At 42.2% G+C, this 54,489-nt stretch overlaps 1 protein-coding gene across 1 annotated transcript; it reads left to right on the forward strand.

Annotated features, from left to right (window-relative positions):
- The first annotated feature begins 12,779 nt into the window (after positions 1–12,779).
- LOC131564573 (immunoglobulin lambda-1 light chain-like) lies at positions 12,780–41,711 on the forward strand. Its single transcript, XM_058815043.1, has 6 exons — positions 12,780–12,863; positions 12,979–13,290; positions 32,797–32,853; positions 38,205–38,495; positions 39,919–39,972; positions 40,692–41,711. The coding sequence occupies exons 1-6, from the start codon at positions 12,821–12,823 to the stop codon at positions 40,820–40,822; spliced, it is 888 nt and encodes a 295-aa protein (XP_058671026.1). The 5' UTR covers positions 12,780–12,820; the 3' UTR covers positions 40,823–41,711.
- Positions 41,712–54,489: the final 12,778 nt, after the last annotated feature.

The raw sequence follows: 54,489 nt of genomic DNA on the forward strand, positions 1-54,489 counted from the left end.
TAGTGTCTTGCTGCCACAGAGAAAAAGGCCATCAAAAGAAAGCCACTGTGATGGGTATTTTAGATGGATGGGATTGGGAAGGAGCAACCATTGGCTGAAGAACACTTTACAAGGTTGTCACGTCTGCTCTGTGCAGGCAGAGCATAAGCAAGTAACAGGCATAAGTACCACAGTAGCCTCAAACCCACCACAGTTTGCTGTTTGAAGTACAAAATCATATTTTATTGTCAGTTTTTAAAATAGATTTGAAAGATCTCTCTTTTCCCAGCTGCAAGGTCACATGAGCGAATCTACCATCTTCACCATTCTTTGACTTTTAACCCTTTTGTCCCAACAGTCTTCATCCATGTAATTTGAGCTCTGATGCTTTGTGCATCTTGTCTCTACCAGCATCTCAAGTATTTCCCTCTTTTCACTCTGGCCTGTTTAATCAGCACAGAAGCATCACACAGGGAAAAATGCAGCACTTTCCAAATGGTTTCTCCTGTAACCAACAGGAAGACCTCTTAATTAGCATTAATTTGCAAAAGCTGAAATTATCTGTAAGAGGGTTGTACTGCATATTCAGATGCTTAATAGCAGTTAAAGGAAACTTTCATGAAAGAAAAGACCCAGACAGTAATAGAAGTACCACTCTGTGTGTATGCAGGCTTTCTATCCAGCCACAGGCACTAAATGCAATGCAGATAACAACAAAGTACTGCGTAGCCACCAAAACTTGAGTCTTCAGGAGCCAATGGTACTCATATCTGCTGAAGACAGTCCAAAATGCAAAATCCTCTATGTTCTCAGCCTGGTTTCAGAGGAGAAAAGAGGCTGGGGTTTCTTTTGGTGCTGTCAGAGCACAGGCTTTGATGAGAACCAGATGAACCCCCGGTCACTACTAGTACCTTTGTATTTGCCTAGACAGACTGCTTGAGGTACAAGGTATCATTGGACCAAGAACATCAAAGCACTGGAAAGGTAAGTAGTTATTTACTTAAATTATTACATTTCCAATGTACATGCTGCAAAGGAGAAGGTTAAGATAGTCCAGATTTGCAAATTTAATTCATAAGAAAGTCAACATTTCTGTATTAAAGCTTTTTAAATTAAACATCTTGACCTGCAATGGAAGGAAGAATCTGGCTGTATGTCAGTGAATGAAAAAAGAAACAAAACATGCAATTTTGAAGAATTAACTGTGCAGGTTAACACATAATTGCCAAATGAGGGGGTATACTGGGGTTGCATGGCCTGCAGGCTTCTGTAAGAAGCTGCTGGAAACTTCCTTCATGTTTGGCAGAGCTAATCCCTGGTGGCTCCAAAGAGGGATGTGCTGCTGGTCAAGACTGGGCTAGTTGGAAATGGTGGTGATGCCTCTGTAATTACAGATTTAAGAAGAAAGGAGAAAAGTTACTGCACAGTTGTAATTGTGGCCAGAGATGAGTGGGGTGACAATATGGGAGAGGAAAAACTCTGCAGACACCAAGGTCAGTGGAGAAGGAGGGGGAGGAGGTGCTCCAGGCACTGGAGCTAGGATTCCCCTGCTGCCTGTGGTGCAGACCATGGTGAAGCAGCTGTGCCTCTGCAGCCCATGGAGGACCAAGGGGATGCAGAGATCCACATGCAGCCCATGGAGGAGCCCATGCCAGAGCAGGTGGATGCCCGAGAGGAGACTGTGACCCTGTGGGAGGCCCATGAGAGAGAGAAGCCCATTCTGGAATAGCCTGTCCTTCAAGAACTGCACCCTGTGGAAGAGTGACCCATGCTGCAGCAGTTTGAGGACTATGGGATGGGCTCACATTACAGCAGTTCACAGGGAGCTGCTGCCCATGAGATGCACTCATGCTGGAGAAGTTCCTGGAGAACTGTCTCCTATGGGAGGGACCCCACAATGGAGCAGAAGAAGCACTCCTCTCCCTGAGCAGTGAGTGAGCTGACCATAACCCCTATTCTCTGTCTTCCTGCCCTGCTGGGGAAGGAGGTACAGCAGGGAAGGAGGGAGGGTAGGGGAAAGGTGTTTTTAAGGTTTTATTTTACTTCTCATTATCCTGGTCTGATTTTATTTAGAAATAAATTTAAACCAAATCTCTATGTTGAGTCTGTTTTGTCCATTGCCCTATTCAGTGAATGATCTCTCTCCGTTGTTATTTCAAGCCATGAGAAAAATTTAATAAATTTTGTTAATTTTTTTTGTTACATTTTCTCTCCCCTGTCCAGTTTGTGAAGGGGAGTATGAGACCAGATTTGGTGGGCACCTGGCATCCAGCAAGCCTCCACTACACAAGGTCATGCAAAATTCTCTGAGTGGCTAAAATCTGACAGACCTGTCAGGGTTCTGTAATTCCCGTGGTGTCATAGAGATACACACAAAAGTGGAGGTTGTCAATAGTCTTTAGCAGAGATTCAGAACCCTGTGTTTTAAGTCGGTAAGATGCTTCACATGAGAGGCTGTACAAATACTGAGGATCTTTAGGCATCTCCTAGCCCAAGAAAGAATATCAGACTACTGTCCACCTAAAAAGAACTCATGCAAATTTAAAAGACAGATGTTAAATAGTTTTTTGCTTAAAAATCTCAGAGTAGGAATCCCTAGCATCCATCCATGCCTATGGATTGCAAGCTACTCACAAAGAGCTTCTGAGAGTTTTACTCCTTCACACCCAGCAGAGGGTAGTAGATGCTAGAATTTGCATTGGCCAAATAAACTGTCATTTGGCTCAATCTTCAGCTATGAGTTTGTTTCATTAATATCTCTCATTATCTGAAGTTGGCTAATGTCTGCAGCCACATACAGCAAATTCAGTGCCCTACCAGAAAAAAAAAATCTGTTTTATGCATGCTAACTGTTCAATCTGCAGGCAAACAAAGACAGAAAACTACTTTATCAAGCTGCAGGTCAAGTAACTAGAGTAACACATCCTTGAATTTCATGCATGTTGAAACATGTTGTGTACCAAACATGGTAAATCTGCACCAAATAAGTTGTTCAGCTGGTTCAATTCAAAGTGACAATGTTGGTTTTAGAGAAAAAATAATTTTACATGCTACTTCTGCTTTAAATAGTTTTATAGTCTACCTGTGGTTAAGTAAATAACTAAAATATTAGTTGCAGGAAAGTATTTTATTGCAGAAGGTCCTAGGAATATTTAAAATAAGCTAAAGTGCCCAAGGGCGCTTTATACTAAAAGATGCATTTTATACAAAGGATGGAAAGATCAAGAGGGGGCAAACAAGCCAGAAGACACCCCCTCCCCCCAAAAAAAATATCCTTAGGGGCTGGTTCCCAAAGGGATGCTTCTCTGGATGCCTCTGCAAGTCTTCTGCTCAGCAAAGGCTATCATCATCCTGTCAGCAGCAGCCTCATTGTGGCAGCTCACAACCATGTACCCCCATTTCCTCCTAGCCCACAACCTCCATGCTGGAGCCTCAGTGCTGCTGTCCTGACAGCCATCCCAGCCATCCTGGCCTCTCCAAGCTAAGAAAAGCAGTGATGCTGAGGCTGGTAAGAAGATGAAATTCTAAAAACATATTTCCAGATGGCTTGCCTTAAGGTTGTCAGGCCTGGCAGCAGTTCGCTTTGCTCTGCTACAACTCTGGAAATATTGGTAGGTAGTGGGCAGCAAGTCCTATCAGCATAGTAAAGAATGGACTGATGAAGTAACTTGGTTTCCAGTGTTAAACACTTTGAGCAGAGCTTAGCAGGTTTACTGATTTGCAACTTCATACCATTTTTTGACAGACTTAAAACTCTCCGTAATAAAATGGCAGGGGAATGAGTTTGAAATTTAATGTAATTATGTTCTCATCATGAATGATCAGATGAAAACAACATCTGCTTTACATAACTTTTCTTCATCTATTCAAAGATTTTGCTCTTTAGAAATGACCTTTTGAGCAAACCCTCACACCCTGTGAGACTACTGAAAGATTTATTTTTGTGGTCAGTTGCTTTGAGCTTATTACCAAATGGTCACAAAATGCAGTGACTCTACAGGTAGATGCAGGGGGTGACACCTTAGCAAATGCTGTGATAGTTTATTAACATGACAGATTTCCAAACTGAGTCTTTTCTTTCATCCAGTTTGAATGCTTGAAGACTGCAGCAATTTGTATTCACTTTGAAGGGGGTAGAATTAAATATTTTTGCTTTCAGTGCTGATGGAGAAGCTGACAGTCATACCATAGTCATGATTGCTCATGGCTGTTAATGTGCCCAGGTTAACACAGGATGTCTTTCCCTGTAACTATGAATGTGGCTAGAGATATGTGCATACGCTTTTGGTACACCTTTTGACATGCTTTAAGGTGTAATAATATTTTTCCTACATCTGAGTAAGTATCAGCACCTACATCAGTGCATCTGATCTGCACTGATCAGATATTCTGCTTTAGTCCTGAAAAGATCCAAACTTTGCTCTCCTATTAATTTTATCATACAATGAAAATAGGGTTATCTTTATGTTCAATCTGGCCCTTTGTCATTAGCCTGCTAGATACAATCTCATTAGTAGTACTCCAGGCAGGAACCACACTGCTCTCCAAACAGAACAGAGAACCAACTATCTTAAACAAAATCCCCCATGTCATAAAAGGAACATTTAGCAGGAACTTAATTCAGTTGTTGTGTTTGCTGTCATGGTTATGTCTGTCTGTGAGTGACCCACTGCTGTGTTTGGTGCTTCAGAAGTAATGTCTGTGAAACCATGCCTACCTCTGGGCAGTTATGCTCCCAGTCAAAAGACAAAAGAGATGAAGGGAAAGGGAAAGGGTGCAGAATTACTAATTTCTTTCAAGTGTGGCACTTCAACACAGAGAAGTTTCTGGCAGGGTATCATCAAGCCAAGGTGAGCTCATGGCAGCCTTCTCCACTGCTACAAGTCCGAGATTTTGCAACTGACCTGGGAGTAGCCAGAGAGGGAGAGGGGTCTGGAGGTTAGGCTCCAGCAGGGCTCTTTTATTGTGGCAAGGTGTCCCCAACACAGGGAATAATGAGCCTTGACTCCATGATTGCAGAAAGGTGAACAATTGCATTACTAAGCTATGCTATACTATAGTACATACTAAACTAATAGTGTACTAAAGAAAAACCCGTGACCCTTACAGACAGTCACGACACAGTTTTGACCTAATTGGTCAATCAATCAAAACCACCATCACCAGTGTCCAATTAGGAAACTACCTTTTGGTAAACAATCTCCATAACACATTCCACACATGCACAACAACAGGTGCAGAGATTAAGATAAGAATTGTTTTCCTTCTCTCCCTGAGCTTTCTCACAGCCTTCCCCAGGAAAAATCCTGGGAAAGTTGTGCCTGCTGCTCTTGTGAAGAGAGCTGAGGCCACACTCTTTCTCCAGGTTGTTCATGGGCGTGCCTGGGCCATCAGGGAGGAAAGAGCCAGATCATTAAGCCCTTCCTCAGGAGGAGGGAGATGTTCTGGAGAAACATCCCTATTCAATACATGGTCTGATGAGACCACAGCTGTACAGCATGTATGACCCTCCTTCACCATTGCTTTACTGTAAAATTGTAAAAACCCCTTGATTTGTAAAAACTATATCACTTCTCACTCAAACACAACTGATGTGTTCACTGATTATGTCTCAGACACTGGGTGGCGCAGGAGATATAATGGGGTGGGGTGAAGGCAGGTTGCTTATATGCTTTATAAGATAAAATGGGAGGAGTATTGATGCCTTGAGGGGCTGAACATGGAACAGAGACTAGACATTGGAAGGCTTAAAGGATACACCTTGGGCAGTACAAGAGCCTGTCAAGGGCTACACCCAAGATGGATCCAAAATGGTCACAAAATGGACGACCAGTCACAAGGCCTCACACTAAGTTTTGGTCCATTTGCATATTGGAGTTAGTTGTCCAATTATAGCTTCAGGTTATGAAGTCCCATCCTCCTTGTTTGCCTCTTCTTCAGTTCCCTGTTGTTTATACCTTTTGGCCTGAGGCTTGTAATGGTACTCCTTGGTCTCAAGCTGGAAAAGGATTGTTTTGTCCACCTACCCTGAGAAGAGAACCTACCAACATTTAATATGATGCTAAGAGCTATACCCCTAAGCAGCTCAAAATCTGAAAAATATGAAAGCTAAAGCTTAAGACATCAGTATTAGCCATTTGGAGCTGTGCTCTCTGCCCATGATGAGAGGAAGTATGCACAGGAAGAAGTGAAATCGTATTGTGGAGAAAGATAAGACCCTGGGCACAAAGTATTGCTCCCAGGATATAAGGACATTGTTTCTATTTTTATTTATGATCTCCTACTCATATCCTGGTACACTGGATGCCTTACCACTGTTATGTCATCACACAATATCAGACTAACCCGCAAGCACGTCAACTATGTTAAGTAAGTTTAAAAACGCCTAGGCTAGCTGTCTAAATACACAGATGTCTGAGCACTCACTATCTCAGGCAGTGCAACAAGCAAAGGACAGAGGATGGGGAAGAGGGCACGCTCATACAAAGGTACATGTAGCCAGTTTGGGTTTGGGAAGGTTTGCTAGCTGGATGCCAGGAGAATAAAGCACATCTCTGTCCAGTAAGACCTCTGTGGGTGCTTCCCAGTTCTCAAAAACTTGTCCCTCAGTCAATTCTCTGTTATTAGCAAGAAGAGTCATGGGGGTCTCAGAAATAGCCATAACCTAGCACAGAGAGGCAAAGCAGAGAAAGATGCAGGTGCCTAACACGCAAAACATCAGCATAGTGACTTGTTCTGATTTCAGTCTTCCAGGCACAGGCAGCATTTGTGAATGACATCAAGTTTTCATATCAACACACATCTCTGTGTCTCTTTTTTAACAGGAAATTAGGCTAACATTATTTAAAAATCACTTGTCTCTTCACCAATTAATTTGACTTTTTGAGGGGGAAAGTTATATATCTAGGGGGTTTCTATCTCATCACTGAGATAAAAATAGAGATACTGGGATCACATCAGAGATGCTGATCCTAGTATCTCTGAACTTCCTTTTCTGAGGAGCCACAGCAGAAGCAGATAAAATTACAGGCTTCTTTAAAACCTTCCAATCTTGTCTCTGGCCTTGTAAGTATATGGTATTTATTAGCTATTCATAAAGGTGTCAGAATATATTTCTTCTTGGGCTTATATCACACTTCCATTGTCACCCAGCCTACTTGTATATTTTAATATCCACAGTCCTATTACCCAAGCCTCAAATTCAAATTACACTTGGCAGATAACTTGTGCACAAATACCTTAATTACCCTGTGTGATGGTTGAGAAATGTGTGCAATATAAGCCAAAAGGTGGAGAAAAGCTTTTGCATTTCTCTTCCTCCTTATATTGTGCAGCACTCTGTCTTTACCAGCACAAGCAGGAGTAAAGCTCAGATTCTCTTCCTCATGGATGGGCTCCCTGTATTTGAGGATGCCTCCTTGAAGTCAGAGATGGGGATTTCTTAATGCAACTTCATCACTGCTGCATTCTCTGTGCTCTGCCTTCAGGTCTGTTCTGGGCCCTTTACCAGCCCTTTACTAGGAGCCAGCCTCCATCACACAGCCCAGTCACTCCCAGAGGACACTGTCAAGTTTATCTGCAAAGTAACTGGTGGTCACAGTTCACCTACATCCACTGGTACCAAATGTCACCTGGGACCCCCTCTACATACACAGAGATTGGTCTGTATCACCCTTTCTGGGTCTGATATTAATTGGAATCATAGATTTCCTCCAAAAGAAGTGTCTACCCACACGGATGCCTGCATGCTGCTGGTGCATGAGCTGGATGACCAGCTCAGCAAGAGTTATCACTCACTGCATGGTGTGGGACTGCACCCACAACCATTCCCTCAATCTCTGTCATTTACTGCAGCTGTAATGTGTTCGCAGAAGAATGATCAAAAAATGACATGAACTTTTTGCATGGAGACATGCCAGCTTCTTTGTCCGGATATGGGAAAACAGCTGCCAGAAATGTCAGGAAGTGCTTGATAGGGAACTGGGGACGTCCAAGATGGGGGAAAGAAGGAAGGGAGAAAAGTAATCCTAAATGACAAAGGGGAAAGACGGAGTTTTGGATGAAATTGCTGAGTTTACATGTCATGTGGCAGCTTCCAAGTTTTGCTCCAGGATAAGCAACTTTATGGATGTAAAACCCAGAGAAATGAAAAAAGAAAATTATGTCCAGGTGTGAGTTGGGAAGGGCAAAGTAAATGCTGGGAAATCCTTATGAGAGAAATCCACATGTAACTGAGAGTCTTTCCCAAACTATCTTCAGTTGAAGACCTGGACAGGAGACAGAAGGGACTGCATATACCTGTGATTTCCAAGGGGCCATTCTAAGAGCCACATAGCAGTGTTTGCTGCAGCCCCCTCTTGCCACTCCAGAGCAATTCAATACAAGTGCAGTCTTTCTGAGAGTTAATGAGAGTTATCATTAACTAGTATAGTACAAAGTATCCTACTTTGTACTGTGCTGTCTGTCCCTCCCCAGGTTGTTGCCTCCTCCCTCTAAGGCTGTTAAATGATGTGAGGTAAGCCACACAATTAATGAGCAGCTGGGAGAAGATGCTAAGCTGTGGTATATTTTTCAAATAAAAGTCAAGTATAAGCAAGACCTATTTACAGAAACATGGGACTTAAACATACACTCTTAGCAGACACATAGGAAGACCCCTTAGACTTTGAATGTGAAGCACAAATAAATTTGGGAGCTGAATTACAGAATGTGGAAGTGTGGGAATTACTTCATTATTCTGGGAAAATTATAGCTTGTATAAGCAATTTATTTCTACCTTAAAAACAAAGAACCCCAATAGCAACAGTATCGGTAAACTGTCATACATTTTTTTCAGATTATCTAGATGAGGAAGCAGTAGAGATGGGAGATAGCCATGTAAGACAGCTGCTCATTAGCAGGTTTTCAGATCTCAGTACAGACTTTTTTTTCTGGTCTGTTTGATTGATGCCAGCTGATATAAAAATACTTAGACCCATGTACTGCATCTGGCTTCAGAAGGACCAATCTCCTGTTGAATAGTTCTAATCACTGTTTTGATTTAAAAATCAGATAATAAACTACAATAAACGCATAAAAAGCATGTTCTAAAAAGGGGTCTCTTGCTGATTTAAAAATATAAGAACATGAAAATGAGTGTATTACTACTGATGACATGTCATGTAAGTTTATACAACAAAACATCTCCATTTAATCTAGAGAGCTAAGCTTACATTTCAGCCTGCTGAAATGTGTAAGGGTAACAAGACCATGGGAAAAGCCTGACTATGAAGACAGTGGTCTTGATAGGCAGAGAGAAATCCCACCTATTGAGTAATGTGAAAACCAGCAGCTGTAAGGCCAGGTAATGGAAGATGTTTGTTGGTCTGGCACACTTTTGATGTATATTTGTGATATTTTAATTATTGGAGTCATCAGTAAAAGTTTGAAAACACTGGGACTTTTTTTTGCTGTACTGGATAACTCCAAACAATGACTGTAAGAAGAGGGATTTCTGGCAGAAGCTGTATTACAGGATCCTATTTGATGTTCAATATTCAAAATAAATAGGACAAATTGTTAAAAGAAACATTTTGGAAGTATCGTCATGGGATGAAAAATCATCCTACATAACCTCGGTCTGTAAGAGAGGCAAGAAATTAAGCTGATCTCTGTCTAGTACCTTATCTGGCAAATACATCTTGGAGAGCAGGGCTTACAGTTCAACAAGCAAAGGAAAAAAAGGTGATTCTACTCATCATCCAGGCAAATTCCCTGTGTTAATAAAAAAGAAGGAAAAAAAGAAGTTTTTCTCAGTAGTGAGCTCTGTTCTTACAAAGGTGGGTTTAGGAGATGAGTGGTTTTTGGGCTTGCGGCAGGGCGAGTGGTTTCCTGGTTTTTGGTTTTTTCCCTTCTGTTTCAGTTAACCAAAAGGAAATGGCTCATGCATCATTATTTGACCTGTAGCTGGCACAGCCTCATTGGATAGTTTTCAGCCACCCAGATCTGCTTCACCCCCTCTTGAGGCTGACCCTGACCCTGTGCCTGTAAGGAAGCCCTAAGAAGAACAGTGGTGATGTGTTTGCTGAGCACTTTCTTACTGGCAACTGTTTTTTCTTGTACTTGTATGTGCCCTGCTCATCCTGCTGCCTGCACAGTCACCAGTGGAAAAGGGGATGTTCTCACAGCTTCTCTGTTTTTTTCTCTTTTATTGCCACAGGTGGCTCTGCACAAGACTTGCAGCAAACCCCTATATCCATCACCAAGCCAGAAGGCAAAACAGTGCTAATTAATTGCCATGTCTTCAGTCGCGATTTTAGCAACACTTTTATTCACTGGTACCAAAAGAGGGCCAATGCAGCTCCCAGGCGTGTTGCCTACATGTTCTCCAGGTTTTTCCTTGAAAATCAGTCTGATGAGGGGAAGTTTACCGTTGTGAAGGATCCCAGCAAATCTGTCTGCACCCTGACAGTGAGCAAAGTAACGCTGCAAGATTCTGCCACCTACTATTGTGCCAGTTGGGATGCACAGTAGTAGAAAGCCACAAGGGACCTGCACAAAGACATGCTCTACTTTCCAAATAGGAACCTGAAGTGTTTGACAACACACAAGAACACTGCTTTTCCCAGAAGCCACAGACAGCCAGATATAAAAGATGCTGCTGAGCTTTGCAGATGCACTCTGCAGCCAGAACCAGCAGACCTGTTATTTCACTTTGCCAACAAAAAGGGCATTTTTTGGGCCAGGATGGATTGCCTCTTGAGTGGATTTATAAGATGGTAGGTTTGGCTAAAAGTGGGGTCCCGCTAAAGGCAGGCAAAATCTTTCTATTCTCACTACCCTTCAAGCTACATCTTTGGAATAAAACCCCTGTTCTGTCATTTGTGTGACAGAATAGAAAGTTATACATGAAAATAAACTTGAAGCACCAATTAAGACTGCAGATGCAATATTCCCATTTTGTACTTGTCAGTTGAGAATCTGGGGTTTTTTTCTCTTTGTTTTCTTCTTGGAGTTGATCAAATTTTCATTTAGGTTAATACACAAGTGTCCTAATTTACTTCAGTGAGGCTTCTCATCCCACATAGCAAGACGGTAGCTAAGGAATAGATATTTTTTTTGCAAACAGAAAGACATTTCTTTGAGTTATTTCAGCTCTTTCTGTTTATGCACATATAGATATAGTCATAGATAAAGTTGCAGGACCATTGTGTTCCTATCCCAAAGGACCCAGTATTGCCAATCACAAGTATGGCGTCTTCAGAGCACACTGAGCACTGGGCCACCAGCTGCATTTCACATGAAATTGAAAAAACAGATTCCTAGTACAACTGTAGGACAACAGTTACTGAGTCTGTGTAAAAATGCTTGGCAAAAAAAAAAAAAGCTGGCTAACATAAGTAAAATGACATGATGACAAGAGGAAAAGGGGAATTGGTTTTGTTTTCTTTTCAAGAGAGCTAGAAGTGACATTGTGTCTGAAAAATAACTTTGAATTGCACAAAATAATTTCTATGTTTTGCTTCACCTAATTGTCTTTGTTTTTAAGCTAGCCCTATGGGGGTTGTAAAGCATTTGTGTTTATTTGCATTGTGATTCTTTCCAGCATTTGGAGAAGCCACTCTGCGGTGTAGCATCTCACCTTACCTGTGACAAGAAACAGTCACAAACTCAACAATCCTGCTTTTGAGCTCCCAAATGTCTGCTGTATATTTTCCTGGTCTTCAATATTCAATCTGTGTCATGAGCAGTAATTTCACACCCCTCCAATTCATTTAGCTCCATGACTTGAGTTTTATTTTTTTATGTTTTATTGGCAGCCAGCCTGAGGAAAAGTCCATTTCTGTTGGGAAGGATGAAAATTTGACAAGCAAGTCTCACAGATATGTATGCTTAGCAGAAAGATGATTTTTAAATGTAGAGTCTGATGAAGAAATAGAGATGGAAGCAAGTTTTGATACAGAAGAAAAGAATCGCTGAGCCAGTCTTACTGGATAACCAAGGAGGCAAAGGATATGTTAGTTAGAAGTGGTTTTTATGACTTAGAGCAAAGGATAAACCCAAAACAAACAAGAAGATGTTTTTACCAAGCAGAAAGATAGCACAGGCAAACAAGTCAGCAAATCTGCAAGTAGAATAAAGGTCTCAGAATTTTCCACTGCACAAAAACTGAAAAATAACTTCTAGCTTAAACTGTAACATACTAATCACTTTTAGTGATTGAAAAATAGTAACATGAATATGGTAATTATAGTAGCTATGATAGGCTATAGATAATAGTTAAGGTATAGATTGGTTCTACTGTATTAAGATGATAAGCAAAGAAAAGTATATAATGCATTGTAACCAAAACCAAAGTGTCTCCAGGCCTGCCTGCAGCTGGAGTGACAGCTGTAGGCACGGCCTCTGTGCCCACAATCCTGGACTGCTGTAACCTGTTAGATGGAATAAACTGCATTTTGGAGAGCCTCCTTGAGTCCCACATCTCTCATTTAGGCTCTTACACATTTCCTTGGTCCGAAAGACCAAGAGAAAGTCCAGTCGTTGTTTAGAAGATTTCAACTAGTCTAAAAGCAGTGGTAAAATTTGCTTCAGACTACAAAATTTCTTTGTAGATGAGTTAAGGTAATTGGAGCAGGGAGGGAGGGAGGGAGGGAGGGCTTTATGCTGCTTGTGTAAAGCTATAATCTAACTGTTAACTTAGCAAGGTTCAATCAGGCTGCATTATCTCAGACAACACCTGCCAGGACAACCTCTCCAAAGGCCCAAGTGATAATTTCCTTTCCTCAGTTGCTGTGCTCTGCCCCTGCTGGGAGTGCTGTAAACTTCCTCCTGAGGGCAGACACAAGCAAGAGCACTCGGGATGCTGCTGCCTCCCCTCCTGGCCCTGGCTGCAGCCTGGTCTTGTAGGTTCCATTTGTCACCATGACACAGGGCAGTGGAAGGCAGCATCCCACGTTTATGTGTGTGAATGAATAGCAAGCTAAGTGTATTTGTTCTGTTTTCTCTCTTTGTTTCTAGATGGCCAAGCACAAGTGATTCTGAAGCAGAGAGAAGTCTCCATTACCAGAGGGCACAAGACAACTGCATCAATGGACTGTATAGCCGAGGGTATTCCTGACTTCCAGTACGCAAATATACACTGGTACCGACAGGTAGCTGCCAAAGCTCCAGAACGGATTCTGTACATTGGACCCAGTGCAGTTTCTTATGATGACAACGCCTATAGGAACAAGTATTCTTCTTCAAAGAAAGGTACAAATGTCTGCACTCTCACAATCAAAGACATCAACTCCAATGATGTGGGTTCCTACTACTGTGCCTACTGGCATTTCCACAGAACCAACAGGTGACAGGCAGCCAGTACACAAAGCTGCCTGCGCCCTGAGGGGCAGGCTTTCTGTTCAACACAGAGAATCATAATTGTACTTTCCTACCTCTAAAACACTCCAACATGTTTGTGCTGAGTATGTTTACATGAACATCAGACAAGGAGAAAAGCAAAGATGTTCTACAACTTAGGTGCTATACAGCTCTGTGCTGGGGAAAATGAGCACTCCTGTGGGTGATGGCATTGCAGCTAAATTATATAGTAACACAGATAATCTCTGAACAATATAGGTTCTTTCCCAAATATAGTCTGAGAAAGCAAAAATGAAGAAATATTGGGGCGAGTGCATAGGAGAAGGATATTTGCACTCAAGATATAGCCTGAGAGGCTTCAAATACAGGTGATGGTGAAGATACAGGTGATACTTATCAGTAGTAACTTCCAACTGAATGGTTATGACGACAATGACTTTCGTAGGCAAGGATATTACACTGTGCAACACCTGAAAAGACTGTTCCAAGAAAGAGTTGTGAAAACCATTTACAAGGACAAGCTGCAGATTAAACCTGGGAACATATAGAAATGATGACACAGCACTGCTCAGTCAGCTCTGAGGAGAGCTGCAGTGAAATTTCATGTGGCAAGGGTATTCACAACCCCCGTCCATGTAAGTTCTTTTTTTGTTCTTTCATTGCAGATATATCTGCACTACAGGACCTGACATAAACTCATGTATTTATCACAAGGACAATAGAAGAATATTAAGTTTCTGTACCAGTTGTAACATGAGATTTTTTTTTTTTTTGTGTACAGTGCTATTGACAAAGTCCTAAAAAAGCTCCAGAGGATTCTCTCTTTTGGGTCAGAAAATGTGAATTTTTTTTCTCAGGGAAGAGCATGATGTATGACGGCTGCTGCCCATGGAACCATTTGCTATAAAGCCTTTGTGGAGCACATTTTCAGCCTTTGAAATCAGGGAAAGTACAAGAAAAAGCAAGGGGCAGCAAATAACTGTCTGGTAGAAATGCATGCTTCACTCTGGTTTTGCCACAGCCACTGAGGCTGCCTTGTAACAGGGTCACCAGCTGTATTTTTCCTGTTTGGTGCTACCACCCCATTATCAAGGAAGGCAGGCACGTGCACAGAGGTCCAATCTCCTCTCTGCTGGCAAGACACTGCTGCCAGAGGAGCTCCTGATTTCATGAAATAGAAAAGCAAAGATCTTCAAAAGAAATGTGTCATGGCTAGTCAGTGCATTCAAACATTTACACGGTATTTTCTGTATCTTCTGCACAGTGAAATTAACAGCTGCCTGTTTTTTTCTAAGATACACAGATAGACAAATATAAGTATTCCTAGGCCTGTTCCTATGCAGTTGGACGTGCAAAGCTAACCAAAATCCTTCCCCTCAGGAGAGACACAGTCCATAGACCAATCTGAAGCAGGCAAAACTTTTTTCTGGCCCTCCATCTCCTTCTGCCTGTCTTGTTTGAAAGACAGGTGTCTGCTAGGGAAGACAGGACCCTCCCTTGGAACGCAGAACGGAAACTCCCTCCTGCCGAATTACTATAATTTTTAAATTAAGGGGCTCTGAGGCAAAGATATGGGAATAAGAATGACAGTTCTTTACTAATATGTGTAACAAGGCACACAAAACAGCAACAACAACAACTACAGCCTCAATAACAAACACAACCAGAACCGGCGCAGCCCGCCTGGCGCTGTCTCCCCTGTCTCCCGGTGGGCAGCGCGCATGCGCAGATTCCCCACACGGCCGGGCGGAAGCGAGGCTTCTCTTCACGGAACCCGCCGGCATTGTCCGTCCCGGGGTGCCACCAGCACTCTTGGAAGCAGCAAGCTGGGACGGCAGCAATGAGCAGAAATCCCGGGGTGGTGGACAAGATGCATCAGGAGCTCTGCAGCAGTAGCTGGAAACTGTCCCGGCAGGGCAGGGGGTGCGGGGCCCAGCAGCAGAAGAAAAGAAGCTCCCAGCTGGGTTATGGCAGTGGCAGCCAATTCCTTTTCCAAGCTGCAGGTCCAACCATCCTCCTCCAAAACACCTTACCTGTGACAAGAAACAGTCACAAACTCAACAATCCTGCTTTTGAGCTCCCAAATGTCTGCTGGTTTTTTTCCTGGTCTTCAATATTCGATAAATATTCGAAAAACACATAGCGAGAGAGAGTTCCCAGCTGCCCCAACCCCTGTCCTTTCACCTGCCCTTTCACCTGCCTCTATTCTCGCAGTATCTTTGGCCCTCTGGGAGAAACTCCCAAAAAACCAGAGGAGTTCCCCCTCCACACCTCTCAAGCACCCCGCCATCAGTGCTTCTTAGCAACTCAATGGGAAAAAAAAATCCACAAGTAACAAGGAAAGAAAAGAAAAACCCAACCCCCAACACTGCCCCAAAAGCCCCCCCACCCCCTTTATACTATAAATTTTGGGCCCTTTCCAATGAGATGGAAAAATCACATGCTGTAGATGGGGTTTGGTAACTTTGCTGATACATGTTCTTCATTTGCATTCCAAGGAACATGAAAGTTAAATATGTCAATTAGAGTGTCACTTACTTTTGGTCAGAATTTATTAACACAAAAGGTAAAATAAACAGTTTGGTCTCCCTCCAATGTCTGAGGCAGCCTTTGTTGTCTGATCTTTTCCAGAGAGTTTTTGTGTGCCTTTTCTTCTCATCAGACCAGATTTAGAACACAGCTCACCTTTCAGGTGAGGGGAGGGTGAGCACAAGGGGTGCTACATAGGCACAGGTGCTTCTCTGTGCCACTGAAACAACACAGCGCTGTGAGACCTCCACTTCGCCCCAGGCATCCTTGGGTTGTGAGACCTTGCTCAAGCCAGATGTAAGGGCAGCACAGAGCCCAGGTCACCCTATCCTCAACCAGCCTCATAAATTCCACGCCTACTTAAAGCAACACTGTACAATTCCCACCATTTGCCACGCTGTTGCATGCAGATGCCCTCAGGTGGGAAGTAGCCTGACTGTCTCTCCATCCTGTCAAGATCCCTGTGAAGGGCTGCTCAGCCCTCTGGAGTATCAGCCACTCCTCCCAGCTTCATGCTATCAGTGAACTGAGGAGGCATCTGCCCCTTCCCCTAAGTCATTGGTGAACAAGTTAAACAATACTGGACGCAGTATGGAACCTTGCCAGACACTACTAGTGACAGGCTTAGTTAAGGCTTGGTTGGGGCTGTTCAGCCTGGACACAAAAATGCTTAGGGGAGACCTTATTGAAGCCTTCCAGTATCTAAAGGGCACTTACATAAAACAAATCTTTACATGGGTAGATAGTGATAGAGGAAGGGGGAAGAGTTTTAAACTGAAAGAGCTTTTGAGTAGATGTTAGGAGGAAATTATTTACTCTGAGAGTCGTGAGGCACTAGAACAGACAACCCAAAGACGATCTAGACGTTCCATCCCTTGTGATGTGTTCAAAGCCAGGTTGGATGGGGCCCTGAGCAACCTGACCTAGAGGGTGACATCCCTGCACATGGGGTAGAGGTGAGAGCTTGATGATCTTTAAGGTCCCTCCCAACCAAAAGCATTCTGTTATTCTGTGATTCTTCGAAGTTCTAAGGAAAGGTGAAACATTCTTCTGGGACAACTTTGAGGTCTCTGAGGAGAGGACAACATTCTTGGGAAGGGCCAGGCTGAACAACTTGAATGGGCTTAGTAGGTAAGTCTGATGTAAGTCTAGTAGTAGATAGAGGAAGACTTTTTTTCAGATTGAGTATTTTTTGTCCTTTCTATGCTGCTCCTGCCATGGTTTAGCTTGTCAGTAAATTTAACACCCTCTGTGATAGGGTGTTGAAGAACGACCATTGGATGTGCTGAATTGAGTAATTTCCTCCTCCCAGTCATTTGATGATTTGTCCACCTGAAGGGCTTTATAACATTTCTATTTATTTCATTTTCAGGTCTAATCTGCACAGGCAATATGTTGCTGTTTCCAGTCCTTCTTGCAACTTCATTTTGGTCCTGTAAGACCTTTTTCCTCTTCTCTCTCCTTTCTGTCTACAGTGAACATAAGCCTTGTTACAAACTCCAGGAGTTTCTCCGCTCATGCAATTTCTCTGCTTTCACTTCCAGGTGTAGACATGCAGTCAGTGCCAGTGCAAACCCCAGGGGTGCAGGTGCAGAGGAATGGCATGCCTGCCAGCATGTCATGTCAACTGGGAGAGAAGAATGTTGTGCATTGGTACAGGCAGCTTCCCGGACAGCCGCCAGAGAGGATACTGTACGGGTCTGTTTTTGATGACAACAATGAAGGAAAAAGATTTCAAGTTCGGAATCATCCTTCTCAGCCTGTGTATGAGCTTGTGATAAATTCTTTAACTCCGAGGGATTCTGGCACTTATTATTGTGCGTACTGGTACTACCACAGCATAAGTTTGGCAAAGATAAGCCTTACAAAAAGACTCTTTGTGCTCTGAACCGCAAGCTGTGAACTCTGCCAAAAATTCAAATACTTCCTTACTCCGCCCCTTTCATGATTTTCTGCAGCAGGAGAGGAAAAACAAAGCCTTATGACAAGTGTTAAATATCTGATGTTGACAATAGGTATATCATTTCAGTGCTCATATTTTTCTGCAATATCCAGAAAGTGAAGCCTTCCTGTCACTTAAGATAAATATATGAAACGTTGCTCCTAAAATGAAGGCTATATTTTACTGAAAGCACCCACCTGACAGTGACACAGTCTCTGTGTGTGAGTTATAGATTTCTCTTCTCTGTTCTCTGCAAGCAGAGCGACATTTTTTCATCCCTTAGTATTTTCTCTTGAAAAAAAGCAGGAATAGGAAAGAAAGGGGGAAGACCAGCTGATCTTGCACATCCTCCTTCATATTTTCCTTTTGCCTTCCTTTGCATCTCAGTCGCTAAAAAGTCCTACAACAGCACAGAAAACCTAATTTTTTTCACCACAATTCCTCATTTGATATGTCCAAGGCATAAATTGAAGTCCTCAGCCACGAGCTATGCCACAGACAAGCAAAGACTCTCAGAGCCTTTGCGTTAAGTGTGCTGAGTTTAAGAAATCAGATTCTACAATCAAAGACTGGTTCTAGGAAAGCTGGCGTTTTCCTGAAAGCTAGGTCAAAACACTGAGATGCTTTTACGTTTTATGTATACTTCTGAATTGGAGTGCACATGTTCAGTATCGTTTAAAAATGAGCACAAATACCTCCATGGTGACGGATTTTTAGTTCTACAGGCTCTGAACATTTTTTGCTAAAGCTTCTATGTGATTTAAGTATATAACATCTTGCTGTGGATGTTTCTGTCTTCCTCAACTATTTGAAAAATAGGTTGTAGTACATGTGACCTCTGATGTTAACTTAAGTCACAACTTTTGTCATTGTATTGTGGGATATGAGGAATCCTCACAACCAGTCTAGGAGGTTTCAGGAGTGAGCTGGCAGCAATTTTCTGACATGGATGATTGGGCAGCCAATAAGGACCTTGTTGTGGATGGAAGGGTAAGGGCAGCCTTGGCTGCAGTGACTATGAACCAGTGGCATTCAACTCCTGAGAGAAGGCAGCAGGGCAAAAGGCAGGACCTCAGCCCTGGACTTCAGGAGAGTAGCCTTTAAAATTCTTCAGAAATCTGCTTGGAAACATCACAGTGACTACAACCCTGAAGTGTCCAGGAATGCTAGTTGAAATCCAAGAATCTTCTCCAAGTTCAAGAAAGGTCCAGTCTGACACCTAGGAAACCAAGTAGAGGCAGCAGGAGTATCTCAAGAGTGAGCAAAAAGCTGCTGACTTTAATCAGGCATAAAAATGAAGTATAAAAGAGGTGTAATCAGGGGCTGGCGATCCAGGAGGAGTATGGAGCTGCTGTTCAACCATGCAGGAATGGACTTAAGAAAGCAGTAAACCAGCTAGAATTGAATTTGGCAAATGAGGTAAAGGGGAGCAAGAAAGGATTCTAAATACAGCAGCAGCAAAAGAAACACTAGGGAAAGCTGCTGGATGGGGCAGGGAAACTGGTGATGTATGACATGGAAAAACCTGAGGTACTCAGTATTTTGTTTGCCTCAGCATTTACCCATAAAATGGCCTTCAGGTATCCCAGACCCCTGAGACCAGATGGAAAGTTTGGAGCAAGAAAGATGTAGCCTTTGGTGGAGGAGGATCAGCCTGGGCTCATCAGTCACAGGGGAGACCCCACAGCATCAAACCCACTCATCAAGATGTCTCTCTGCAATGGCTGTTGACAACAGATGTTCTCTTTTCCAGCCTTTTTTCCAAGAATTGTTTGCATCTCAGCTAAGCTATGAAACTGAAATCCTGTGGCTGTGCATTTCCTCCCACACCCCAAATCAAAGCAAAGGCAAGTCCCAACAGTCAAGCTTCTGCAGTCACTGCAGTCTCTGCAGGTTGGTGGTCTTCAGCTTTGGTGGAGGGCAGTACCAGCACAGGGGCACCCTGGGCACTTCTGCACCTTGCATCTAGGTGACTAAGCTGGAGCAGCAAAAGGCAGTCCTCACCTTCTCTGGCACTGTGCAGCCCTCTGCACCTCTCAGGTGAGGTATGCAATCACTGCCCACCAGGGTAACCTCCAGGCTGAAACCTTCATTCCACCATACGTATCTGGACCTCCTCTTGGTTGCAATCTTTTCTCAGTCACTTTGACTGAGTTTTATAGGGCCACAATCCTTGGATTTTATCAATATTTCCCATATTTACTTGAAAAGCAGACAGGACTACAGCCTTTGTACCAATTTTAATGTTTGACAGTCCGGAGAGGATTTTCTGCAAAAACACCCCATCTGCTTGCACACAGAAAGTTCATCACTGAAGACTGTTCAAAAGAGCCACTTCCTCCTTCCGTATAAAATGGCTCCCATTTGGAGTCCCTGTCTTCCTCCTCTGAATCTCAATGAGAGCGAAGCGTGACAAGCAAACATGCTGCTGCTCGTAGTGTTTGTGGCCACAGCCTTTTGGTCTTGTAAGTACTGCCTTAATTTCCTACCTTTCCTCACAGGCACCCATGGCTTTGCATCCATAGCAGGCATCTTTCCAAATCCCTGAATTCCAGGTAATTACATAATTTATCCTCTTCTCTTTCCTAGATGGATTTGCACAGGAAATTCCCATGCAGAGTCCTATATCCATCACCAAGTTTCAAAAAAGTGCACGGATGACATGTGAAATTCAAACATTAGAGGCAAATTTTGATGACATCGTCATACACTGGTATAAGCAGAAGGAGGGTGAAGCTCCAGAGAGGCTTCTGTTTGTTTCAGGAGGCAAAGTTGCCATTGAAAGTGGCTTTCAAGCAAACAGATACATGACTGAGATAAGTTCTGTCCAGAAGCGGTGTGTTCTTACAATAAAAGATGTAATTCCAGATGATGCTGCTACTTACTACTGTGCCTACTGGGATCCTCACTGTGATAGAAACACAAAGATCATCAAGGCAAAAAAACACCTGCAACATCTGAACCACCAGGTTGTAACTGTGCCACCTCACCAGTCTTCTCACTGCATCTGAGTGAGCTGCTCAACCTTTTTCTGCTACTCTAAAAGAGTGGGTAATCCCGCACAGATGTCCTTCTCAAAGTCTGGTTTATCATTAGCAGTCCTGTCTTCAACACACACCTAATATTTTAAGGGCAAAGGAAATCTTCACTGCCTTAAAGCTTAGCACCTAAATACTGGACACTTACCTGCTTCTTTGGTGCTTTTACACAGCCATGGCATAATTCTGGCAGTCTTTAGGGGAGCAAACAGAGAAGCAGTAATCTTCTAGTCTGGCCACTTTTCTCCATAGGAAAGAGTAGGCAGAGAAGAAATACAGTGTGCTGAAGGAAGTACCTCAGTGGTGGGAATTATATGCCTGCCACTGCCTAGCACTTTTGAGAAAAAGCTTCACCGTGTGATATTCCCTGCTGTACATGTAAGCAACTGTAAGATGTTGGAAAAACTGTAAACCCTGTCTACTGTAATTCAGTTACCACGAAATTCCATACAGACCAGTTCAAATTAGAGATTTGCAATGTCTTACCTACCAGAACTGATGATGTGCTGCTTATAATCATTTTCTTTGTCCATTTCATGTTAAAACAATTAGGATTGTCATGGTTTAGGAATGGTATCCCCCAATTTAGTGTTCCCACTAAATCACTCCAAACGTTGTGCTGCTCCCTCACTCCCACTTCCCCTTCCCCCTACCACCTGCAGTGAGCTAGAGAGGAGAACTGAAGGCAGAAAAGTAAGAGATCCTGGTTTGACATAAGAACAATTTACTGGAAACAGCAATGTGATAAGAAAAGGAACAGTAACAGCAACAATACTAATAGTAGTGTTCAAAAAATAGGCAAATGTGCAGAAACTCACCACACAGAGCCATGCAAAACATGAACCACTGCCATGCTTCCCCAACCAAGAAAGACCCCCTTTTCCCCTGCGCCCATCAGTGACACAAGGTGGTGTAGAACACAGGTGCCTCTCCTGCTACTGCAGAAATTGACCCTGTCTTGGCCAAAGCCAGGACATTATCTGTTCCTGATTCTATACCATCTATATCATATTCAGATCCTACACCTTCCAGCTATGTATATATATACACATATCCATATAAATATAAAAGTATGAATATGATTTCTATAGTCAATGGCCATCCCTCCAAGATGTCTGTTGAGTTCATTTAGTCCGTAACTGTGGATTCTATCTGTCCTAGGTGTCTTCCAGGGCAGGAGGGCCGGTGTGCTGTTGGGTAATTGCAAGCTGCATCAGGAGATCATGACCTGGTGTACCTGGGGCAGTCCACGTTCGTTGTCCATGGTGGCTATGGCATACAGTGGCAGTGTAATTCAGCCACCAATATTATACAATTCAACATTACAGACTTTTCTTACCAAAAGATCAATTCCCCTTGAGGGACAAATTGCATTTCCCCATTGCAGCGAGGTGTATGTGGCCAACAGGGCAGCGTCCGGCTAGCAGAGGGTCAATGGCCGACACCCCGCTGCATTAACTGCCAGCCCCCCTTGGCGTCTATAGGCCTCGGGCTGAGCTGGCTTGCGGACTGAGCTCGCTGCCGATGGGACGAGAAAAAGGAGTAGCACACTCACTGGGGGAGAAGGTCAGTTTATTGATGAAGCCATCCAAGGAGCACCAACCAGGGAATGGCCACGAGGGGAGGGAGAAGTGAGGTTGTAAAGGAAGGGGGTGTATATGGGAGGGATTTACAGGGAGCCAATACGGAAGGGTGAAGGGATGAACTTAACATAACTGACATAACGGGGAACCCAATAAATACAAAGTAAAAGAGGGGCCCCGGGACCACAGCCAACCACAACCCCCAGAGGGAAGAAGATTCTGGAAAGCTAGGAGGAGTGGGGGGTGATTGACTGGGCCCAGGGAGGAGGAAAAGCTTACGTATAAGGAGATAAGGGGTAGGAGAAATTATATAACTTAGGTGACAGACATTACCAAGGGCAGGGGTAACCATAGTAACATAACGGACGGTAGAGCTACGGCGGGAAAACTGGGGAGGGCAGAACCATTTACATTAAACAGGGGGAAACAATACATAAAATGGGGGGAGTAATACAATAAACTTAACAAACACACTACAACACCCCATCCCTCTGCATTACCCACCATGTGCACCCAGGCCCTTCTCCAGAAAAAATCTCATGGATGGCTTTCCCTTTGCTTGAGGCAGGACTAATCCAAATTGTCTACCTCTAATACATGTTCCTCATATGCACCATGAGACTTTATCCCCTTCTCTGATATGTGGAGGCTTTGATATTCCCAGAGGCTGATGCATGGGAGACAATACGATACACCCACTCAATAATACTGTGCTCTCTGGCCCAGCTGTCTGTGAGGCCATTTTTAGAATAAGTCTGACTCATTTCTTTCTGGGATGCCGCATTGCCATAAAACTTGCTTTTCAAGGCCCAAGATGGTGGTCTTGTCAGTGGTGTGAGGCACAGGGTAGGTCTCCAGCCATCCAGTGGTTGCTTCCTCCATTGTAAGAATGTAGCAATTGCCTTGTTGTGTTTGCAGGAGAGTGATGCAAGCAATTTGCCAGACTTCCCATATTTATATTTCAACCACGGTTCCCCATACCACAGAGGCTTTACCCTCTTGGCCTGCTTTATTGCAGTGCATGTTTCCCAGTTGTGGATAAACTGTTAGACAATGTCCATGATTAGGTCCACCCCTTGTTCAAGAACACATCTGTTTGTTGCATCTCTTCCCTGATGACCTGAGGTGTCATGGGCCCAGTGAGCCAGAAATAATTCATCATTGCCAGTCAAGATCCATCTCAGACACTAATTTTGGCAGCCCATTCCACCTGTCTGTTGTTGTGGCCAACTCTTGGGCACTTGTGCATTTACATGAGGTACTTCTCCAACCAACTTCTGTACCAGTGATGTCTTGCCACAGTTCAGCAGCCCAGATGTGTTTACCTCTGCACTGCCAATTGTTCTTTTAGCATCTCTCCATCCACCCCACAGAGCATTTGCTACCATCCATGAGTAAGGGTTGAGGTTGAGCACAGGCTATTTCTCTCATTCAGTGATATCTAAACCCAACTAGACAGCTTTCAGCTCTGCAAATAGACCTGATCCACCCTATGCCTCAATAGCTTCTGTGACTCACCATGTAGGACTCCATATATTAGCTTTCCATTTTCAGTGTATCGCTACAATACAGCAGGAGCCATCAGTAAAGAGAAGGTATCACTTTTCATTTTCCAGTAGTTGGTTATATGGTAAGGCTTCTTCCTCCTCTTCTATTTAAACTTCCTTTGCTGTGTTGCCCCACACAATAATGTCACCATTGTATTGCAAGTATTCTGTAGCCTCATTCTTTTCCAATACAGTCTGGATCAGTCCATGGCAAATAGTGGGGCTGTTTCCACACCTGAGGCAGCCCATTCCATGTTTACTGGACACCCCTCCAGGTAAAAGCAAACAGTAGCCTTCACTTTGCTGCTAAAGGAATGGAGAAAAACATAATAGCAATGTCCATGGTGTCACCACTTTGCTGCCCCGTACTCCAGTTCATACTGAAGTTCCAGCATGTCCTTCCCAGCAGCACCCAGTGGTGGTGTGACTTCAGCCAGGCCCCGATAGTCCACTGTCAGTCTCCACTGGACTTACACACTGGCCATATGGGACTGTTAAAGGGTGAGTGAGTCTTGCTGACCACTCCCTGGCTCTCCAGTTCATGAATCATCTCATGGATGAGGGTCACAGAGTCCCGGCTGGGGCAGTATTGCTGATGATGCACTGCTGTGGCAGTGATCAGTACCTGTTGTTCTTTGACTTTATCAGTCCCACAGCAGAAGGGTCCTTTGAGAGACCAGGCAAGGTGTTCAGCTGTCTAATTTCCTCTGTCTCCACAGCAGCTATCCCAAAAGCCCAACAATGCCCTCTTGGGTCCTTGAAATACCCTCTCCCAAGGTAATCTCTGCCAAGGACACATGGGGCCTCTGGCCCAATTAGAATGGGGTCTTTTTGCGTTCTGTTCCCATTCAGGCTCACCTCAGCTTCCAGTACTGTCAGCTGTTGGGATGTGCCTATCACCCCAGTAATAAAGACAGATTCTGTCCCTATAGATTTTGATGGCATCAGGGTTCATTGTATGCCAGCGTCAATTAAAGCCTTACAGTCTTGCGTCAGGCCATCAGATTCACACAGTCCAATAGATCTGATTGTCCCTTTTCTCCACCTGGCTGGAGTCCTCTCTACTTCTGGTCATAGTACTCATTTCTCAGTTCTTGTAAACATGAACTGGAGATCCCTTCAAGAGGATGAGAAGTAACATCAGCCCTCCTGTTTTGTCTGAGGATTTGCCCACTGTAAAGTGGAGGGGCATTTATCCTTGAAAAATTTCCTGCAGAGGTTGTCCTGAGTAAAAAGCTAAAAAAGAAGGGTGGAGTTTCTAACACTGTTTAATTCCATACCATTTACATCATGGCTGGAGTTTGGTTGCAGCAGAAAAGGCTGAGCAAGCTGCATCAGAAACTGGAAGCAGTCAGTCTCACCTTGGGCATGGGAAAGAATAAACTGTTCCCTTAAACACAAGGCCATGAGAAACCCAAAAGGGGTAAATGCTGCTGCTGCCACAGCTGCTGCTACTGTTGCTGTTAATTCTGCAGCTGCCAACAACCCCAATGCAAGCTGCAGTGCCCACCAGGACCACTACTGGGATAACCACTGCCCTGGGGAAGGGGACTCCTGCATTGGGACCACTGCTGCAACTGATGGAGCCAGCATTTTTCAGCAGCATAGCTCCCATTCAGACTCCCTAGCTAGTTTCCCAGGAGCTGTATGGCCCAGTGCATGGGAGGAGGGGCCAGGTCTCACTTTCTTTGTCTCAGGTTGTGCAGGGTCTTGGTGAATAACCTTCTGTATGTAAATCACCTTTGTTTTGTGTACTTTAATATAGTTACTGGTAATTTTTCTTATTTGATTCGTGGTTTTTTCTCAAGTAAATGTTTTTTAACTCAGAATCTCTGCTTTTAGTCTCTCACTAAGAGGGGGTTTGGGGGGAAAGAGAAGCTTAAATGGGGTTTAATTTTCCACCTGTGTTTTTAAACCAGCACACTCATGTACTTGTGCTGCTAGGGCAGAGGTGCTTCCTCATGTCCTCTCTGTAGTCATACAAGTAAAACCACCTCTAGGTTACCTTGTGGTACGTACCTCACTCTTGAGCAGGGAGCTGCATGCTCCCAGTAGAAGAGACTGTGGTCCATAGTGGCAGAACATCAGACATTTCCTCTCTAACATGCTTGAATCTTTTGAGTCTGTCCAGAGCCTTGGACAATGTTTCCACAGCCAAGGCTTAGGTTGGAAGGGAGGAAAAAAGAAGAATATATTGTTAGACTCAGGTAATCACCTGAAGCAGTGTTTCTTCTTCTTTCATTGCCATCAATGAAAAGGATTTCAGAGGGTTGGTGTATGATGATGGCAAGCTCCGTACAAGAGCTTCTGCCACATACATTGCATACACTGGACAAGAGACTGCTTGTTATTTGAATCCCTAAAGGTTACCTTCAGCACAGCTTATTCGCTCAGGTACTGGATACCTTTTTCCATGGTATTCCAGCTTCTTGGGTACGCTGTTGGATCATCTTTGAGAGAATGAAAGAATCCTTTCCCTTCCACTTGACAGGAGATGCCTTCAGAGGCTGAAAGTTTCTGTCCTCTTCCCAATCCCCTTGCCAATGCTCAGATCCCAGAACAAGGATCTCAGCTGCTTGGCTTCACTACCTTCTACTTTTATGTTGTGGGCCAGGATTTCCCAGCATCAGAGCAGGAAGGTCACCAAGGGCTCTCCTGACTGGCAGCTGAAATCTTTTCATATATCTCACAGCTCACCTGGAGTAGGGATTAGTGTCTATCTCTGGCCTTGCTTCTTCCTCCTGTTGTGAGCTCCTGTAGGGGTTTTGCCTGAGAGGCATCTACAGATATGATGTAAAAGCTTTCGTGTAACTGACAGTCTACCGAACTACTGGGAAGCTGTACACACCTCTGTGAAAAACACATGTTAAATATGGAAAATTTTGTAAAAACTTTTTTTCTCTTCTGGTCGGTAAAGAGGTAACAGGCCCCAGCCCCTGTCTTAGCTAGGCCAGGCCAGGCGGGGCCACCTCCTTTCTCCCGGCTGGACGCTTGCTGTTTTTTTATCGGCTGCTGATCAGGGGAGGGAGTGTCGGAGGTCAGGCTGTGGATGCAATTTCTAACATCTTGGTACTATCCTGGGGCTGAGCTGAGTCTGTTAACTTTCAGGAACAGCCTGGGCCGAGACGGCTCAGATTAGATTCTACTAATTCTACAACTATTGGGCAGGGGGAAAGAGAAGCTATACACCCTCTCCCTCGTGTTTTGGTGTGTTGCTGCTGAGTTTTAGACTGACTGATTACATTTTAGCTGCCCTTCTAGTGGTAGTTTAGGTAACTGTATACAAACTTCAAGTGAGGTGTTAACTCTTTCAGTTCCTTAATCCTCTCTTGAGTAAAAAAAAGAGCAAGATGCAAATATGTAAAAGAGCAACATAAAAACACTAAAGTTAGTGAAGAGGAAGTCAAGTCCCAGATGGGAGGGATGAGAAAATGCCTTGATCTTGGGGCTGAAATCCTCTTATAAAGCTATAGAGAAAGAATCATTTTCCCTATAACACATAAAGGTATAGAGAGATGTTCAAATTGTAGATATTGAGCAAAAGCTTCCATACTAAAGTAAGCAGATGTTAAAGTAGCTGTGATCCTGAGAAGTTTGAACAGAGGAGAGAAGAGTAGTCCTGTGCCCTCAAGAAGAAAAGAAGATCTCTGCTCCTAAAGATAAAGATAATTTTAGAGATAGATAATGAGACCTTTTACCTTTAAACAGTTGATCTTTAAAACAATACCCCATAAGTTAACATAGCCATAAACACAACTGTGAAAAAAGCTTATAAAAGATGAGAGAGAGTTCACAATTACAAATTTCTCCAAGAGGCTGCTATTCACTAGAGCTATGAGAGAACAGTTTTTCTTGTAGAGAAGTCTCCATGACATTAACAAGAAGGACTTATCTCCCTAAATAAACTGAAGAAAGACTATTCTAGAGGTCGTAAGCTGACTGAAATTTTAAATTTTCTTTCTTTTCACTGTCAGCAAGAAAGAAAAGGTTGTGAGAGGATGAGAAGTGTTCTGAACGTTTTGTTCTGATTACTCTTTCTTTTAATTACCGTTAATAAGTTTTTCTTTTTACCGTTTTAAAGTTTTGAGCCTGCTTTGCTTTTCTCATAATCCTATCTCACAACAAGTGAGTGCATTAGTGATTAGCCAACACTAAACCCACCACACTCCTTAGTGCATTAACCAGAAAATCTCATAATTAGCGAAATCTAAAATTAACAAACCACTACAGGGCCCTATTTTTCATCCCTCACTAAACAAACTGATTTTGTCTTGGATTTTTTCTTCTGTACTAGCATGGGTTATTCCTGTCATTCAGCTGCAGTTTGAGTGGCCACAGTGCCTGTTGGTCTGTTTTCCTCCTCTCCCCCCTGAGGGTGCTGTCTGGTGTTGAACTATGTCCAGTAAAGAGTAGGCAGGGCACATTGCAGGAAGTTACACCTCTGCCAGTGTCCTGCAGTGTGGCATACCAGGCCTGGGTGGCATGTCAGGACTATTTGGGGATGTCACCTCAGGACTACTCGGAGAAAGTTCACATGGCAAATAAACAGAGACGGGCATGACTTAGTGACCTGAAAATAAGAGATAGTTTCAATCAGCAAAAACAACAAAGAGCAGAGACTGCAAACAGGGTGTAGGGTGCACTAAAAAGGCAAGGGGCAGGGTAGGATCAGTGATATATATAGGATAGGTTAGGGGAGGAATATGAGGGACAGGGTACCAATCACAAACTGGGGTTAGGAATATTAATATCAATGCAGCAAATAAAAACCAATAACAACAGGAGGAACAAAGAACTTTCTAGTAATCATTTTACATATGAACTCACAGGGGACAGTGGGGGTGAGTTTTTGCTCACCATAAGGGGATTTCTCCCACAACCTTAGAGCAAAACCTTCATCTCACTCTAGCCCAAAGCTGTAGATGTCAGGGGTGGGTGAACTTACAAAACATTGGAGCAGAGTAATCCTTCAAAACTGGCCCATTATCTCCTACCTTTCATGGCACTCATGACTATCCACTCTCAAGTTAGATCTCTGAATAACCCCCTATGTATCTCTGTCCTGACTCTAAACATGGTGCAGGCCGCACTGAGGGGATCTGGCAACAAGAATATGCTTTCTTTAACACCCAAGGGAAATTCAAAATTCTCAAAAGCTGTTGTAACAGGCCTGAAGCAGAAAAGGAGGGTGAAAATCTTGGGAAAATCATCTTCTCTTCCTCCTTCCACAAACTGGCTATGATTATTAATAGAACCCCAAAGGCTGTGCCCAAGGTAAGGGTAGGAGAGCAACACTGAATACACATCCCAAATGTTCCTCATTGACTTTGATGTTGTCATGTCATTAGCTAATATCGCCCAATACATGAACAAAGAAACCCTGATCCTTTTCCCTGCTCTGAAAAAGACCACACAAAGGAGCACATACAGTGTTAGGTACCACAACCATGTGAACAGATTGAGCAAATTTGTTTTTAACCATCTCTGGACAGACCTGTCATTATCTCAATGTTTCATACTCCATTTGAACACCAAGTAAGGCTGTCATGGCTTAGGAATGGTACTCCCCAGTGTAGTGCTCCCATGCTCTTCAATCCATGTTATACTTGCTAGCTCCCCCTACTCTCTTGTGGAGAGCTTGAGATTAGAATTGAAGGCACAGAAGGCAAAAATCATGGGTTGAGATAAGAGCTATTTACCATAAACAGCAATGAGATAAAAACCAAACAATAACAGCAACAATGTTAATGATGAAGTGTGTAACATACAACATGATTCTCATTTGATTGCTTGAAACTGGCGTTAGCTGACTGCTCCCTCCAGCCCAGAACCAGTATTACCTGACTGCTCACTCTGCCACATGTCCTTGACCAGAAGGACATATTGTCAGAGTCAAGTAATCACCTTATCCCCCAGAAAAGACTTCATTCCCCCACATCCAGCAATAAGGTGAGGTTATGTAGAGTAACTTGTGTCCTAGCTGTGCACTCTCCCATCTACTGCAAAAATTAACACTGTCTGGCCAGAACTGAGGTGGTTTCCTTCACTGCATGTCAAAGGGTGAAGCAGGAAAAGCACCAGTAAGTGTAATTCTGTCTACATCACTCCTGCCCTTGATTTGTGGTTATGATTAGGATGTTTCTGTTCAGAAGATTTCAAAGTAGACCACTGGGGTTTTTGCACCTACTTCAGGTGAAAGACCTTCACCCTCTAGTTCCTCTCTCTCGCCACAAATAGTAATTTCTGAACATAATTTTACAGTCAGTATGCTACAAGAGATCCCAGGAGTAAACTCTAACTCAGTTTATTTTAAATGCCGAACTAAGCATGTGGGCTGTTTGATTGACAGTAGTAGTGACTCCTCTGATGTTATCTTGGGCTGTTTTATAAAAAAACCCACTCAAGGAAAAGCCTCCTTTTCCCACCGGTTGTTATATAAAAAGCTGCCAGTGAGTTGCTGCAGCAAAGCCTGGAGTGATTCCAAGAGATGGGCAGACAATAACCACTTTCTTGGGACCACATGCAGCACACAGACACTTTCACAGTGCTTTTGGCTTTCCTTCCTTTCTGTTTTCTGTGTTCCAACAATGAAAATTGACTCCATGCTAGTAGTACTTGATATCATGTAACTGCAGGTGGACACCTTTGGTAAAGAGCAGAATTTTCATCTGAAGGTACATGTTTATTTTAATGCAGAACTTTGTGTTCTTTTTTACTGTCTAAAATCGAAGAGAATTCATAATCTAGTTCTAAGACATTAGGTGGAGGGTTATCTAACAGGAAAGAGGTTTTTTCTGAAGGACATTAGCTATCGGCTGAATATCCAGATGCACATCTGAAATTCCTGATGACCTCCCAGCAGCCAAGGACCTGGTCTTCATGCAGACTCCCATGGATGATTGGGAAAAGTTGGGATTTTCTTCATCAATGGTACATCAAGAGAGCATGCTGGCTTATTGTAAAGTCAAAACATAGTGTGGAGCACCTGGATCAAATACTTCGGCACAGGAACAAAGCTAGTTGTCTCTGGTAAGTACCATTATCATTGAACAGATTTTCAGATAATCATTCAAGTTCTTGGATAATCAAGAATGAAAGACTGTGGGGAAAATTATTTTGTCCCTGTTAAATCATATTTTGTTTGTGAACAGCACATGGTGCCCCAGTTGGGTAGGTAGATTTATATATTGGGGTGGCTTCATCCTGTTCTAGGAAACAATAGTGAACTGCTTGAAAGTTAACTCCTAGAACTGCATGTGAGAAATGAAAAAGTTTCTTATTGACAGAAGTGCTCTAAATTGATTGGGAAGAAAAATTCCCTGAGTGCAATAAATTTCTAAGTCCTGACTGTACTGAAAGCAACTGGTTTACTTTTGTATTTGTATTATTTTCACTTGTGGTGAAGCTATGCAATCAAAAGGATGAATGCTGTTTTCAGTATAAAGCATATAGCAATGCCAAGAATATGTTACTCAGAAACTATGTGACATTATCAAGGTGGCTATAATTAATTCAAATTGCAAACTGCTGGGGAGAATTGCAGAGAAATTTAAAATGTTTTCTATCCATGCCTCTGACCAAAAATTTTCAGAACTTTTTACTCACTATAAAAATTAGAGTATTTCTAGAAATGACACTCTAAGCAAAGTTGAAAATTCAGCTAAAGCGCTCAGTCAGATTTATCACCAGCCTCTAAACCAGAGAGACTTTTTCTGTAGCCTATGCAAGAAAAGTGCAGTGCAGGAGATATTGATAAGCATTATCAGACTGTGGGATCCTGATGTCAAAATATTTGGAAGTGGAACTGAACTTAGAGTTTCAAGTAAGTACGAAATGTAAAACTTGACTACTTCTAAAATGCTTTTTAATACAGCTAGATATTGGCTGGCATGAAGTGCTCTGCTATTTTAATTCTATCTAATTCTAACTGTTCTGAATACTTTGCAGGATTTCCCCTTAAACAGCATTTCCATTTGCATTTGCAGAACACAATGTAATTGTTCTGTATTTATGCATGAAATGGGGGAAACACAACAGCTATTGCAGCAGAGACCTATAACTTATCCCATTATGATTTTCTATGTAAAAATGAATTTAAATATGGCAAAGACAGCATTTGGAGAACAGAGAAATGTTTTTTATCTCTAGATATGCACATTTGACCTTCGTGATATTCCTAATTCATTCTGAAAATAGTATGTCCAACCTCTGTGTTACACATATTCTTTGAAAAGCTAAACATTTTTCTTTTGGACTGTATCTGACTGTGAATGAAAATGAGTTATCTCAGATATGCCCAGAACAGTAAGTTTCACCTTTAAGACAGGCAGAGATGGAAGGCCGTTCTCTCTTCCTAGGTTTTGCAGAAACTGCTTATCATCAGTTATTACTACTATTCAAAATATTTTGCCTCAAGTAAACCCTAGGTGCTGTGATACTTGCCTGTAATCTGGCTCAGCTAAGCATCTGAGATGAAAATAGTTTGTCTAATTTTGTCCAGCTGAAATGGTGTATCTTGTTAGTGGGAATTTTGATTCCAATCAATGCAGTTTTGCTTCATGTTACTGGTAACAAAAATATTGGTCAATAGTCTCATGCTCCTCAGATCTCTATATAATATTCACCAGCTCTGGGTCTGATCTTACGGGGGTGTATAAGGAGCAAATTACTTTATTTTTCCATTTTTTTAAACTTTCGTTTATTTTGGGTGACTGCTCCTTTTTCGCTTCCCTAGCATCTAAAAATTGATTATACAGCAAATCTGATTCTCTTTAAAGAGTACTATATACCCATGCAAACACAGCTGAGCTGCACTGATATTGTAAAGGCTTTATTCACTGTGACTGGTTATTACAACAAGGTGTTCGGCTCAGGTACAAAACTCATTGTCTCAGGTAAGTTGTACATTTATTGTTCATGAAATAAGCTATAGGAGCTGGGAGTGGTCATGTAGATGAGTATTATACTGTCTCAGAGGTCACTCAGTCCACTTAGAACCTCAGCCAGCACCATTCCTTGTGCAGGATTTTCCTTCCCAGCTCACCGTTCCTACACTCATCCTTGTATTTGTAATGCAGTGGTTTAGGATCACAAACATGCCTAAAAAGAACCTATTTCAAGCCACTTTTGATCATAGTTCTCCTAGAAATCTGGTGGAAAATGGTCTGTAATAATTTTCAGAGACCTCATTCTTTCCTCCAGCTGTACTGAAGGAATTAGCAGTGAATCAAGCAGCTGAGAATTAAGCATGAAAAAAGAAAACCTCTTTCTAATACAGATACAAAGAACAGTATGCAATGGACATTGCAAAAAATCCTTTTGGAATAGGCTGGAAAAAGATAAATAACTTATTCATAAGTATTTTACCACATACACGACACTTCACCATTAGAAATAAATTAGTACCTCCAAATGTTCTTCTCATTGCTTGATAACTGCTTAACAAATTAATTAATTATTCAGCATTTATTATGGTGAATTACTGCTTAATAATTGCTTAATGAAGAAGTGATCCTTTTTTTTCTTTCTTGCAGAGGCATTTATATTAATGGAAAGTAGCAGACAAAAATATTTTTTCCCATTTCCCGCATGTGCTTTAAATGCCATAATCCTGAATCCTAAACAAATACAAGGCAGAGGAAGAGTTTTAAGCCTGGTTAATACATAAACCTGTATTAACATATCAAGCAAAGATTGGTTTAATGATTTACTCCAGAAGGACTAAGTAAATCATACCTATAATTCACTGGAAATATCTGTGGCATGATAAGCGTGTTGCTTTTAGTGGAAACTCTTACCTACCTAATCAGGTAGTTGCCATGCTTTTCCTATATATAGTTTAAAATAAATTATTTTCAATCATCACTATAATTCTGTAAGATTTTGTCTTTATGAGCCCAAGGCTTTTGAATCATTATTGAGTAAAAGGGCTGTAGTTATTTCATATTTAAGAACTTAAAATAATTAAGAAATTGAGGAAACCAGGATTTAAAATGAGGGTCTTCATGAGTAGCAGCATTAGGTGAGATTGAATCCAGATATTTTACATTCACAAAGCCAAATCAAGAGAATCTTGTTGTTCATATTATAATTGTTAAATCTGGTACTTTACTGGCCAAAATCATAGAATGGCTTGGGTTGAAAAAGATCATTTAGTTTAAACCCCAGTGCTGTGGCCAGGGACTCAGAGCTCCATCCAACCTGGTCTTAAATACTTCCAGGGATGGAGCATCCACAACTTTTCTGGACGCTCTCTTACAGTGCCTCACCACCTTCACAGTGGTGAATTTCTTAGGAAGAATTCTTTTAATTTAATTTGATTTCTTAGGAAAAATTTCTTCCTAAGATCTAATCTAACGCTACTCTCTTTCAGTGTGAAGCCATTCCCCCTCGTCCTATCACTACAGGATCTTGTAAAAAAGTCTCCATCTTTCTTGTAGGCTCCCTTCAGGTACTGGAAGGGAGCAATTAGGTGACACAAAGCCTTCTCTTCTCCAGGCTGAACAATACCAGTTCTCTCAGCCTTTCCTCATAGGAGAGGTTTAATCAATGTGTTGGCTTCCTGTGGGCTTGTTCCAATGGGTCAGTATCTGTCCTGTGCTGGGGACCCCAGAGCTGGACCCAGCACTCCAGGAGGAGTCTCATCAGAGCAAAGTAGAGGGGCAGAATCCCCTCCCTTGCCCTGCTGGTCATGTTGTTTTTGATGCAGCCCAGGAACATTTGTGTCTGGGTCATGTCCAGCCTCTCATCCTGCAGCACCCCCAGGTCCTTCTCAGCAGGGCTGCTTTCAATCTGTTCATACCTCAGCCTGTGTTGATACCAGGGCTTGCCCCAACCCATGTGGAACACCTTGCACTTGGTCTTGTTAAACATAATGAAATTTCCATGGACGCACTTCTTGAGCTTGTCCAGGTCCCTTTGTATGTCATCCATCCTTCAGATGGCTGTTTCTGTAAAGGAATGTACCAGTGTGGGAGGGAACTTGGTATTCGGTTCTGGCACAAAAATCATTGTCTCCAGTAAGTTTTTTCACAGTCTTATGTTTTAAAAGTTTTGCAATAGGAAAGCTTTGGAAAGAAGGCTGACAGCTCTTTAAGGTATCTGGAAAGGCTCACCATAGGTCAGGACTATACTGTATCTTTACCAGTTATAATCCCTGAAGTGGCTGTCAAGTAGGACAAGAATGCTGCTTATGAGCTGAGTGTGCTGAGTGCCCTCAGGTCCCACTGGCTTGGAGTGGAACAGAGGAGCTTTGAGTGTCAGTATAAAATTACTCCATTTTGTAGGATCATCCGGTTAGTGAGAATTAAAATTTCAGTTTAAGAACACAGTGACTTTTTTCATAAATCTCATTTATGAAAAAATACTTATAAAGAAACTGTCGAGGAGTTTCATTAAGAAAACTTTTGACAGCTGATCTATATAAACATATATTTTGAACTTAATTTTTTAATAGCTCGTTGGTTATGAACCTAACTCCAGTATATAGTTTGAATAGTGTTTTACAGCCTTGCTGCAGTGTTATACAAGAGAAAAGACAAATCTTAGCTTAAGAAATATCTGGTCATATCTCTATTTTATGTGTAAAAGTAACATCTATATATCTCTTAAAACCTGCCTTAGAAAACTGTTTAACAAGGTAAACCACAACATTTTTCAATGTTTACCTGAATCAAAACTGACAGAGGAGTGCAAATTCAATACTTTAAAATTCTTCAGAATCAGATAATTTGCCTAGAAAATCCAGTGTCAGCTATCTTGCTGACTTCAAAGACTTTGCAGATCAGCCTGAAAATACATCAAAACCTACAGCCAATTCTACAAGTTTTCATCTTTTTTTTTTTTTCTGAAACATGCATACAAAGAATTTTTTCTCACATAAAAAGGTATAGATAGGGAGATTAGATAGATAGATAGATAGATAGATAGATAGATAGATAGATAGATAGACAGATAGATAGATGCAAAACTTAATTCTTTCAGTTCTCCACTGCAATCCATTTACCCATATACATACAAGCAACACTTCAATGCATGCACACAGCTGCAATTATTCAAGCAATGCATTTCCTCAGTATTGTGGCACAATGTAGGTGTTTCGTGTAAACTGCATACCTAGGGTGTTTTTACAGTAAATGGAATGACAGTGGCAATTCCAGAGGTGGAAATTATTCTATGATAACAGAAGTCTCTAAAATGAGCAGGATGAACTAGCAGTTGGAAGAATCTCTCTCACCTCTCCGTTTAAACTTGATATTCTAAGAGAATAATGTCAAACTATTATATGTACTGAAATTAGCTAGAACAACTTACTAAACTTTGAAAATCTAAAAGAAACTTCTAAAATATTCATGAAGCTTTGCAGAGTGCAGTATCATTCAGACAAGAGCTACTTCATGATCTTTTGAACATATATATGACTCTGGAAAAAATAGATAACTTTAGAAATTAATTTTTCATCCTTGGGAGGACTGATGCATAAAGAAGATAAAATTAACTCCTAAATTAATGTTAGAGAACCATAAATTTGTCAGCAACTTTATTTCTGGTACAACATAACTCAGTCCACAATGGCATCTTTAAAATGAAGGAAATTCTTATTATACTGAAGGTAGACACTCTTTGGAAGGTAGGTAGGTAGGTAGGTAGGTAGGTAGGTAGGTAGGTAGGTAGCTAGGTAGGTAGATAGGTAGGTAGGTAGGTAATTTTTCTCTTTAAACACCAAGTTTGAAATACTTCAAGGATCAGTTAGTTGTTTCAGGGAGAATGCAATATAGAAGATTTTTCTAGAACAGCCAGATCATTTAAAGAAAAGTGAAAGGTTTTTGGCAAAAATGCATTTTATAGTAACGTATTTTCTCTTAATGCATTAAATTTGCATCGATCAGTCAGACCACAACTTAAACCCCATGCATATACTTGCTCAAATTCAGTGGCAGAGACTTATATAGGAATTCAAGAGAAAAAGTGGGATAAAGGGACACCTAAAATGTCTCTGCTGCCTTCAAAAATAGTCTTAAGCAGTACTTTCTATGCAGTAACAGTCAGTTTTGAAAACTGTATTCAGCCTTCACTTGTAGTTAAGCATAGGCAGAAATGATTGCCTATGAGCACTGCCTATGCACTCACTGCAGAAGTTAACATTTACCTATATCAGACCCTTAAATTTACTATACATTTAAATAATATCAAAATGTCATTTCAATGTGGACAATATCTGGATTGTTTTGTCTCCTCCTAATCCAGAGAGCATCCAGGCTTAATCCAGAATGTCAAATGAAATGGAGATTAGGTGAAATAAACTTGTGGAAACACACAAGTTTTAAGTTTAATTAATTTTAAATATATTAATCTATATTCATACTGAGCATTTTCCCCAAAGCACAACATCTATGCAGACAAGTCTGCCTAGATTTACTGTTTAGATGTGACAATGTTATCCTGCTATAGCATGTACTTCTGCTTTAGTTTAGTATTGGTTTTAAATTTTCAGATGTTTTAATTCAATCATTTAAACAGATCTAGTATGGCAGAATAGCATTGCCAGCCTTTGGTGTCTAGGGCATTTTGTGATTCCATTCTCTTGTCTTGATAAAAATCTTCACCTGGCAAATACATGGAATGCCTTAAAAACAGAGCAACCATTGTTATCTTCCCTTCCCTCACAACCTAAAAAATATTACAAAATTAGTATTGGCTTTTAAAAAATTAATGGATGTAGCAGGTGTTCATTATATAGCAGTGGGGACTTATACTGGGGTCATGAGACTGCTAAGATTTTTAAGGTAGGTGGTCTATGTTTAATATTCTGTGGACAAAATTTTAATGTACTTGTTTTGCATAAATATTGTAAAGCAATAATAAATTCTTCTTATTGAATAAATGAAGCTTGTTCAGGAAATATTACTATTATTTAATAATTTTCAGAGACTTAAACAGTCAAATACACTCTGACAGCAGAACTGCTTGGAAGGTTGTGGGATATAGGCACTTCAGTAGCCACCTGAAGATTTCTAACTCAGTTTTAAGTGACATTAACAGCTATTGACATATTCAACAGTATTACAGTTTCTTAATGTTCCTCAAAAGAGCATTTACATTTTTACAAGCATATTAATATTTGTTAATAAGGCATTTATTTTGTTGCTCTTCAGAATTTGTATTTTTGTCTGTGTATTTATTTGCTGTACACTACTAATCTTCCAACTTTCTGTTTTGTTAATTTTCTTCATCAATAACCATCCAGATAAAAGAAGTTCTCCCCCAAAGAACTCTGAAATCCTGCAGACAAAACATAAAAATCAGATCATGTATGTTTGCTTTATTGAGAAATTCTACCCAGAAGTTATTACGGTGACATGGACTGAAGACGAAAAGGAGGTAACAGACAACGTAGTAAAAGGTGACGCTTGGCAGGCCACAAAAGAGGAGGAATACTCAATTGCCAGTTGGTTAACCGTGCCAGCAGAGAGTGAAGACAAGAAATACTACTGCAAATATGAGCATGAAGGGAAAAGTACTTCACTGCCAACACAAGGTATATTCCACATGTTAAAAATGTAATTTGGTGTACTATTATAAACATCATCTTTCTTTTCTATGAAATTAGAGTAATAATGCTTTCTATTATTGATGAAGACATCTGTGCTCCTAGGCACAATAGCTAAAGTACCCAACTTGAGAAACTACCAGAAGTTTTCCCAGGAAAAGTATGTCAGCCTGTGTTATGGTCCACAAGTAAGCATCCCATTGTAACAGAAAAATAATAGTTATTTTAAAGTAATGAACCTCATCAGATCTGCAGGTCCAACAGATCTACACTGAAACATGTCTGTTACTTTCCATATTACAGAAGTTTCTGGAAACAGTATTACCTCTCATAGCTTACAGGTTTAAGTCCCTCAGACACCCTCTGATATTAGTCACAGCTATAAAAAACTAAGAAGTTAAAAATTAGGTTACTTATAGCAAGTTTAAAAATGTTACTTACCCACAATCCAGAAATAGTAAGTTAATAGCCACGTATAAAAATAAGATTTTGTTTTTAATTGTGGAAGGATTCATTATGCAAAGCCAAATCTGAAAGACAATGCAACTTTAGAGAAAAATTAACTTCTACCCAATGAAAATTTTTCAAATCATCTATTAAAAAAGTTGTCTAAATTGGTTTAGATTAATCTTCTCTCCATACCCATCTCTGCTTAACTTGCTAAAAATTAGCCTAACTCCAATGAGTGAGACCATGGCCATAAACAACAATTATATTTCAACCTTCAAAATATATTCTGACAAAAATATATTTTAAGCTTATTTAGATTGAGGATGTATTTAGAGATGCAATATAAATGTCTTTAATGTTTGTATCAATGCATACAAACAACATGACCAAGAACAAACTCCAATTTGCTACTTCAAGAACAAAAAGGATGTATTTTAGAGAAAAAAAAAAAAAAACAGCACCAAGATTCCCAGTAGGGGAATTCTCAGTAGTTCTTTTCTGTTAAACAACCACTAAAATATTAACATATTAACTGAAGTCTCTTCCAATGTAAATGATTCTTCGTTTCTGAGAACAGCAGGTTATGAAAGCAAGTGGACTTCAGCTTCTTCACTGACAAGGTCAGGTGGTCAAACTGACTCCTGTTCCAAATAAAAGGACTTTGCCAAGGAACAGCCTAATGGGCACACTCCTGAAAGGGCAAAGACACTTCTCCCACTTATGGCAACAAATACCCAGCCACTTCTTTGAGCATTTCTCCTCTTCAAATTCTCTCTGCAAATAAATATCTTGTGAATATCTGCTTTGCCGACCCATCTTAAGGCTCCATTTTTTTATTTAATACTAACTTCCCATTTTCCCAGCCTTGTTCCTGTACAGCCTCTTTTTTCCCTTATTTCTCAATTAATGTTTGTTAAAATTAAAGAAAAGCCTAACTGAGGCATTTAAACTCTCTTTCCAGAAGATTCTGTGAAGACTTCTCAGGACGAGGACTGCAGAACAGTTTTTAGTAGAGGTAATTTAATGTGTTAAAAGGTGGGAAAGTGATTCGTGTCATGCAAGAGTTAGATTTTGCTAAATATTATGTGAACATCACAAAATTTATCTTTCTTAGTAGTATGCAGGAAATCTTTCAAGCATGGGATTGGCGATTCAAAAACATTTCAGCGCTACTCTTAACTAACTTCTTATTAGGGGCTCTCCTACCTTTATCAGATAGCTTTAGTAAGATGCTACAGATGCTGTTTGGGCTCCTAGATTATTAGCCTGCATTAAGCACCACCAAGTTTTTAAAAACTTGGAGTAGTTAAACACTTTGGCTGATGCTACATCAGCCTAGCAATTGCCCAGAACTTTGAACAATTTTTTTTCTTTTGCTTGAATGGTATTTAGGAAGAATCATCATCAGCAATTATTTTCAATAAATACAACACAAAAGGATTTAAACAAACATTGTACTAACTGCACTACAGAAGCACTACAGTTATGCTTTTGTCTTTACAAGGAAGTACAACCCAGTGACACTGAGAGTCAGTTTAGTGCTGAAAGCCCACTAAGTCTAGAACTCATTAGCAGTGCAAAGCCATTTAAAGAACAGAACAGATTTTGTATGTGTTTATGCTGTGCACTGGTGTCAATGTAATTGCAGCTGTAAACTGACTGCATTGTTCCATTTCTATCCATTTTTAGAATGCTCTACAAGGTTGACAAGACTTTTCTGTCTATTTGTTACAGATCAGTTAATGCACAGGACAGCATATTTAGTATACATCATCCTTCTTCTGAAGAGCTCCATGTACAATATTATACTCTTCTTCATCTTCAGAATGTGGGCTTACACCAAGCACCGAGGAAAGAAAGCATAAATGCTGTTTTAAGAAAGGCTACAAACTGATCTTCAATTTGCTTAGCAGTGCGTTTATCCATATAGAATCCCCTGCTCTCAGTGTTAGATGTAACGGCAAAAAAAAAATTCCAAAATAATTTTACGTTATTAGTGCATAAAGGCTCATTTTGCTTTACTGCTAGTGTTTCTCTATCAGTCTTGTTTTCTTAATTTTTTTCTGAATATTGACTAAAAGTAGGCAGTAGTAATAATGCATTTTATTCCAAGTCCATATTGCAAAATGAAGAAGGTAGCCATGTCAGAAGTAGCTATGCATCCAGAAGCTTGGGGGTATAACAGCACTTTTGACATATAAAGCACAGATGTGTTTTGTAATTGCATTTAAGGCTTAATTAGGAGCATTCCTGTGCAGTAAATTCACAGGTTTGGTTAATTTTTACTTTCAGTGACTTGTTGCAACTCTCATGTATCCAACAAATGAGGAATTAATTTTTCTGAAGCTGTATGCTGTAATAGACAATTAAACTAAACTTTAAAAAGTGAACAAAAGAATTTTGAATGAAGAAGTCAGATGAGAATAAAAGCAATTCTAAGGTGCACATGTGCAGAAATTGAAGAAATCCACCAGTGACACAGTCTGAAAATCTGCCTATTGTAATTAAAAAAAAAGAAAACTATCACAATGCTCATGATCATCACCTTGTTTAAAGACACTTTTAAAACTGAACAAAACTACAAGTATGAATCTCTGATTTTCACAAAGGAAGAAAAATTCTCAGAGACTTTGAACTCTTAATCTCCCAGTTCCACACATCAATTCCTTTCAAATTTATGTGGAAAAATAGGAAGTAGACATATTGGGATAAGTCACTTGCTTGGTTTTGGGCAAAACACTGCCCTAGGTTTTGGAGATATGCCCCAGCAGCATTTACATTCACTGTGTCTGTAATTGTGATGGCAATAAAAGCTTTCCTCCAGCTGTCTTTATGAGGCCTGTGTTTGTTCTCCAGCATTTCCACAGCCTGTACAAAGATGTCTAGAAAACCTGATTAATTTCTCTGTTCATATAAATTTCTCAGGAAATCAAAAGTCCTTAAAACATCACTTTTCTGCATTTCAATGTGTTAATAGGAACACTTTGACATGGAACAATAAATGTTTGTGACATCTTTTCTGTTATAAAACAGAAAGCTAATCTTTGTAACACAGCTAAGCCATGCCAAAGGAAAATGTTGTTACAACAGGACTGCCTCCTAGGGCTCATATGCCATCATAAGGGAAAGAAAACATACGAGGCTGAGTTCTAACAACTACAGCTATTTTACTAATGGCAAAGCAACTAATTACTGCCTTCAATGTCGTGTTGCTCTTCAATGTGAAGAAAGTTGTGATTTGCAGTTTTCAGTTAAACTCTGAGAAATACCTGGGATCTCATGCTGTTATTTATTAAGGTTTGGTTTCAATCAAAATTTTTAAAAAAACAGCTAAAAAGGTATTTTTGGAATGCAGTAACTGTAGATTTCAGCAGCATCATGGATTTTACCTGGGTATTACATGGATCTCCTCTGTCTCTGCTAGACAAATGTTTGACTGCATTAAGGAACCAAGCTCTCTCACTATATGATCCCCAAGTCCACTCTTTGTGTCTCCTACACAAAACTGAAAAATATTGTCCATGCAGTTCAGAAAAACAGAGAGAATACACAGGAAACCCCTTACCTATATGCAACCCTAAACCATCACCTCTCGGTTTCAGGGGTTTTTCAAATATTTGGTTGCAGGTTTTACACCTTCCAGCAGTTCACATGTGCCTTAAGTTTGTTTATACAAACATAAACAGCTCCTACTAAGATTTTAATTCTTATTTATTTAGCACAAATAAGAGGAAAAGTAGATTTTAAAGGCTTCTGGGTGCTGGGGCATTTGTTTACAGGAAGGTTTGGTTATGCAGTGGAAAAACCCTATAAACTGAACCAGTCACAACTGGTTCAGAGGAGGTGGGCTGTGATGAGAGTGACTGATTAGCTGAGGACAGTTAGACCACAGCCTTTAAACACAGTAGGCTTCTAAACCATTTCCTTTTAATACAAATAAAAAGTTAAGAAAACCACATGCCTAAGTTACTTCTGAACACCACGGTGAAGCTCACTGACACACCCTGGCCTAACTGCATGTTTAGGATATGTAGGGACTATTGCTACCCCATAACTCAGGGGCTGCAGGACCTCTGTCCTAAAGGCAGGACAGAGTTAGATGTTATCTATCAAGTGTAAACTTCTCTTGTTGGGACTTTGCTAAAACTTGAAAGACATGACTTCTCAAGTACTTATCTTACACAACTAATTCTCATTGATTTCAAGCTTCTACAAGCATGAGCACTACTACAGCTGCTCTACTGTTATAGAGTTGCAGAATTAATGCAAGTACTACAGAAATGGTTACAGGCAATCTGGTACTTCCAGAAAAGAGGAAAAGAAGATAGAACACAATAGACTTTTGCCATGAGAGTACAAAGAAGTCATCAGCACAAATGAATTTATTTGTGTAAAGACATTTGCATATTCTTTATCGTGTTACAATAATTTTGTGTTCTATATTGTACTATTACTTACACATGCTTGAGAATAATGACTTCTCAACAATCAAAACGACCTACAACAGGTGATACAGAAACCCTCTCATGCATTCTTCTCACATGTAGCTGTAAATGAGAAAGATCTACATAAGGATGATTGCAGTCTGCCAACAGCTAATATCTGTTGATACTAGGTACCAACACTAATAAATTTTAAGAGACATTCAAATTGTAGACTATTCAGTTTGGGATTTTTGAAACTGCTAGAGAAGCAACATGCACTTAGAAAGTGATGAGAAAATAAAAAACCTCAGAGGAATAGTCCAAGCAATTGTATCTCTGCACATATGGACAGTTACAGGGAAATAAATCAAATGACAATTAACAAGTACTTGTCAAGTTCTGACTAATGAGTCCAAACTGTCATTAAATACAGTTCTACAACAGATAACTTTTACTTCTTTCATTACTGGTTTCCTCATAAGGTACATGAGAACACAATTTCCAGTAACTTCCTAGTTCTTGAGATTAACCTCAGGAACAACAGAATACATTTCGGATAAGTATTTTCGTACCAACAGGGAGGCAACCTAATACACATGTGTCAAGAAGATGCCTCGTTGTGAGATACTACAGCATATGGGAATCATTCTGTTTGTTTTCTAATTAATGAACTCTCTTAGCAGCTCCACTAGCAAGTCCAAATAACTTCTCCCAAAGATTTCCTTTTACAGAAGTGTAGATGAATAAAAATGAGATTCAAACCAACAAATATGTGGTAGGGGGCTCAAATATGTGAAAATGGGGGGGCTCAAAAGGAAAGGTGACCTACTGTTCTAAATGAACACCAGAAGATTTCAAATCAGAAGCTTCAGCTTATAAAGAAAATTTCATTCTTATGCCACTTGGAGCTTTGTCATTAGTGGAAAAGTGAATGCATTGAGCAAGATAATCCTGAAAATAAATGAAGCATTTCCCAAGATAAGGAAATTATCTCTACACAGAACCAAAAAGTGCTACAAAAAGATACAGGTCTCTGCTGTGACAAAGTGCTCAGAGGCCTCCCCCAAAAAAGTTTAGATGGTCACAGGACAGTGTGTCCAGAGACAGTTCCTGCATGAGGCACTGCCTTGCAGGAATGTGGCTTGATGAATTAGTAACGTCAGGGAGATTTTTCCTTTCTCCTTCTAGAATAACATAACTAGCAATCAATTTGAGGCTCAAATTGTAAAATAAAAATAGGAATAAACTTCTTCCTGAACAATTTTGAACTTGCTACTAGGAGAATGATTATTCAGCAACCAAGATTACATATCTCATCCCTTCACATTTAATATGAAGTCTCTAAATCTCTAACCTTTTATATACTTTAATGTAATTTGATTTCTTATACCCATAAAGAGTGAATGAACCAACACTTTTTACTTGCCAGCTACAGCATACTAGCAGAAAAAAGTACTCAAGCTGTAACTGAGGCCCAAGCAGCAGCTTCTCTAGTCAGAATGATGGTGGTCACAGGCCCCACGCCACCACATGGAATATGAGGCATGATACCTGAATTCACATACAACATTAACCTGCTTAAACTGTAATGGACCGCAGTTTGTTCAACTCATGCATGTGGACAGGGAAGAAAAGAAGGAGTAAAAGGAGGGAGAATCAAAAACATTCCTACCTTCAAGTACAGTCACACATATAGGAACAAAAGGAGAACACTTCCAAAATTAACATAGTTTTTCAAAACTTACTGAATCTGCAAGTTTGACTGCTACACCCACAGCAAAAGGCTAGGCCTCGTCATTTTTAAGACGAGGCCCAGCTTAGGTCCTGCAGTTTCAATTTGCTTTTTTTGGTGAAAGTACTGTTTCCACCAAGAGGCCTTATTAAACCAGCAATCAAAACCAGATCACTGATTATGTTTAACTAAAATACATATTTTTTTCCTTTTGAGTCATTAGCTTTTTAGTCTACGGTATTCCCAGGGATCATGCCACTGCATAAAACATAAAATTTAAAGAATCTCCACGCAGGAAAGACTGACTGTACCTGGAGCCTCATCATCCTGCCCAGTTTAATTCAGGACCTGTACTATGGTAACCCAAGTTTTTCCCCTTCCATTTTCTATGTCAAAAAGAGACCCTAATTCACAGTTCACTGGTACTGCATAGCGTTATACTCTTCATCATCCTGATGCCTTGTCACCCCAAGGCAGAGCTTTAAGACCCTTACACTAAGACACTGTAAGGTTTCTTGCTGTTTTATCAAGTTCTAATTCATCTTGAGAAAGCTTTTAACATCTGTCTTGAATATACTTGAATACACAATGAATATCTTGAATAGGTACAGAGCATACCTGCTTGTCTTCACACAAGTTGCAAAATCCCTCAGTGCAAGGAAAAACACATAGAATTTGCACATAGGCTTACAAATGCATATAGAATTTGCACATAGGCAAGCAAATCCCTCAGTGCAAGGAAAAACACATAGAATTTGAACATAGGCTTACAAAGGCCAATGAAGGGTTATGAAGACTTCTGCCCTAGGCTGACAATTCTATTTCTGCAGGCTTCTACTTTTTGGGGAAAAAAATCCACTTCCTTCAGAAAGCTTTGCAAAAGGCCATTCTCTAAACTCTGACACACTCCTTTAGGCAAATTTAAGGACAGAGCAACAGCCAGACAGCACATCCATTCTGAATGTGCTTTCTGAAGGAAAGATTTGGCAGGAATAAAAATCCTTCCTTCAGCAAAGGTCTTCCAGTGAAATCCTGGGTCAGAAAGCAAAGGGCTGTCAGGTTTCAGGAGTCAAATAATCTCCAAGCAAGAGAGGCAGCTCAGACTCCTGGCAGATTAGCTCTCCACATGACTCAGACCAATAGTTTTGCTTTTCTTTCTACCCAACACCATTAAGAGTGCTAAGAAACCTTGGTGAACTATCAAAGTGATTATGATTAAGGTATGAGACAGTGCTGTCAAAAAAAAAAAACACTTAAAGCTGGTAATGCATCAATTAAACTGTGAAAAATATCAACTTTTAGAACTCTAAAAGGTGCCAAAGGATACATTTAGTGTCCAGTGGTTCTTCCAAAGCTGAAGGCATAATATTCCTGACTGCAACTCACCAGTCACTCCTATACAAAGAAGGGAAACCTGTTCATGTGTCCCCTCCAGCTAAGGACAGGACCATAGAGGACGTGCAATAAGACACAAATAGCTGTTCCACGTTTGAAAGGGGCCACATTTCCATTGTAGAGGTCCCACGTCTGCAATGCTTCACTGAAAGCTGTTCAAGCCATGTATTCATCAAACACAGAAGTGTTAAGGCCAGCTGCTTCTTCCTGCAATATGGGCTTTTTTTTTTTTTTAATTACCTCACAGCAAATTCCATAACCATTCCTGCCATGAATTTCTGGGGAAAATGTTTTCTGGTTACCTTACTACCCCACATCCCAGTAAGTTCAATGGGCATTACTTTGGGTTAATATGTGGATTATCCAAGACAAAGTAATAAGAAATGTAACAGTCTGCAAATGCAGAGACAAAGCACAGCCTTGGAACATGTGTAAAAGCAACTTGGCTGAATGTTTTCACCACAGGCGTGTCAGAACACAGTTGGTCCCTTATCTCTGCTCTGTAGATGGCTCTCTGGTACAATATTTACTACTGGGAGGGAGACTAGGGCAAGTGTAGACCTTAGGTACCTGGGTTAGGTGCTCAGGGTTTAGGTGCACAGCCTGGAATACAGTCCAAATGCCTGTCCTATGTACTTCAGAAGGAAAATTGGCTGTCTGAGAGTGAGATGTGACAAAGCCAGTGCTCAGACCAAGGAGCTAATCTAAAAGAGAGCTTCCAGTCCCATTCCCTGGCTTTTAGACTGACATCGGACTTCTGTCCAGCATAACTCTCACATTATGGAGAAACCTCTCTGGAGAATGAATCTTTGGTCTTTCGTGTTCCAGGTACTCTTCATATGAGCATTGATGTCTGGTTGTGTTTTCCCTTCTGATGAGCCCTCGCCACATTTCTCATCTACCCAGACAGTGCTCCCTGCTGGGAGGCAAGGAGGTAGCAAACCCTGCCACTAACTCCACAGTGGACCACTAAATCCACAGTTAAAATGGGTACAGGTGTCAGGGTTCTGGGAGTTGGGGACTGTAAGGGGTTCATGGTGATGAGAGGCTGGGGCTTCATCTCACAATAGCTTTTGTTCTCATATTAGTCACTCTGCAATCACTTTTGACTGAGTCTTCTCTGCTTCAAGAAAAATTTTCATGGGTGTTAGCAGACTACTGCAACAAAAACAACAGATATAATGGACTTCCTACTACATTATTACCTATTATGGGTTTAGGCTTTCTAGAGAATTTTTCCCATTGCCATCATGAAGAAGCGGGAGGCTCCTCGAGGATGGATGGTCGGTGATAAAGTTAAAGGGAGGTGGCTGATAGCCCTGGCATACTAACGAAATCCTTGTGACGAGAGGAACAGGGGTTTGGCAGGAGTTTTTTTCTCATCCGCTCTGAGACCGGGAGCTGTCGCGTGGTGTGCCGCGGGGAGCCAAGTAGTCTCACTGGCTCCTTGTCCATGCAGCAACTCAGCTCGCGTTCCACCTGCTCCCCTGCCCGCGCTCGCTGCTGGCGAGAGCATTCTTACCCCCGGCGGACTCAGACTTTTCAGCAATGCCCAGCACTAAGAACCCCCGCCACCAGCCTGAGTTTGCAGTACCCTTTTAAAAGACAGAGCACTCCCTGCTACCGCCCCATGGGCAGCTCCGCACTCGCATCCCAGCGCTCGCATCCCAGCGCTCCCATCCCGGCGCTCCCATTCCAGCGCTCGCATCCCAGCGCTCCCATCCCAGCGCTCGCATCCCAGCGCTCGCATCCCAGCGCTCGCATCCTAGCGCTCCCATCCCAGCGCTCCCGTCCCAGCGCTCCCATCCCAGCGCTCGCATCCCAGCGCTCCCATCCCAGCGCTCCCATCCCAGCGCTCCCATCCCAGCGCTCCCGTCCCAGCGCTCCCGTCCCAGCGCTCGCATCCCAGCGCTCCCATCCCGGCGCTCCCATCCCAGCGCTCGCATCCCAGCGCTGCCGCCGGCCTGGGTCGGGCTCCACGGCTTTGCCGCCCGCAGCGCGCCGCGCCCCCTGCCGGCGACAATCATAACTACACCCAGAGAGCAAAACTGCTCAGCGCGTCGGAAACTTCTGTTACTGTGTCGTTGTTTGTCCTGTTCTGTTCTGTCTATTTTCTAATAAAGAACTGTTATTCCTTTTTCTATATTTTTCTATATTTTCTATTTCTTTATTTTTTCTTTCATCCCCATAATTTCATAGTTACAATAATTTGGAGGGACGAGTCTTCCTTCTATTCCAGAAGGGTTTCTGCCTCCCTTGGCAGACTTTTATCTTTGAAAGATATTACCTTAATTGTTAAGGTATTGCCTCAATCCTCCTAATGAACTGAGACCGCCTGAATTCCACAGAATAAGTGCTCTTGACAGCATGAACTTGTTGTATTTTAATACATTGGGGAGGGTACCTAAAATAGACTGCAAGTATGATTACAAGTTAGATGGATAGAATTCTAACTGTAGACTCCTAATTTCAAATTGAAAAATACTTTAGCTATAGCTTTTTTATCCCCAGGGTAAACACTGTTTTGCATGAGAAAGTGCTGGCATATAACAATTCAGAGACAGAGGTAGTCAGGCTCCCTAAACTATAGTTAGAAGTGTTATTTACTAAAACTAACACTATAAGGAGAGTATATTATAGGCAATCTTACATTGCTTGAGATGGCAGGAACACTGGGCACTGTAGCTTTGAACAGGCCTCTGATCCATCATGCTGGACAGACCGTGTCAATTGGTGAGATTCTTCTTTTTTATTTGGTCATTTGAGTTATCTTATAATTTTTTATAGGACAATAGCTCTATTCATTACGGATGATCACAGAAGAATTTCTTGCTGTGTTTATAGATGACACCACACCATGGAAGTGGCGTAACCACTGCTAACAAGTGGGAGCTTGCCTGCAAGCTACTAACTTACAATGAGCTGGCTGACTTCATCTTGCAGTCATGGAACCTGTGCAGGACACAGGCTGAGGCCATTTTGTATCTGTAGAACAGGCCTGCATCTGCTGAGGTTAAGTGTTATATAGACCAATGTCAAGGTTTTGCATGGAAGACATTTAGGGAAGTGATGCAAAGCTTCCAGTCACTGGAAAGCTGGACACGCCTCTGCGAAAAACACACATTAAAGATGAAAGAAACCTGGGAACTGCCTCTTTTCTTTCCGGCCTGGGAACAGGTAACAAGGCCAGCCTGGCCCGTCTCTCAGCTGCGCTGGGCCGGGCAGGCTTAGCCGTGGGGCCAGGTCCCTCTCCAGGGAGCCCACCAAGCCCCATCCTGGCTGGGCCAGGTTCTGGAAGCTCCAGGAAGGGGGATGGCAGGCCGCAGGGGGATGGCAGGCTGCAGGGGGATGGATGGCAGGCCGCAGGGGGATGGATGGCAGGCCGCAGGGGGATGGATGGCAGGCCGCAGGGGGATGGCAGGCTGCAGGGGGATGGATGGCAGGCCTCTGGGGGATGGATGGCAGGCCGCAGGGGGATGGATGGCAGGCCGCAGGGGGATGGCAGGCCACAGGAGGATGGCAGGCCTCAGGGGGATGGCAGGCCTCAGAGGGATGGCAGGCCTCAGGGGGATGGCAGGCTGCAGGAGGATGGCAGGATGCAGGAGGATGGCAGGCCTCGGGGATGGATGGCAGGCCGCAGGGGGATGGCAGGCTGCAGGAGGATGGCAGGATGCAGGAGGATGGCAGGCCTCGGGGATGGATGGCAGGCCGCAGGGGGATGGCAGGCTGCAGGAGGATGGCAGGATGCAGGAGGATGGCAGGCCTCGGGGATGGATGGCAGGCCGCAGGGGGATGGCAGGCCACAAGGGGGATGGCGGGCCACAGGGGGATGGCTGGCAGGCCGCAGGGGGATGGCAGGCCGCAGGGGGATGGATGGCAGGCCTCAGGGGGATGGCAGGCCTCTGGGGGATGGATGGCAGGCCGCAGGGGGATGGATGGCAGGCCGCAGGGGGATGGCAGGCCACAGGGGTATGGCAGGCCACAGGGGATGGCAGGCCGCAGGAGAATGGCAGGCCACAGGGGCTCTGGCTGAAACAGGGCCAGCCATGGCTGTTAACATCTTGCCACCAGGTCCCCTCCCCGCAGCGCGGCCGCCACACAAGATCCTGCGGCTGAGGCCAGAGGCAACCCCACAGCCCATGCAGAGAAAACCAATGACTCTTTGGCCATGCAGCCAATCCTGACGCAGCCCTAGCCACAGTTCCCACCATCACAAGCAGTGAGTGACCATCTGCCCAGAGCAAGCTGTTAACTCTTGCAGTGCTTCAATCCACCCTCGAGTGAGAGAAAGGAACAAGATGCAAGCATGCAAAGGAGCAACATGAAGACATTGAGGACAGTGAAGAAGTCAAGTCCTAGAGGGGAGGGATGAGGGGATGTCTTAATCTTGGGGCTGAAATCCTTCTGTAATAGCTATGGAGAAAGACACTTTTTCCCTATGATGCATGAAGGTATGGGGAGAATAAAGTGTTCAAATTGATATCAGGCAAAGACCTCCATGCCAAAGTAAGCAGATGATAAAGTAGTTGTAATCTATGAGAAGTTTGAACAGAGAGAGAGAGAAGAGTGATGAGACCCTGTGCGCCCAGGGAGAGAAGAAGAGGACCTCTGTTCCCAGAGATTAAGATGATTTTAGAGATAGATAATGAGAACTTTTGCCTTTGAGCAGCTCATCTTTAAAACAATACCTCAAAAGTTGACATGGCCCATAAACACAGGTGTGGGAAAAGCTTGTGGAAAATGGGAGGGACTTCATGATTGCAGATTTTCCCAGGCAGCTGCTATTCATGACAAAAAATTGAGAGCCATGAGAGAATTTTTATTTCTTTGTGGAGAAGTCTCCATAATGTTAACAAGAGGGACTTCTCTCCCTAAGTCAACTGAAGAAAGACTATTTTAGAGGTGATAAACTGACTGAAATTTTAGGTTTTGTTTATTTACATTGTCAATGGGAAGAAAAGGTTGTGGGGGAGGAGAAGTGTTCTGAAGCTTTTGTCCTGATTTTCATTACTCTTCCTTTTAGTTATTGTTAATAAATTTTTCTTTATACCCGTCTAAGGTTTTGAGCCTGCTTCGCCTTTCTCCTAATCCTATCTCACAGCAAGAAGTGAGTGCATTGGTGATTGGCCAGCACCAAACCACTACACTCATTGGTGCATTGGCCGGGAAATCTCAAAATTGGCAAAATTTTGAATTGGCGAACCAAAACCACTACCACTCCACAATGCACAGGGGTCTCTGGTCAGGATCATTACATTCCACATATTGATCCACATGGAGTTTACCTTTCCCTAAGACATTAGAGACTGTATGAAGAATGTTATGCACTTCTCAGGCTTCAAGTACAAGGTGCAATAGAGCAGACATGGTCTGCTCAAGATCACTAGTTCCACAAATAATATATCTTCTGCAAGGTTATCACCATCCTCTCCCAAACGACCAGTCACCTCCTGCCATAAGCAAAAACCTGCAAGCATATTTTTCAAATCATTATTTTACGGGTACAGTGCTCTTTGCTAAATGTATATTTTACCCACTAACTGCCCCTTTCTAACAATACACAATGAGCAGAAATAACAACCACTCCATCTAGAGTTTGAATGTACCTACCATCATCTACTGATATACAAGTTATTTTTGGCACACTGGAAGGAAACTCTCTAAAGGATGCAGTAGAGCTGCATCTCCCCAGTGTTAGAGAGGCATACCAAAAAATATGGAACAATGAGAATTATTCTGTACCTCCATCACCTAAGAGCAGAGAAAGTATATGATACAAGATACTCAGCATTTGCTAGAGGTTCTACAGCAGTTTCCAGGGAGAGATCAGCCTTGCTTTCTTGATAGTCCTAGGCATCCCAACACAGAAATGAGAAGCAGCACCACACTCCGGTTGAAGGGGCTTCCTATGCTTAAAGCAGGCTTCACACAAAGCTTGCTTTCTAGTTACAGGAAACAGTTACTGCAGGCTGCAGGGACATTAAAGTGACAAAAGGAGGAAAGAGCTCACCCTGTTTACATCACTCTGATACTATAGACAGGTTTACACCCCCCACTGGAATTACTGATTCTCAGGGTAAGCCTGTAAGTTTTAGGTCAATAGTCCATTGTATTATGGAGGAACATAAGAAAACATTCAGCAGACACTGAACTGCAGAGACTAACATGGACAAACTAAGCATAAGAGTGTCTTCTGTTTACCAAGTACAGAAAGGAAGGAGTCTCATGCCTCTTCACATGGGACAGACGGGGCTGTGAATCTTTCCTCTGCCACCATAACCCTGGGATGCACTTGTCTCTCCATATCCTCACAATGGAAGAAGCCACTTGTCCTAGGGTGACGTTATGTTGCTTGTATCCCCAGTCGTCATTCTGTTTATGCTGGATATTATGTTCTATACTTTCAAAACTGGCTCTGAAGAGTGAAGCTTTATTTTGTTTCGTTATCACTTATCAGTCTACTCACTCCTCCAACAGTCAGCAGGACAAAAGGACAGCAGTACACAGTGCAGCTTTTGCTTTTCACACTTGCTTTCACTTTGCTCTTGCTCCTGCTTTGCTCTTGCTTTTGCTCATGCTTGTTAGTTAGTTTAGCTAGGCAGTCCAAGTTTTCCCTGGACTATTTATCTTTCCCTTTCTTGAAACCACTTGAGCCTGCTCCGGACTGGGACCTGGGAAACACCGAGAGTTTGCACTTTGTGGCCTGCAGCAGCCATTCCCAAGGCCAGAGGGACCGATAACAAAGTGACCACTCCCAGGAGACACTTTTTGAATTTGTCATCTTTTTCAGAGAGGTGAAAGAGTGTTGTCATCTGGTATTGTTCATTTTGTGTGCTGGGGGGTGCTGTGCCTGTTAAATAAACAGGTTCTTTCCACTTCTCTCCAAGGAATCCTTCCCGAACTGGTTGGGGTAAGGGGCTGTGTGGGTTTGCTTCCTGGAGGGGCCCCCTTTGGAGGCTTTCTCCCAAATTTGCCCTAAACCAGGACACCACTTCAAAAAGTAGCATCGGGGGCTTTCTTTTACAACCTAAAGTTTGTCAACAAGAGTCAGGTGCTGGCAAGATGGCAGCAGGTGACACTGTGTTCCACCAGCGCAGTCCCTGCATCCTCAGGGACTGAGGGGAGGATAATCTTCCTCTGCTACCATGGACATACAGTGCTGATCTGGTCCCTGGCCATTCTGCTCTATGACATGGTCCACAGGTTCTATCCCTTAAACAGAGATGAGGACAATATTCTGGGCCATTATCTTCTTCCTGCCATGGGTGTCTTGAGCTGGTACCTGGTTTGCCTCACAGAAGGAATAACAGTGTTAGATTACAGGTGGTATACAAGCATCCTCTTCTTGCAACTACAGAGGAGACTGATTTCCCATGGAGGAGCTGGCACATGTCCTACAATCCTGCTCTGCAAAACAGAGATTGGAAGGTTTGGGCACAGCCTGGGTACTGCAGACCCTTGAAAAGAGGGGACCACTGTCCAGCAGCTTTTTGATTGCTCTTCCCACAGCGCCAGCACCTTGTCAAATGGTGTTAATCCATTTGTCCCTGGGACAGGCCATCATTGGAAGACCTTTTCAACCATTCATGGCTACAGGACATTCACCTACTCCAAGAGATGGCAAAGATCCATCCCTCTGCACAGTAGGACACAGCAAGTAACAGCTCTACACATCTCATGGCATTAAAAAGCCAAGAAAATTAGACTCTTTCTCTGCAAGCGTAGCCTGGAGTAGGAATCACAGCTGATGAGACGCTTCTGCTAGTCCTGGGGGAAGTTGCAGAAGCGGCAAAGCACTCTCCACGGTATTTGAGAGTGGCAATCCAGTGAAGTTTCCATAGACCAGAAAAGGGGAAACATCCCCACTGCAGATCCCTGACTTCGTGGTCTTCCTACAACCTGGAGTAAAACTGTAGCATCCTGTGGCACAACCATCCTTGGCTTGGCCACCAACGGGACAAAGCTGATTGACTGCGGTTGC

Source organism: Ammospiza caudacuta, chromosome 1, assembly GCF_027887145.1.
Source record: "Ammospiza caudacuta isolate bAmmCau1 chromosome 1, bAmmCau1.pri, whole genome shotgun sequence".
Classification (NCBI taxonomy): Eukaryota; Metazoa; Chordata; class Aves; order Passeriformes; family Passerellidae; genus Ammospiza; species Ammospiza caudacuta.

Excerpts from the sequence above, each read along its gene's own strand:
- LOC131564573 (XM_058815043.1), top strand. The coding sequence starts at position 12,821 with ATGCTGCTGCCTCCCCTCCTGGCCCTGGCTGCAGCCTGGTCTT. Across the intron at positions 12,864-12,978 it reads CCTGGCTGCAGCCTGGTCTT|ATGGCCAAGCACAAGTGATT; the intron begins GTAGGTTCCATT and ends CTTTGTTTCTAG. Across the intron at positions 13,291-32,796 it reads CTACTGTGCCTACTGGCATT|CTGTGACTGGTTATTACAAC; the intron begins TCCACAGAACCA and ends AGGCTTTATTCA.